The 72,089-nt window shown below is 41.6% G+C and overlaps 1 protein-coding gene and 2 long non-coding RNA genes across 3 annotated transcripts in view; 1 reads left to right on the top strand and 2 right to left on the bottom strand.

Moving 5' to 3' along the window:
* Positions 1-37,644: 37,644 nt before the first annotated feature.
* On the bottom strand, positions 37,645-40,559 carry LOC307226140. Its single transcript, XR_013843336.1, has 3 exons — positions 40,541-40,559; positions 39,926-40,009; positions 37,645-37,706 (listed from the first exon to the last, which is right to left on the bottom strand). It is a non-coding gene; the product is annotated as an uncharacterized lncRNA (long non-coding RNA).
* A 26,127-nt stretch (positions 40,560-66,686) lies between these two features.
* On the top strand, positions 66,687-70,180 carry LOC307225991. Its single transcript, XR_013843212.1, has 2 exons — positions 66,687-67,963; positions 68,795-70,180. It is a non-coding gene; the product is annotated as an uncharacterized lncRNA (long non-coding RNA).
* MDFIC (MyoD family inhibitor domain containing) overlaps positions 70,019-72,089 on the bottom strand; it is a 43,186-nt gene continuing 41,115 nt past the window's right edge. Inside the window, exon 6 of the mRNA XM_079994458.1 lies at positions 70,019-71,611. Coding sequence (XP_079850584.1) covers positions 71,364-71,611 — 248 coding nt within the window. The 3' untranslated portion in view covers positions 70,019-71,363. The remainder of the gene's footprint in view (positions 71,612-72,089) is intronic.

Here is a 72,089-nt window from a genome sequence, read left to right as displayed (position 1 = left end):
CTGCCTTGGATTCGTATCGAGATCATTCTATCATTTTTGAGATTGCATCCCAGTACAGCTTTTGCCACTCTTTTGTTGACTATGAGGGCCACTCCATTTCTTTTACGGGTTTCTTGCCCACAGTAGTAGATATGATGGTCATCCGAACTGAATTCACCCATTCCCGTCCATTTTAGTTCACTGATGCCCAGGATGTCAATATTTATTCTTGCCATCTCATTTTTGACCACCTCCAACTTACCCATGTTCATGGTTCTTACATTCCAGGTTCCTATGCAATATTTTTCTTTACAGCATTGGACTTTCCTTTCGCTTCCAGGCATATCCGCAACTGAGCGTCCTTTCGGCTTTGGCCCAGCCGCTTCATCAGCTCTGGATCTACTTGTACTTGCCCTCCGCTCTTCCCCAGTAGCATGTTGGACGCCTTCCGACCTGAGGGGCTCATCTTCCAGCGTCATAACTTTTATATGCCTGTTGTCTTTGTCCATGGAGTTTTCTTGGCAGGGATACTGGAGTGGCTTGCCGGTTCCTCCTCCAGGTGGATCACGTTTGGTCAAAACTCTCCACTATGACCTGTTCATCTTGGGTGCCCTGCTCGGCATAGTTCATAGCTTCTCTGAGTTCTTCAAGCCCCTTCGCCACGGCAAGGCAGTGATCCATGAAGGTTCTATACAGACTGGCAGAAACTCTCCAGGGTTTCAGGCAAGAAGTCTTCTTCTCCAGACCTACCCAGAGATTGAACGTGGGACCTTCTGCATTGAAAACAGATGATCTGCTGCTGAGATACAGTCCTGATGGAAGGCAGCAGAGCAGACACATGACCACAGTTGGTCCCACACACACTGTTATGTAGTGAAGTTTCACCCTGGGCCAGCAGGGGGATACTGTATATAGTTTTCACTCAGGTCTGTAGATAGTTTTCACTCAGGTCCACGTCAGTTATTTTAGGCGGGAAACGCTGGGCTGTTGTTGCTACAATGTTGACAGCCGGATGCCTATAAAAGCAGGCCGGCTGAGCTGTTTGCAGTCAGTTCTATTCCAGCTTACAAAATAAAGAGCTACTTGGAGAAATCGCTGTGTCGTCTGCTATGTCAACCCACAACTTAACACACACAGTACTATTTTTCTAGAAAAAGAGGTGGCAGGACTCATCACAAATGCCCCCCTTGTTCTCTTATAATGGCAATGGTGTCCATCTAAGAGATGCCGGAACCGAGTTGAAAAAAAAGCCCTGTACCCACACGTGAAAACGTTGATAGCCAGAGGTGCCAACTCGCTCCAAAGATTGAGGGGACCACATCGTGCATATGACATCATGTGTGGTGTGCATGACATCACATGACATTTTGAGAGGAGCCAGGGGACAGAACCCCCATCGTTCAGCCCGGACACTGAGATCCAGCAGCAAGGGCCTTCTGGCAGTTCCTTCATTGCAAGAAGTGAGGTTACAAGGAACCAGACACAGGGCCTTCTCGGTAGTGGCGCCCGCCCATCAGATGTCAAGGAAATAAACAGCTATCTTATTTTTTAAAAGACATCTGAAGGCAGCCCTGTTTAGGGAAGTTTTTAATATTTAATGCTGTATTGTTTTTAACACTCGATTGGGAGCCACCCAGAGTGGCTGGGGAAACTCAGCCAAATGGGCGGGGTATAAATAATAAATTATTATTATTATTATTAACCGAACGCAGTGTCCAGTGGCTCTACCTCTCTTGGCAGCCTTCCATGGCAGGAGGAGGCATGGCAGTCACTGAGACCACGCTCAACCTCCCCCCCGCAATGGTAGGGAACATTGGGCAGCGGGAGCCCTAAAAATATTGGGGGGCCCAAAACGCTCACCCCCTGGAGTTGGCACCCCTGTTGGCAGTGGATCCTTGCATGTAAATCCAGCACTGCGTACATGAAGCGTATGGCCTGCCCCATTCACATAAATCTAGGAGGCAGCTTCAGGCCCACAAGCAGAGCTATGCAAGGAAGAGGCCATATCCATTTGCTCACCCTCCCATCCAGGGAAAGATGGGAAATAATGCAACATTCATGACCACACGACTCTGCACATTTGGCACACACAAGCCTCCTAGTAAGGCTAAGAAGAGTTTCACCCGAATAGGTTATAAGGTCTTGACCCTCGAAGAGGATACTGATGCTCACTGTATTTTTACAGAGATATTATCACAGAGAACAGTGCATTAGCAGGGAGGTAATTATAAAAGATGAACAATGGCTTCATTAACAAATCTGTTGAAAGCACTGTAATAGTTGGAAATTTTGTAGGGGGGAAACCACCAGCAAAATAAGGAAGGGTTTGGGGGGGTCTCCCTCTCTGTTTTTACAGGGATTTACCAGACTCATCAACTTGTATAGTTCACATTAGCATCCAGTGACATTGCTTTGTCTGTATATATTTCTAGCTGTCAACAGAATGTCCTGAGGCAACAGCATCCTGATTCTATAGCTATCTTCCACTCTTTTATAATACACAAGGGTCTAATTCTCCATCAGCAAAGCATGAAATCATGTAAGAATGCCACATAACCAGCATGTGCAAACAAGTAGCACTTTTCTCTACACATAAAAATGCTTCATAAAATAACAAATAAATTAAATCTTGTCCAAATCAAGCTAGAGGTAAAAAAAAAAATCAAGGGTCTTTGCTGAAATTAGAGTTCTTTGAAGAGCGGCAATGTCACCATTCTGGCAAATACTACATTCTGATTTTGGATGTGACCAAAACCAAAAGTTTTCTTTTTGGTTCATAGAGGAGACTGTTTTGGGATGTGGTTTTCTTTAATGAAGTAATATGGCTGCAGGCTATGAGCTGTATCCAGAAGGAACGTCTCCTATGGAAGCCCACTGAAATGAACAGACTGGGCACAGGTTCAAGAATATCTTCTGAAACAGCAATCAGGGTTTGAAATCAGGCCAGGATCCTTTTTTAAAAACAAAGTAGATTTTCCCAACTGCCCAATTTTCCCCATCAGACACCACACACTTATCAACAACAATTTTAAAAAAGCCAAACCAGCCTCTCCTGGTATGCCCTGTGGAGGACCTTAAGGTCCACAAATAACAACACTTTGGAGGTCCCAAGCCACAAGGTGGTTAGACTGGTCTCAAGTAGGACCAGGGCCTTTTCAGTACTGGCCCCGACTTGGTGGAACGCTCTGTCACAAGAGACTAGGGCCCTGTGGGACTTGACATCTTTCCGCAGGGCCTTCAAGACAGAGCTGTTCTGCCTGGCCTTTGGTTTGGACTCGGTCTGACCCTTATGTTTCCCTCCCCTTATGGTTTTGATCTATGGGCTACTATTAACATGAGACTGCATTTTAAATTGTATTTTAACCCATATTTTAATAAACTGGCTCCCCCCCATTATGTTTTATTGTAATTTTATTGGTGTTAGCCACCCTGAGCCCAGCTCTGGCAGGGGAGGGCAGGGTAAAATAATAAATTTTATTATTATTATTATTATTATTATTATTATTATTATTATTTGTATTCCACTGCATGTGCTACTCAGCCTAGCAAGTGGGTTACTCATCCCAACAAAAGCCCTTTGGAAAATTAGAGTTGTGATTGCAGCTTATGACAAGATATGGGGTTCTGCTGTCCAAAAAAAAGCAACGTCAAAAATTCCACTGGATGAACGCAGTTCCTTGGGCAAGCCTGAACGAAGCTCTTTGGAGACAAGCCTTCTTGTCTTCTGGAATTTCTGTTTTCATGCAAGGCCCCAATAAGTTTTGGGGGGGGCTGATTCCATGGGCAGATGGACTATATAAAGCTATTTTCTAAAATTGAATTTGGAAGCATGAATAAGAGTGAGCTGAGCAAAGATCTTCCATGAGTCATGGGAACCAAAGTTGAAGAGTAAGGAAAGAGATAATTGAACAAGCCGAGGTTAAAAAAAAAAAACCCAAAAAACCCACACACATAATGAGGGCTGTTGTTTGTGAAGGAAACAATTCCTGATTGAGGGATGAAAAGCTTAATTTTAATATGGCCCAGAAACTGCAATTAAGAGGAGAAGAGACGATACCTTGGAAGATATGGCTGGATCTGTTAAAACCATACATATATATATATATATTAAGCTGTCAGACAGTATAATCAGAAGTTACATTATTTTGAAAGAAATGCTCTGTAACTTGCCAAGACGTACAAATAAGAATCATTATGCATACAAGCTAAATACTGTCAGAATTTCAGTGTAGTTTCCATGAATTCTTCAAAACATCACTTTAAAACTTTGATCCCTTGTCAAAAGGATAGCAGCTCCAAGATCAAACCTCTTGTTGGGTCAGTTTTGGTGCAATTTGTAGGTTTTCAAATATAAGCTGGTTGGCTGTGGCTGGAAACAGATTTGGGGATATTTAGCTTTGTATTTTGCTGACTACAGAGCTCCCATCTAGCAACTATAGCAGATGGGATCATTCTGCCTACTACAGTCACCCATGGGTGAAACCATGGAAGATTTGTGTGTTAGTAACTTTTATTTTTAAGGATATTTCCATCTACAAAGTGAGAAAACACATTAGTTTGTAGATCCCTAAACTAATTTCAGGCATGTGGCGATGACTTACATCAAGTCAACAAATGAAACAGTTTTTGAGTGATCACAATGGAAACTTTTTAATTCTTTCATGCAACCTTGGCAATGATTAGAAGAATCTACCTAGATTTTTAATTATCCTAAATGGGCACAACAGGTTTTTTACTGCTCTGCCTTCAAGGAAGACATGAACTTGCAAAGGAGTTTGCAGAGGTTAAACTTGGGTCTCCCTCTGCTCAGCACTTTTTATAAGTAAATGGACCCATTTTTCACTGGAATATTAACTAGGGAAGCATATGTATGTCTGCAGACTGACTTCAAAGGGGACAATCCTGAGGATCAAAACTAACCATAGAATGGAAAGGTAGGAATTGTTGAGCTACATGAGAAGAACAGACAGAACTGTACTGTGGCCAACATACAAGACTCTCCCTTAGATGATGCATGGAGTACGGACCATTTTAAAGGCAGACTTTCCATTACGATTAACCCATTTAATGTTGTTGTTTTTAACTGCTTATCTAAAGTATATGGCTCAACCAGTGCTGCAAGTTTCACAAGGGGAATGGAAATGCCTCTGGATTAGTCTTTGAGGATGCACATTTTGAGAATTTTGGGGGTTGCAGCGGTCTTGCATTTAAATATGAGGTGGCTGAAGGTTTTCCTCTGCCTTCTTTTTACAAAGAAACCAAACCAACACACCCTTGCCATAGCTTCAGCTGGAAGTATTCTGGGGACGGAATACGTCATGATGCAGCAGGGCTGATGTCTTAGGGATGTGATTGGGCTGTTGTCACTTGAAGAGGTGACAAGGCTTAAAGGTAAAGGGACCCCTGACCACTTGGTCCAGTCATGGCCAACTCTGGGGTTGCGGCATTCATCTCGCTTTACTGGCCGAGGGAGCCAGCGTACAGCTTCCAGGTCATGTGGCCAGCATGACTAAGCCGCTTCTGGCGAACCAGAGCAGCGCACAGAAGCGGCGTTTACCTTCCCGCTAGAGTGGTACCTATTTATCTACTTGCACTTTGACATGCTTTCGAACTGCTAGGTTGGCAGGACCAGGGACCGAGCAATGGGAGCTCACCCCATTGCGGGGATTCGAACTGCCGACCTTCTGATCGGCAAGTCCTGGGCTCTGTGGTTTAACCCACAGTGCCACCCGGAGTAAAAAAACCCCCAAACTTTAGCCACTTCATATTTAAAGTGCAGACCACTCCATCTCTGAAAATGGATTTATCTCTTCCCAAAAGTGACCAACACCCACCCACCCACGGTTTTGTAGGGGATGGATGGTTTCACAAAAGGGGGAGATATTCAGCCCAGTTTTACTTTAAAAGGAGAAGAAGGAGAAAATAATTATCAGTACTAGCTACTGCACACTGTCTGTCTTTACAATATTAATTTAAAGTAAATTAACTTGTTTCTCAGTGCTATGTTTAAAAATGAACTTAAAATCCCTGTGCTGTCTTGTCTAGAGAGCATATTGACAAAGGTGCGACCATAACTTTTTATTTCCTCTCTTTGTGTAGTTATGGAACAGAACGGTGCTATTAATGCCTGAGAAGGATACCCTTTTCACAGCATCCTCCTGCACTCAAAAGCTTGCTTAATGATTCCAGAGTAAACTTGATTGTTATCGTCATTCCCAAGCAGGAGCCTTGACACTTCCTCAATACCGCAGCATTTTCGAGACACATAACAGGGGCTAGTACAGTGCCACCTTCAAGCGTGTTTAATAAACACAAAATTAAACTGACAATTAAAAGACCAGTAATCTAAGCAGCTGTTCATTTCATACAGAGTCTTGTCAAACTATTCTGCTCAGCTGCCAGCAACCGCTCTTCCAAAGCAATAGCAGAGCAAGTCTTACGCCAAATGATTTTAAAAGTGACATTATACACTTCTAATGCGATGAAACCTCATTGCACAATTTTTACTACATGCAAATGAACAGCATCTGATTAGGTCCTGAGGCAGCTTCACCTAGATGTTCAGAGGAAGAGCAAAGGAAACTGTGAAACCATATTTCATAAGTGAAGTCTGCTTTCCCTTGGGGGACACCTCCATTTGATTTTGGCATTTATTTGTCCTGTGCCGTAAAGGACAAAACTACAATTACACTTCCCTCCTCCCCCCTCCCCCCGCTGTGCAGTGGGCATCATGTCAGGAAAAATTAAATCAAAAGGTAGCGTGTTCCCACAAAAAAACACATGCACCCAAACCAAATTTATAGACCCTACTCACAGTTAAAAGTCATATTGAGTTAGAAGACTCCATTTGATGGGGAAGTACATATAGCAAATGCATTTTGCAAAAGAGAAGCAAATTACTTACACATAGGTAGCCTTTCCTCTCTCCCCCCCCCCTTTATTTCTTGGACCTTTTGCAGCTCTTTTTAAAGAACACACATGCACACACTCAGAAGCACACTTAAGCAGCAAGGCAAAAAAAAAAAAAAAAGGCTGTAAGGATCGCATTAATTAAAGACACCCCTGGTCATGGCTTTCATGGAGAACTTATTTAGGAACTAAATTGGACCAGTACATCAATGTGCTGTTATGCATCCCAATCAGATTGTCATCTGTATTTAGGATCTATGCTAATCTACAATATATGGCCGCTTAAATGGTGCTCCAGCGAAACAATTTGCTGATCATGTAAATGAACTGATTCACCTTTTAGACAGAGAATGTCCTCAAATTAGCAAGACAGCACACAATTTATGAGCCAGAGTCCGATTTTTCCAGTTCATGACTTCCCAACCTCACCGCCAGCAATTTCTTTAACCTCGCCTTATGTTTCTGCAAAGAGTAGAGAAGAAAATTTGCGGGTAATCAACCCATAAAACAGGCATGAAAAATTTCATTTTCAGGAGGGAACTGTGGAAGCTTCCACAAACACGAGCCACTTCCAGCCTTTACAGCTTGCTCCCTTTTTTTTAATGTGAAGGAACTAGGAGAAGGGTTTGCATTTTGTGCAGTATCATCGGCAGATGGTATAAAAACAATAGCCCCACAGTCTATTGCTTGGGAAATGGGCCAGACATGTGCTAGTTAAAGAGTGATGGCTGGAAGAAAGATAATATGGACAGGCTATTAGATTTCCAAATGGGCAAGGTAAAAGGACCCCTGACCATTAGGTCCAGTCATGACAGACTCTGGGGTTGCGGCGCTCATCTCGCTTTATTGGCCGAGGGAGCCAGCGTACAGCTTCCGGGTCATGTGGCCAGCATGACTAAGCTGCTTCTGGCAAACCAGAGCAGCACACGGAAACGCCGTTTACCTTCCCGCCAGAGCAGTACCTATTTATCTACTTGTATTTTGACGTGCTTTCGAACTGCTAGGTTGGCAGGAGCAGGGACTGAGCAACGGGAGCTCACCCCGTCATGGGGTTTCAAACTGCTGACCTTCTGATTGGCAAGTCCTAGGCTCTGTGGTTTAACCAACAGCGCCACCTGCATCCCAGATGGGCAATACCTGGGTTCAAATTCTGCTAGACGACCATTGGCAGCCACTATCTCTCAGCCTGAGGGGTACTGTAAAGATACCAATGGATGGCCCATGTGGAAAAGCATGCTATCAATGAGAAGGAGGGGGCATAACAGTGGAGACAACATGAACAGAAAGGGAAATAAAAAACATGAACTGTCTCCACCTCCATCGTTCTGCCCGGACACTGAGGTCCAGCGCTGAGGGCCTTCTGGCAGTTCCCTCGCTGCGAGAAGCCAAGCTACAGGGAACCAGGCAGAGGGCCTTCTCGGTAGTGGTACTCGCCCTGTGGAACGCCCTCCCACCAGATGTCAAAGAGAAAAATAACTACCAAACTTTTAGCAGACATATGAAGGCAGCCCTGTTTAGGAAAGCTTTTAATGTTTAATAGGTTATTGTATTTTGGTGTTTTGTTGGAAGCCGCCCAGAGTGGCTGGGGAAACCCAGCCAGATGGGCGGGGTATAAAAAATATATTATTATTATTATTATTATTATTATTATTATTATTATGCTACCCCACTCTGACACTCTAGAGCAGGGATGAGAATCTTCAGCACTAGGAGCCAAATTGACTCCTCCAGGCCTCTCTTATCTGGTCCTCAAGACTCTCCCTAGGCCATCCACGCTCCTGAGGATATGTGAGTGTGCAAAAGCAAACCTAGTGCACAAAGGTAAAATTCAAATTTGTTGCTTGGTCCACTTTTGCCTCTGGGCCTTCCCACCACCAAAAGCTGCCTAGAAAGGAAAATGGCCCCTGCCTGAAAAAGATCCCTCTACAGCCTCCATATGCCTACCAGCTGTCCAAGGAGTGAGCTATACAGCTGCAAATATAACCGTTTTAGTGTTTTAAGTGCATTATATAAATGTGACACTAGACAGCGCTGATGAGCTAATAGCAAATTCCAAATATATTTTAAAATGTGGTTTTTTTTTAAAGCATTTTTGCAGTGTGTGTTCTTTTTAATATCTGAGCAGATTCAGCCCAACTTGGATTTAAATGCTATACCACCCAACCACATGATGCCACCAGACAAATCCCTATTGTGATGGCTTTCCACATGGAAGACAGCCAATCATTTTTAAGGCTATTTTCTATCATTTCATGTTTGCTTGTTCTTTAACCAAGCGGTACATAAAACTTGCTAAATCAATTAAATACAGAAATAAATGGTTGATTGCCATCTATCCATTTGGTTTGCCCCAGTTGTGACAAGAGTGTTTCTATCAGTAGCACAATGGCATGTTGCTGGAAAGCAGCTGGCACAGGTGTGAAGATGCTCCGTTAGCATGAAGCACGTGATTAAAGTAAAGGTAAAGGTACCCCTGCCCGTACGGGCCAGTCTTGACAGACTCTGGAGTTGTGCGCCCATCTCACTCAAGAGGCCGGGGGCCAGCGCTGTCCGGAGACACTTCCGGGTCACGTGGCCAGCGTGACATCGCTGCTCTGGCGAGCCAGAGCCGCACACGGAAACGCCGTTTACCTTCCCGCTGGTAAGCGGTCCCTATTTATCTACTTGCACCCGGAGGTGCTTTCGAACTGCTAGGTTGGCAGGCGCTGGGACCGAGCAGCGGGAGCGCACCCCGCCGCAGGGATTCGAACCGCCGACCTTTCGATCGGCAAGTCCTAGGCGCTGAGGCTTTAACCCACAGCGCCACCTGCGTCCCTGCGAAGCACGTGATTAGCCACAGGTAAATATTCCAGCTGCCATGAAGAAAAAATTCAAATATGAGTATGAATTGCTAGTACTATATAGTTTATACCATGGGTAGGCAAACTAAGGCCCAGGGGCCGGATCAGGCCCAATTGCCTTCTTATTCCGGCCCGCGTATGGTCTGGGAATCAGCGTGTTTTTACATGAGTAGAATGTGTCCATTTATTTAAAATGCATCTCTGGGTTATTTGTGAGGAATTCATTCATTCCCCCCCCCCTTCAAAATATAGTCCGGCCCCCCACAAGGTCTGAGGGACAGCGGACTGGCCCCCTGCTGAAAAAGTTTGCTGGCCCCAGGTTTATACACATGTGCTTTGCTGAATCAAGGATGTAAAAGCAGGTGTGTGAGCTATGCTGAGGCTGCATTCTTCTTTCAACCTTTCTCTCTCTCTCTCTCTCTCTCTCTCTCACACACACACACACACACACACACACACACACTTTTGAATGATATACAACAATCTTCCCCAGTTGTTTTGTGCTGGCAGAGGATATAGGAGTTGTAGCCCAAATTATCTGCACGTCCCCAAGTTGGCGAAGGCTGGTCGACAGTGGCCCCCATTGTTGGAGCAACTGGATCAATCCAAACTACAATGGTACCTCGGGTTAAGAACTTAATTCGTTCCAGAGGTCCGTTCTTAACCTGAAACTGTTCTTAACGTGAGGTACAACTTTAGCTAATGGGGTGTCCCGCTGCCGCCGCACGATTTCTGTTCTCATCCTGAAGCAAAGTTCTTAACCCGAGGTACTATTTCTGGGTTAGCAGAGTCTGTTACCTGAAGCGTCTGTAACCCGAGGTACCACTGTACTGAACTGAAACGTTTTTGCTCGGTTCATAATATTTGATCAGCACCACAAGGGATGGGGTTGCCCTGACACAGCACATCTTTCTTGATCCTGGCATTCAATTTCTCCTTTCAAACGTCTGAACTTTGAGTGGGGGGGGGGGGGGAGGAACAACCAGAATCAGATACACACAACAAAAATCCGCACACCTGAATTTTGTACTTGACAAGCAGACGCCGCTTGCCCATAGGGGTTCCATATATTCTGAATGGATGGAAAGGGTTATATGGTCTTCCCCACCCACTTAATCTTCTGTCATATTCAAAACCACAACATTGCCGATAGCTAACATTGCTGATAGCCATTACCTTTTCTTTGTTGTAAGTTACAGTGTAATCTAGCCATCCAAAATAGATCGGGGGGGGGGGTTCTTTCTATTTTTTTGTGCGTTAGGTTTCCTATTCCAGCCCAGTTTCATACAAGGCTATCGAGCAGCCATTAGAAGGTAATGATTGGGGGCGACGATTGGCTTTGATCACGTTCTCACTGCTGAGCTAAGGGTGAAAGGTTTGCCAATCTAACTTAGCTATCTGTGTCCCATTAGACATTATCTGCTCTCTTGAAGTAGAATAATATTCGGTTTTGATATGTATTTCTTCCTCTACCTGCAACCCCCCCCCCCATGCTTGTATCTGAAGAATTCTTACAGAGCAAGAAAACATAACATACTATAATCTATAATATTTCCCAAGAGTAGATTGTGGTCCTCGCTCACCTCCGCCTAGCAGACAGCAGTTTGGAATTTTAACACCATCCCCGGGAAAACGCAAACCCCTCTATTTTTCAAGCCTTCTGTAACAAAAGAGGGGGGAAATACATATTTGTACTTTAAAGCATATTGATATTGTAACAATAAATTAAAACCATTTAGGACTTTTAATATACTGGCACTTTAATGTGATAAAACTTTTAGTGATTCCCAGCATGTCTTGTTAAATCTTAAGTTCCTCATTTACATATCTGATGTCTCCCCAGAGACAGGCATGCTTCAAGTTAATTATCCGTGTAGCTGTAAGAACTCTTGTTTCTTTCGTAAGAACTCTCTAAAAAGAAAACTAACAGTTATTAAATATTACTTTGAGTCACCAAAAGTAATCAAAATGCACTACAAGAGGCACTAAACAGACACTTAAATAAAATAAAATATTACCCCTTTTTGGAGACTAAATAAAACATCCATTTACAACTCTTGCAATAATCTTCAAAGAAAACAATCAGCAAAAATTAAACAGAAGAAAGCCATCTTTAGGTAATTCCCAAGTGGCATTCATTGAAGTAATTTACATTTACGCAAAGCAGCCATAAAAGCTAGCATTCTGACTGTAAGGGATTTTTTTCACACCTGCATGGTGCTCAGTTTGCCTGCAAAAACAAGGCAGGGATGCTGAACTAAGAGAAAGCACTTAGGCCTCTTTACATTACTGGTACATATTTGGCTTAAATCGTGGAGATATAGAAACGAAACGAAAAATTCAGTCTATTCTCACAAAAAGAAAGGCCTGCCATATTCTAAAAAAGGACGTACAACTGAAAATGTATACCATATATAAAGCAGTGGTGTTGCAATCACCCAAGTCTTTCATAAGAGCATGCAAATATTAAAGGGCAATGTAGCAAGTTTTGCCCTGCTGGAATCAAGAGAATCTTTTAAAAGTGACCCCCCCCCCCCCAAGAATCCTTAAGAATAAATGACTGGCAATTCAACTGAGTTCACATTTAAAGCTGGATGTTTATTAAGATAAAATAGAATTCAAGATTGGGTGAAGAGAGAGAGAGAAGAGAAAATCAAAACTGACAGAACTGTATGATGGATATTTATTTATAAAATATTTGTGTATTTCTATTTCATTAGAGAGAGAGAGAGAGAGAGAGAGAGAGAGAGAGATGTACAATTAAAAATTATTTAAAAAATCAAAATATTAGATCATCAACTAATACATAAAGATATTGTCCTAATTGCCTGCATAAGCTTTCATAATTGAGATGAATGGGGTGATTTGGAATGTTTTCTCCCTACTTTCTTTGCCAAACCCTTATTGGGCATTACGAATATAGGCCACCATAAAGCATCCATATATAAAATTTTAAAATATATACAAAAACAGCCATGTATACTATGTAATAGTGAGGATTTTTGTTGGAGTTTCTTCCTGCTAAATAGTGCCACATACTATCGACAAAAAATATCTGCATGGGTCCATGCATGATCTTAGTACCACCCTTGAGGGACATCAGCCCCCCTCCCCAAAGCCTCATGTCACTCTCTTACAGTAATTTATAGCTCTATGTTTCCCAATATTTCTGTTTCTCTATGTCCATGGGCTTTGGAAGAAGTGAGGCTACCCAAATCGTTGCCTGCAGAGCGCTGAGGAGGTCTGGATTTAGTGCTGAAGAGGTCTGTAACGCATATTGAAGAACACAAAGAACAACCAGAAAGAAAGGCTGGTGCAAAGTTTGACAAAACAAGAATGCACAGCACTTGGCCAGTTCTTAATTATTTTAAGGTAAGAAATAGCAAAAGGTAGGTCTTCAGGGCCTCCCTTATAAGGAATTATGGAGGAAAGTGAATCCCTGTTCCTTCCCCCACAAAAAGCCCCTGGACCTACTTGTCTGCAATTTAGTAGGTCTAATGCACTCTAGAGGAGCTCCTGTGCCTGCGAATTTCATCCACTTTGGCTAAAAGGGCAATAAGTTATTGGCATTTTTAGAATCCCCATTATAGTGAAAGGGGTAAGACAGATCTTAATTTATACAGAGTTCCTCAAAACACAAATCAAAGCAGAAAGAGCACAGAGTGACTCAGAAACGCATAGTTTTTGGGAGGTTGTTTTTTTTTTTTTTAAATGCACAGTGACAGATACAAGACAAATCAGGGCTCTGGCACACATTCCTCATAGATGGAAATGGGCAAGTAGCAGTCATCAAGCAAAATAATTATTCTGAGTATTTTACAGCAAAATAAAATCATGCCATCCATTTCACAAGGACTCAATCACAGTTAGGCAAAGCACCCTGTTTGATTAAACTGATTACCTTTCATTTATAATATGCATCCAATAATTATATAACAATAGAGTTGGAATGAAATAACATTGTTTCTTCCTCAAGGGAGACAACAGGTTCATTCCATACAATTTTTAGGGTCATTCAGGAAGCAATTAAATGTTTCTTCAGGGGATCGGGACTTTAAAATGAGAAGGGGGGGAGACCACAGGGAGGAACACTCCCCCTGTCCCACTCCATAATTCTTTCTATATTTTCTCTTTTTCCTATTCTGGTGAAGAGAAGCACATCACTACACAATGCGTAAAAATAAGAGGGAAGCAGAACTCATACTCTTGATATTCAGTATAATAAGACAAAGGGGAGTCATTTAAAGACACAAAATGTTTTAAAAAGGGGATATTCTGTTTCTCAGCACTACTTAGTAATGAATGCTCCTTATCAGAGCTAATATGTGTTTAAAAATTGGGGTGAGGGAAGGGAATTTCAAAATTTGTATATTTGGTGCTAATTGCACCAAAACATGACAAAATGACACCTACACATGACTGAGCTAAAGCTTAGGCAGAGTCCCTTCATTTCCTTTTTTTAAAAAAATATTTTTATTAGGAATTTCAACATAACATTTTATCAGAAAACATACAGTAGTGCCTCGCAAGACGAAAAGAATCCGTTCCGCGATTCTCTTCGTCTAGTGGTTTTTTCGTCTTGCGAAGCAAGCCCATTGATGGCTTAGCGGATTAGCGCTATTAGCGGCTTAGCGGCTTTTAGCGGCTTAGCAGCTTAGCAGCTTAGCGGATAAGCAGATAAGCGGCTTAGCGGCTTAGAAAAAGGGGGGAAAGGAAAAAAAAGTCAGAAAAACTCGCAAGACATTTTCGTCTTGCGAAGCAAGCCCATAGGAAATTTGTTTTGCGAAGCACCTCCAAAACAGAAAACCCTTTCGTCTAGCGGGTTTTTCATCTTGCGAGGCATTCGTCTTGCGGGGCACCAATGTATCATCCTTAATTTCCGCCCCTATTTTTCCCCTCCCCCTCCCCAAAATATAACCCACCCTCCCCTTCCACCCCCAGACTTCCCTCAGCTCCTTTCTCTGGTTTATCAACATATGTTATTCTCTGCAAATTACAAAATTGTACAGATCCTTAATTTATCTATCTAAATGTTGTCTATAAAAAGTTTGTGAATATTTATTCAAACCTTCATATCCTTTTTGTACAGTGTGGCAAATGGAGCTCTGTGTACCATCCAGGCTATGATATGACCTTGTCTAACCAGTCATTCAGCTGACTCTAGTGGCCAAGGTCATAGAAAAGGCCACTCTAGATCTTGTTTCTCAGGCCACTCTAGATCTTGCCAAACAGGCAGGGGTATTGCTGTAGAGTAGCACACAAGGGAGAGTCCGCTATGTTGCCAAACTCAGCCAAAGATCAAAAACCAATGCAGAAATTAGGAGCAGGGAGCTTCAGCAATATCTGCATACCATAAATACCCCTGCCTGTTTGGAACCATGTGAAAGGATGTTCTCTTTCTATACCAGTATAGTAAAACATTGGCTCTTTTCTGTGTGGCATTCTGGGAGATTCTGGGAGATTCTGGGAATCACTATTGCCCTCCCTTTTTGCCTTTCTTGAAACACTCAAGCTTCACCTTTTTAATCCTATAGCTATCCTTTTAATCCCCCTTGCACATACCAAAGATGTACCATGCACAACATTCCTTTTCTTAGTTCACCTAAAGTTTACCCTGATATATTCTTCTTCAACATATAATTGATTATGTGCTCTTATGCTATGATCAGAATATTAGTGATTGCTTTAGACATATTATAATCAATCTTAGTTATAAGTGGATTAAGAGCTTTCATACCTGTCTAAGCTCTACCTTGTTTAACAGTCTTTGAACTATTAAGATTAATGTTTATATGTAATCCTGCCTTGTACCCGCCTTATGCAAATATTAACCAATCAGCAATGAGTTTCTTTGTTTGTATGTTAACCAATCAGCTACCAGCACACTGGTGGCAATGTTTTGTAATACTTAATAAAAGAGAGGTTCTGGAGGCTGGCCAGAAGGAACGTCTCTCGATCATCAAACTCTTTGTCTGTCCTGATTCCCCATTCCTACAACCATGCCCCTGTTTGTGGCTAACCTGGACTGCCTAGAACTTGAGCTTAGCAGAGGCCTGACACCCCTCCTCTTTCCACTACCAAACATCTGGTTAATGTGATTACTGCTATTAAAAGAGAGCCCCAAGGGTTGTGTGGGCAACATCAGGTTGGACAATATGCATGTCTCAGTGGGCCCTGCCAATGCAAGCATCCCCTGTGCGCTGCCTATTAGTGCCGTTGACGGAAACAATGTTATGTTGCTTAAAATACACACACACACACACACATATGGGATCTCCTGTGTCCAGCACAAGCACACTATGCACTAGAACAAGTTCAGGGCCCCAAGACCAGCTGTTGCTGCTGGTGGGTCTCTACCATCACTAGGTGGCCTGGTGGCAGCCAGCATGGAGCCACCCTCCATGGTCACAGAACTCCTCTATTGGTGGCTCCAACTGGATAAGAAAGATCTCCACTGTTCTTGCCATCTGGCCAGCCAGTCACCCTTGCCACTCCTTCACAAGTGAGGAAGAAGGCAGCTCCTGCACACTCTCAGGCCCTCCAAGTGGCCCTATCTTCTTGTCCCTGCAATCCCGGATTTATAGAAGCCCTCCTAGTTTCTGATTTGATCCTGGAATGTCCCACTGTTTTCATCAGAGAAACGTTGGAGGGTACAGAGTTATCCGACCCCCAAACCGTCTGAAGGCAATTCTCTATACAGAAGGTTTTTAATGTTTAATGTTTTGTTACGTTTTTATATATATTGGAAGCCACCCTAGGTGGCTAGGGTAACCCAGTCAGATAGGAAGGGTATAAAATAAAATAAGAATAAGAATAAGAATAAGAATAAGAATAAGAATAAGAATAAGAATAGGACATCCCTATTTTCATCAGATAAATGTTGGAAGGTATGCACTCTTCCCCCTCTTCCCGTCTTGCAAGGAATTCTGTGCTTGGTTGGCCTACTCAGGCTGGTCCCAGTACCATCACAGCCTGCTGCTTGCCACGAGAGAGAGAGAGAGAGAGAGAGAGAGAGAGAGAGAGAGAGAGACCAGACTCCTGTAGTCACCTCACTTCCTGGTCCTCCAAAACAGGTGCATGTGAGGTTCATGCCTAGAGGTGTCTTCTCTAAACTGGGAGTTTAAGTTGTCTACACACACTTCAGTTTACTCCACATCCAGTGCAACTGCCACTGCCAGTTTGAGAATCGGTGTAAACACAATGTTCGCCTCAGTTCTCATCTGTCCTGTCGTTTCTTGTTAAAGAACAGTGCTTTGATGCATTTTTCTGCCAACCAACTTCAATACAAATTGAGAAAAAGAATGACCTAGCTGCCGTTTGAGCCAGTAATGTGTACACAGCCTAAGAGCGAGGGGGGGGGGTGTCTATTTTCTTATTTCTGTGTCATTTGTCACCATGGTTTTTAAGTACAGAACAAAAATATAAAGGTAGTACTAATGTACAAAGGGGTCAAAACTTTCCACTTCTCAGAGTGTCACTGTTTTTTCTTCTCCTCCAATTTTCCCCCCAAAGCTCCTTTTCATTATTTAGGCCAGAGAAATAAGCCTTTAATAAGGTAAGGCTTCAGAAGAAAGAAAAAGGGTCAGACTTTCTGCTTGATCTCAACAGTTCTACAGCTGAAGTCCTGCCACCAACAACACCCTGCTATAGGCCCCTATTATTTTAATATTTCTTTTCCCTCCATTTTCGTGCTCAGCGGCAGCATCCAGGGGGATAACAGACAGTGAGGCAATCTGGGCGCATGTTCCAATTTATCGAGAGTTTATAAAGGCCTTTAACGTGTTATAAACCGTCCTAATAAGCAGTGCATTGACCTGTTGGAGACCACAAAAACCCACAACAATTTAGTACAATGGGGCCTTATTTCTCCACTGAATGACCTACAAACATCAAAAATATCCAGATAATCAGATGTGAATTCAGCTTTTTACATAGAGCTATAATGATCTAGGACTCCATGGAGAAGGGAGCATGCCGTTTGGGGGAATGCAGGTTTGGATGATGGAAAGCCTATTCTCGGCAATTATTAACCTTTTGTTGGGCCACAAATGCTGCGTTTTTGACAAAGACGAATGATTCAGTAGCCCATCATTCTGCCCTACCACTGGCAATCTTCTGCCAGAAGGCTTGCTTGCCAATTGGATAGAGGGATTGTGAGGGAGGCAAAACCAAGACTCTCGGGGCTTAGCAATAAAAGAAAGACCAAACGGAATGCTATCTTGCTGTTGAGTTCAATAGGAAAAAATTGTTGCTGATGTCTCTGTATGTGCCTACCAACACATCAAAATCTTCTATTCTCTGGGTGCCCTGCTGTCTGGTGTCTCCCAGGGAGAGTCTTCTCAGTGATGGCACCCAATTATGAAATGTTCTCCACGGAGTGGTTCACTAGCTGCCTACTTCATTGTCCTTTTGACTCTAGACAAAGATATTTAGCTCCACTACTACTAAACCTTTTTGACTTAATTGCAGTTCTGCTAATAGTTAGCACCTGGCTCTTAAAATCTTGTTTCATGGCTGTTGCAATTTGTTTTTACCTGTATTTTCAATTGCTCTTTGTATTTGGATTTCATGTAAAGCACTCCTGGAATTTCTGTTGCAGGGTTGAATAGAAGTGGAGGCCAGTCAACCAAAAGAGTCTCTGAGGTGTACTTGTTTGGAGGCAGAGTCAGCACCCAAAGTCAGGTCGAGTCTTAGGGTCCGGAGAACAGCAATCTGCGTGATCAGATGGTCCCGGGGTCACTGAATCCAATGATCTTGGGGTCAAGGGTCAAGGGTCAAGATAAGCAGGGTGCAGCAAGGTCAGGCCAGGAACTTCAAGTGTTGTTACAAAGCATTTGGCTGCTGCCGGAAGCTCTGCATAAGAAACTGAAGCCAGCTGGTTCTCATCAGCACCTTCTCCTCTGTGTCCTTCAAGGCTGATCAGCTGCAGGTGGAGCGACTCTGCCTTCTCAGCAGGTGAAGCTGACTCCTGGCCCATGACACCATCCAGGTAAATAAGAGGCATTATCAAAGTTCAGGGACACATTCCAGCCAGGCCAAAGCACCCACCAAGAGTGGGTGGAGCAACACCACTGAGAGGGGTGGTAGGTCTGTCTGTAGCAGAACAGCATTCCCCAAAAACAAAAGAACAAAGAATGAAAAGCATGAATGTTCATTTTGAATAGTGCTTGAGAGTTTTTTTTTTGAGCCTCCTTTCTCTCTTCTATTTACAGAACCCCAGCTGTTCCTACTGAAGTCCGAGGACCTATTTTGATCCAGGCAGGGAGAAGCTTCACAGTCAGAAGGAAAGCTGTCCACCTCATGCATTGGCAGAAGAGGGCTTGGAAGAGGGCCAAGCATTGCCAAGGAAAATAGCAACACGCATGGAGTGGGAGGTCAGAGGCCAACCAATCAGAAGAGTCTCTGAAGCATACTTGTCAGCACCCAAAGTCAGGTCCGGTCCTAGGGTCCAGCCAACAGCCATTTATGTGATCAGACGACCCAGGGGTCAACAGCAGTTCTTGCATTGCCCATTGTGTACTCTACACTCCCCTACCTTCCGTCAATTTAGGATCACACTAGATGTGATGATTGAGGTCCAGCTCCGAGGGCTTTCTGGCAGTTCCCTCACTGCGAGAAGTGAGGTTACAGGGAACCAGGCAGAGGGCCTTCTTGGTAGTGGCGCCCACCCTGTGGAACGCACTTCCTTCAGATGTCAAGGAAATAAGCAACTATCTGACTTTTAGGAGACATCTGAAGGCAGCCCTGTTTAGGTAATTAGGTAATTAGAGCTTTTCTGTTGAGTAAGCAGAATATCAGTTTTGTTAAATAAATAAACAACATTGCAAAAAGAAGGCCTGAAGGAGAGGCATTTCAACTGGGACTCTGTTAGGGGCAAAGGGTTAAAGCCTCCTTTGTCCCGTGTCATGGATCCAAACCAGCTCAGCAGTCCTCATGCCAGCCATGTATTTATTTTTAAAGAAACCAACTACCGTATGCAAGTGTAAACCACATAACAAATGCCATGTCTGCTTTGGCCCTCAGAAGTTAGGAGGTGCAAATACTAGAAAATATACATTTTCACACACAAAAAAAGAAACAGGCTATCAAATTCCTTAGGAGATGCAGTGTGTGAATTGGCAGGATATTTAATTGCATATCTTGATGTGGTCACTCTCTACTGTGAAATATAATTTCTAAATTCTCTGGAGAAGGAGTTGAACCCTGAAGAATGGCAAGCCTATCAACCAACTGGAGTAGAAGTTTAACAGGTTGTTACAGTATGGGCTGTAGCCTATACCATGAGGTGGGGGGGCAGTTAACCCAACCAAGGATGGAGGAGGCAGACCAAAATACAGATCTTCTTCAAAAGGCACACTTCTTTGAATTTTGCAATGAGTTCTTCAACCAATGTGTACCTAAATTTATATATTCAGGGGAAAGTGTATATTTACTAGTAAAAATGGCATGTATCACATTAAGGAGGTTGCTTGCAAAAATATGTACATTGGTCAATCAATCTCCTTTATCAGCATAGAAAAAGTGCATCGCATACATGGATCAGAACACAACACAGTTAACGAAGCACAGTAGGAGATACTTTAGGATAAAACTGTCCAGACAAAGCCCTTTCCATCTCAACTCCTTTCTTCAGAACATTGGAAGATGCCCTCTACGGAATCAGATGAATGGTCCATCTTGCGCAGTATTGTATACACCAGGGGTGCCAACTTTTTTGGGGGAAAGGGCCCTTGGGGATATTTGCAAACCAGAGAAATTGTTGTGGGAACCTCACACACCCCATAACCAAGTGCATACCACAACCTATTCTGTTGTCTTATGGGAGAGGGGACCCTGACGGTATCAGAGAAAGTTCCTCTGGGTTTACGGAGGCTCACAGGCACTGCTCTGGCAACTTCTGGCCTACATCAAGCAGCAGTGATTGATGTAGCCAGGAGACAACCTTAGCCCTACCAGGAGGTGCCAGAAATTGAACCTGAGACCTTCTGCATGAAAATCAGATGCCTGGCCCCTGAACAATGACCCTCTTTTAAATCCCCAATCAAACTCTGTCCACTAGCTGCACTTATATAGATAGCTTTTCCACTCTCTAGCAGCTTCTTGGCCAATCAGAAAGGAAAGTTGAGCTCCGGTTAAGTTTCTCCTTCCCACATTTTCTTTGGTTGCTTTCCCCTCTTAAATGTTATCATTTTCATTTCCCCTTTATGTGTCAGTTTAGCAGGCTAAACCATACACCATCCCAGACTGGTTTAAATCCAAAACAGAACAAAAACACATAAAGGCTATAATGGTTTCATTCCTTCACAAAAGGCATCTGAAAAATGACAAAAAATGGAATAAAACAGAAGCAATGACTTGCCAGAGTTGGGAACCAGAAAATGGGGTCCCTGGTAAACAAGAAAAGTTGTGGCGAAACTGTGGGCATTGTTAGGTAAGGTAAAAAGGAATTGCATTTGGTTTAACTTTCACCGGTCAGTGAGGGCCAGTTCCTATGTTATCTCTACACAGACCCATGAGCCTTTAAGAAGTGTATAACAAAGGGGAAGGGAAACAACCATAGATAAGTACTTCTGAAATGTGTGACTGGTTCATCTGAAGTGACAGTCTGGAATAAGTTCTGCTGAAATAAATGAAATATATTTCTGAGTAAAATTGTTTGGGAATGGGCAATAGGTTCTAATGTATTCCAGATTATAGGATAACTGAAAGGCAGAACTGAAAGGACTGAAAACAAGGAAGGGTTATGTATAGAGGGATCACACACAAAGACTAATCTGTGAATTTTAAAGTTTGTTTTTGGTTCACATAGTGCTTTCCCCCCCTAAATATATGTTTAGGGGTACTCTCATTTTGACTCCAGAAAGTCACCATTTTATAGTTCAAATTGGGGAAAATAAAGTCAGTAAATGGACAAAAGTACAAAGATTCACAAAATGTTTAGGGGTATGCGTACCCCCAGAAAAAAAGCACTGGTTCGACATATTATTTTGAAAGTTTTTGGGTAGGTTCACCTTTAAATGTACTCTGACTCCAATTTCCCTCCCCATCCTTAGCTGCTGTTAATGTTCTGCTTCTTTAATGTTAATGACTGGACATTTCAGTTTACTATGTTTAATTGTTAGCTGTTCCGGGAACCCATTGGGGTCAAACAGTGAGGTACACACACACACAAGATAGATTTACATCCACGATTCTCATATCTGCCGCAGAAAATAACTGCATTCCATTTTTGTAGAAAGACTCATTGTTCGGGAACTTCACCTTAGAAAAAGCTTTGGACACATCCCGATTTCTCCTTCGGTCCATAGAAAGTGGCGTATTTGTCAAAATGCACTCAGAATGAGAGACAGGCAAAATGGCCGTATGGGGCCCTCAGTGTTCAGATTATGTGTATTTCTCTATTTAAAAAATGAACACCATATAATGATTTGCCATGCAGCTAACGGTACAGATTAAGTTCAGAAGGAAATTCAAGGCTGTCATTGTCAGCATGCTGATTGATGTAAAAGCTTTCAGCCTCTGGGGGAAAGAGTATAGAACTTCCTACTGCTTGCTCCATAAAGCAGCATTTACTACAGACCACCTTCCTGGTCTGTGCTACATAATACATTGCTGGATTACAGGTAATATGGAATTAAAAGGAAAAGAAAGGAATGGATGAAAAAAGCCATGACCCTTTTTTTACACAGGTACAATGTCAGAGTCTCTACCTCAGGGTTTCAGAAGCAGAAACAAATTGCCATCTTAAAAAGGTAACTAGCACCTAAGTGCTAAGTGTTCCCCACTTCTGACTAGTAGCTTGATCTGAAAAGTTAACAGTGCACCTTTCAGCGTTTGCCCCCTCTGAGAACTGTGTGAGGCCAGAAGAAGTCATTTGTTATGTTATTTGTTTGATATGAGACACAGAACTATGAGGAATCCAGATAAAAGAAATGGTGGGGAGGTGGACACAGAACCAGAGAAAATAATGCTCCCTCAGGAATTTAACCATACTTGCTATGGAAGTTAGGGGCCTTTTATAATTAATATATATATATGTGGAATGGACTGGGGCACTGTGATTGGGGCGAGCTTTGAAAACATTTCTTGTCCAAAAATACAGTGTAAAAAATCCACAGCATGTTTGCCTGCCAGACAAACATACTGTACAGCGATACTATCATGTGGTAACTTCCAAAGTCACCACACAATGGGAAAATAGAGTTGTTTGAACCAACTTTCCTAGCACTGTGACATCCTTTTGTAAGGGTTTTGTCTAGTGTGGTGTCGATACCTGCCCTCCAACTTCTTCCAAGTTTTTCCTCCAGTGAAAATAAAGCTTCTGGTTTTTCTGCCTCATTTGCTGGGTGCTTTAGAATTTCTTTAGATCTATCTATCTATATCTATCTATCTATCTATATATATCTATATCTAATTTCAGTGGATATGGGCCTGAACTTCTCTTATTGTTGCAAGGTAGCTAAGGATGGTGCATGTGTTTTTCTTTCTACCTTCTACCCAAATGCCCGCACTTCCTGATCTGAAGATATCCCATGAGAGGAGTTACTTTATGATGTTCTCTCTCTCGGGCACTGAAGCAGAGGCACCAAGCACCTGATACCAGTAACTCGCTGATTTTGTTCATAAGAGAAATATTTCCTTTTACCCCTCCCCCTTTTTGAAACTACACTTATAAAGAAAAAAGACTTCACGCTTTAAAAATGTAACAACGGACAGCTGTAGGGAGTGAGTTAGACAGCCTCCCCGCCTTCCAGCACTTTCAGGAAAGCCCAGACAAGGACTTCGCAGGATTTCCAGGAAGTTCATGCACCTGGGAAGGCTGCAGCATGCAGACCACCAGAAAGATGGTGTATCAAATAAAAGGATACTCTCAAAAATTCTTGGCCACCTTCAAGTAAGGTAAATCCCAGCACACCACCCATGAAAATTTCGCTGACATTTTCTCTCCCTTTGGGAGTTTTCTTTTTCTTTTCTCATTAATGAATGCAGAATGGTTTTATGAAAACAGAAGTTTGGGAGCACAAGCCACGCTTTGTCTGAAGCAGGCCTTAACTCCTTGAAACATTGCACACAATCTTGTTTATGTACACAGTCACAATATAACTATAGTAACTGACTTAAGGACCCACTGCTGATCTATTAGGTATTAATAAATAATTCCAGTTTTTCCTCATTGCTTTCGTATGATTTTTAACGTTCACCAAAGTCTGCCCTGAATCTGATGAGGTGCATCATGTCACCATGAGAAGCCTCCGTTTCAGGGATCTCATTCTGTACTTTTGTACATTCATTTTATACGTTGGATCACACAGGGCATCATAGGTCCTTAACAATCTCATATCCACCGCAGTAATTATGTTTGGAATCATGGTCGTGTTTGCTACAACACATTAAGGGGGCTTTCATCTGACAGTAACCTATAGCCTCAGCAAACAAGGAATGATTTCCCAAGGACATCCTCTGACCACAGTGTTGTGTAAAAGTCGCTGCCTTCATGACTGCTCTCTGATGAGCCTGTGAACTCTGATCTCAAGGTCAAGCATCACTTTCATACACCAGTGCCTCATAGATGGCTCAACCTGTGCTGCAACTGAGATAGCCATGGACTTATAGTAACCAACTCCTTGGTAGGAAATTGTGTGTATTCCTTCAGCCTCTGTTTGATTTCCCCCTCCACAAAAATTTGAGTGAACTACTGAGTGAAGTTCTTTGCTGATGGGACATTTATAATGTCTAGGTTTGCAGATAGGCTGTAAAATCATGTCTATGTGCCTATCACTCTTATCCCCCAAAGGTGGAATTTCTTATTACAGAATAAATCTCATTTTCATCAACAAAGTATTGTGGCACCTTAAGACCCACAACTTTTATTATGGCAGAAGCTTTTGTGCATGCATGCAGTGTAATTCTCAGTTGCAGATATAGATATGCAAGCTGAAAGCAGTGAGGTCAGAGGGAAATGAAATGCAAGAAGTCCAGATAGCGACAATTCAATTAGGGCTAGAATGCATGCAAAATAAGTAAGTGACCCATTTCAACTGTAGTAATAGGTGATAAATCATTCAACTTGGCAATGCTGAATTAATTAACATCTAGAGTAGGAAAGGAAACCATTGTCTCTATCAGACCCAAATGAATAGAAATGAACTTCTCAATGAACTGTAATTCAGCTGAATTTTGAGCTGAATTACTCCTTTGTTGGCGTACGGCCACCATAAGATCAGTGGCAGAGTGCCATGGTATATTGAATTGTTCGCCTTATGGCTTACGGATATTGCCATTTATCATGTCAGATTTATGTCCATGTACATTTATGGATTCTTTTGCTTAGGGACTGCCCTGTTTGTCCCATGTAGAATGAAGAAGGCCATTGAATATTGATAAATTGATTTATATTTATTAGACTCATTAGCTTATTGATGATGGCATCTGTTACATTGGAAGACAGGCAAGTGAATGAACCACTGAAGCTGTGGTCATCACCATTGTGTTCTGAAATAGTGTTACCAGAAAACATGTAGGGACAGTTGACATCTGAGCTTGTTGTAGGGCCTGGTTCCTGTGGCTGTATTACGTATATAGCCGGCTGTTGCTGGTGAGCAGTTGTTTTAGGTTTGGGTGCTGTCTGTAAGCAGGAACAGATCTACCAGCCAAGACCTGTGTGAGGGAAGGATCATTGTCCAGGATGAATAGCAGCTCCTTGATGATACGATGAAGAGCTTTTAGCTGAGAACTGCAGATAGTAAATCAGTATTCTGTCACTTTCATTTTGGGTTCTCTTCCATAGTAGGCTATTCCTGGGTATCAGCCTGGCTTTATTAATCTGTTTTCTTTCACTTCCTGAGATAAGTTTTCAGTGCCAGGTTACCAAATAGGCAGAGTAAGCACTGACCTATGGGCCCCATGCCTTTTAGGGCCCCCGTGACAATGGATCAAAATAATATTGATTTGATCTTGGGGGGAAATTACAAAACCATATTAGGATATAATTTGTGAGGGGACAATCAATATTTCAACTGCTTAGGGGCCTCCACAGGGTTTAATCTGGCCCTGTAAGTATTGCAGTCAGAGAGATGGCTGGTGTAAAATCTCAAGTTGTGAGTCTCTCTCTGACAGCTCAGAATGGATGTGGTTGCATCATAAGGCATTGGTGTAGGCAATGGATTGGGTGGTGTGTCCTGGGTGTTCCTTTTTTGTAATTAGTTTTATACCAGTAAACTGCTGAGAATTAAGTATAATAATTAATAGTAATATAACAATGGATGGTGCCTGCCATCACAATGCTGCTCGTTGCACTATACATGTTGATTCTGTGCATTGCAACCCAAGCCAAACATCTGAAAGGAGCTAGTATGGAGGGGGGGGAGCAAAGGTGCAGGTGGTGGCATTCATTTCTGAGGGTTTCTAAATCATGCAGGTAGCCTATACAAGTGGAACAGAGTCCATCCTTTTGGTATCATCTCTCTAACTAGATGAAAGACACAGAGATTGAGGCGTGCTTGTGAGTCATGTGAAAAGGCGATTGACCGTATCCTTCCACACAAATGAGGAAAAATGTGAAGCCCCTTTTTTCTTATACAGAACCCGATATAATACAACAGATTCAAGGAAACAAAAAGCAACAGTGGGCTTTAAAGTCAGGGTAGCTTTAATTACTTGGCGTCTTTTATAAACTTGTGGTTTTCATTTCCCTATGGAAGAGTAAATAAAACTAACCTAATTTCCAACTACGGAAAGCCGGATAATTAAATATCAGCATACCCCATGGGCTGTTAATTCATCCCAATGAAAGATCCATTCATTTCAATGGATTAGCAATGATGAAACACCACTCTTGTCAGCAATAGGTGAAGTATGTGACTCACCTCTGTTAGGATCCCATGATTTGGTCAAAAAGTGAATAAAAGCTGAACACTCCTTCTCCTTCTCCTTCTCCTTCTCCTTCTCCTTCTCCTTCCCCTTTTCCTTCTCCTTCTTCACCCACCTTCCTCCAAGGATCTCAAAGTGGTGCAAATGGTTCTCTCCTCTCTATTTTATTATCAAAGCAACCATATAGGATAGGTTAAGCTGAGAGATGGCAACTGTCCAAAGATAACTATTGAGCTTAATGACTGAGAGGAGATTTGAGCCCTCATCTCCCAGATCTCTAACCACCTTTGAACCATTCTACCAATGCTTTTTCACCTTTCAAGTTGGTTTAACACCTTGAAGACTCAGTCACATTATGGAAACATATAAAAATTGCACTGCATTTATAGCACACCAATATAAACAAAGAACAATGGGTGTGTATGGCAGCCCAATGGCAAGGCATACAATGGATGCATTCATATTCAAACACTATGTACAAGAACACAGCTTACGTTAATAGCCACTGACGTCTGTTGAACATGAAATATTGAGGTTTCCATTGAGAGAAGATGGATGATCATGAAAGTGTCACAACTTATTAAATGCCACTTCCTTGCCAATGAGGACTTTCAGACTGTACAACTCCTTCTCAAAGAATGCCATTTGATAAAAGGACTTCAACAGATTTAAAGACACTCCTAGGATGATGCTTCCTGGTATAGTTATCAATAGGAAGCTGACAATAGCATTATTGCTATTTACATATTGGTTCCGTGCTGGCACAAATTTGCATAATGTATTGTGGCTCTGTGCTCTAGGGATTTGCATTGTAACATATTGGTGCTTAATGAACTCTGAAAAAATTGATTTTCCACAGAGTAAATTAAGGAATGCATTATAGCTGTTAAAGCAATCTTAAGGGAAATCTGAGGCTTCCACTGCAGCACCATGCTTAGTAAGTAATAAATTACATGTTATACTTATTTGCCTTAATTCATGCTAATTTTGTCCAATTAATGTATCACAGTAATTCAGAAGCCTGTCACAGGAGAGCTAATTATTTATTGGATTTTTGTGTTCGGCTCCCTAGGAGTCTACTAGCAAACAAACTTACGAGTGTCTTTCCGTTTGGTCCACAGTGACGTTCTTATGTCTTATTATGGGTGGGTGAAGGAGGATTCATTTTGTGGTTTGAGTCCTAAAAGTCAGCTGTTTTTCACCAAACCTAAAATCTATTTACAGCCCCACTGTTCTGTTAGGTTTAGGATGGTGCTTGGGCATGGCCCAAATTGTGATCAGTGTTGTAAAAGAACATGATTGCAAACTGGACTAATGTAAGGACATGGCCATAGATGCATTTGAGTTTCAGATTTGAAGAGGCAGAGAGGTTGGCGAAGGGGATGATATGTACCTGTAAATATTATAGGAACTAATTCATGAAATAATTCATAAAAAGCAGGTTACTTACTGCAGGTTAGTACTACTTACTATTTACTTACTATTTACAAATAGTCTTCAGTACATCAATTAACTTTGTTGTTGTTGTTGTTTAGTCGTTTAGTCGTGTCCGACTCTTTGTGACTTCATGGACCAGAGCACACCAGGCACTCCTGTCTTCCACTGCCTCCCAGTTTGGTCAAACTCATGCTGGTAGCTTAGAGAACACTGTCCAACCATCTCGTCCTCTGTCGTCCCCTTCTCCTTGTGCCCTCCATCTTTCCCAACATCAGGGTCTTTTCTAGGGAGTCTTCTCTTCTCATGAGGTGGCCAAAGTATTGGAGCCTCAGCTTCAGGATCTGTGCTTCCAGTGAGCACTCAGGGCTGATTTCCTTCAGAATGGATAGGTTGGATCTTCTTGCAGTCCATGGGAACCATAATTCAAGCACCATAATTCAAAATCAATTAACTAGGAAGTGGTTATATTAGAAGAATAAGTAATTTATATTAGAAGATAAGTAAGTTAGATAATATAAGTTATATTAGAAGAATAAGTAATTTCTTCAAGAAAGAGGTGGGAAAACAAACTGGATAACTTTAATAGCTGGTAAAGATGCAAAATTTAAAAATGTGAAAGAAAAAAAGCAAATGGAATATTAAAAAGGCTGAGCGTTATTATTATTATGTTATTGTTTTCTCAGAAGAGACAACAGATCTCATCTATTTGGATGTTTACAAAGCATTTGATATGCCAGGGTTTTCCTGCCCCATCTAATGACTTCCTTGGTGTTGCCTACAGATTATCAGAGATTACAGTGCAGGAGACGCCAGACTGAAACTTAGACCTGACTTACAGAATTAAGGGTGTATGTGTGTTTGTATGTGTAAGCGAAAGAAACCTGGCTCAGCAGTAGAGCTTATTCTTGGTATACAGAAGGTTCAAAGTTCAAGGTTCAATCCTTTGTATCCCTAGTTCAAGAAAGGATCTCAGGTCGTGGGTGATGTGATAGGCTCCTGTATAAGAGTGAAAGATTCCCCCTCTTTTCGTTTTAATCCACTTTCTTTTCATCACACACAGGTTTTCACATTTTATTAGCTTGAGGAAATTAAAAGCAACGCACCACAAACAATTGATATTGGCTTGACGAAAGGAGATTCTTAACTGTGGCAGCATTTTAATTCAAAGCAAAAGGGTGGGAGAGAGAAGAGGAAAAGGATGAATTATTTATGAGATTAATTTGTGCAATTCATACCTATAAATAAGATGGCAGCTGCTAAATAATTTGCACCGAGTGATAACATGCAGATATCGGAGCTGAAGCAATAAGAGATTTGCCGGCTGCGAAGTACCTCACTATTTGTTCAAAGTCCATGCTGCACAAGCGTTTACAGAAAGTTATTGGTTGGAGGAAGAAAACTGCTCAGTGAGAAAATGGTGCACTCTTCCCCACCTAGATAGCAGGATCCTTGTCAGGTGATGGGCACCATCAACTCATACTGGAAAAGAAGTGCAGTGTTCTTTTAAATCCATAACGCAAAGTGACGGCACCAGAAGGGTAAACAAATTGTGTGATGCAACTTGACATGATTTGGGTGATCAACAGTGTCACAAATATAAAGAAACTGATTTAACAATATGGAATAGGCTTCGTGTGTGTGTGTGTGTGTGTGTGTGTGTATTCACATGCACCATTTTTTTCATTCGTTTGGCAGTGATCTGTGTTTGCCTTGAGCCAAATGAATACTTGAAAGTTCAGCAAATGTCTGTGAGCAATATAGCACTTTATATTTACGATAGCTAGCATAGTCTCATTTAAAAAAGAAACTGTCAAATACTTCATAGTTTGGGGTGCTTAAAAATATATATACTTTCCATTTCATGAAATGTTCCTAAAGCTTGGAAAGATTTCTCTCCCTTTTGGCAAATATTTGACTTTTATTTAAGTGATTTTTCTTCCATTGCCTCTTATTATGTCAATGATTCAAAAGGGTGGGTGGAGCTGTTCAGTAAAGCTCTTATAACTATGTATAACTCCTAGTTTAACAAAAAAACAAAAAAGATCAGTGGAACCTAAACAAATGCTTGCTTCTCAGATGGGACTGGAGTTAAGTTATTAAAACTAGAGATTCATGTGCACAATCATCACATTTTCATTCCAACGGAGTGAGGGTAATCCACATGCTCACTGAAATGCACATTTTCAAATCAGCTTCCTCATTTGAAGTGAATGGGTTGTTGTTGGCATCTGTCTGTCTTGAGAGACAATGGAGTGTGCCTCCAGGGGTAAAGTCAAACTGATGCATTAGCAGCATCAAAGTGACCTTGCAGGGTGCAAGCCTGGGAGGTCGTGGGACTCCAGGTTCAGTCAGCAAAGTCCATCACGATGTGGGCTGAAGAAGAAGAGGAAGAAGAAGAAGGGGGGAGGAGGAGGAGTTTGGATTCAATATCCCACTTTATCACTACCCTAAGGAGTCTCAAAGCGGCTAACGTTCTCCTTTCCCTCCCTCCCCCACAACAAACACTCTGTGAGGTGAGTGAGGCTGAGAGACTTCAGAGAAGTGTGACTGGCCCAAGGTCACCCAGCAGCTGCATGTGGAGGAGCGGAGACGCAAACCCTGTTCACCAGATTACAAGACTACCGCTCTTAACTGCTACACCACACTGACTCTCTGCTGAAATTTAAGCCGGCTCCAGTTTATAGCTAGAGATCAGAGTGTTAACCAATGCGAGTGGTATTGTGGTCTAAACCTCTTGGGGTTGCTGATCAGAAAGTCGGCGGTTCAAATCCCCACAACAGAGTGAGCTCCCATTGCCCTGACCCAGCTCCTGTCAACCTAGCACTTCGAAAGCATGCCAGTGCAAGTAGATAAATAGGTACCACTGAGGCGGGAAGATGAACAGCGTTTCTGTGCGCTCTGACTTCCATCACAGGGTTCTGCAGCACCAGAAGCGGTTTAGTCATGCTGACCACATGACCTGGAAAGCTACCTGTGGACAAACGCTGGCTCCCTCAGCCTGAAAGTGAGATGAGCGCCATAACCCCATAGTCACCTTTGACTGGACCTAACCGTCCGGGGGTCCTTTACCTTTACCTTAACCTAACGAATAGGTAGTAACTATTAAACTAGGGAACTTGCATTTATTTAGCAGATTTCACATAAAAATATAATAGAAACATCAACAATAAAAACAATGTCAAGATACAGACAGGGTAAAGTATCCCAACTTAAAAGCCTTCTTGAAAAAGGCACTAAGAAAAGACAATAGAAATGGTACCTGTCTGGTGTGTATTGGGATGGAATTCCAAAGGGTAGATGGCTTTGGTACAGCAAGCTTTGATTTGTATAGATTTAACTTAGCTTTCTAGGAAATAGCAGTGCCAGATTAAAGTCTATGGAGGCCCTTAGGCAGTTGAAATCTCAGCCCCCTTTGTGTGCATGATCTAGTCCAGGCTTCCTCAAACTTGGCCCTCCAGATGTTTTTGGCCTACAACTCCCATGATCCCTAACTAGCAGGACCAGTGCTCAGGGATGATGGGAATTGTAGTCTCAAAACATCTGGAGGACCGAGTTTGAGGCAGCCTGATCTAGTTGGATAACATTGAACTAAGAAAGCTTCATTGTAATTTTATTTCAAGATCAAATCAATATTATTTTGATCCGTTGTCACGTTGCCCCTTAAAGGCCCATAGGCCAGTGCCTACTCTGCCTATTTGATAATCAGCACTGAGGCCCTATCTTCTAGCTGGAATCTTTGGCTTTTTTGAAATCCTGCCTCCTAGTTCAATTGCAGGAAGCGAACCTGCCCTTCACTGTTATTCTTGTTGTAGGTAAGAAAGAGATCTTTATTCAAGTAAATAGCATCAGCAGACACAAGACTCAGGAGTTGCAGCTCAGGGGTTCAAGAGTAGAACAAGAAATTTGAAACTGGGTGAAAACAACAAAAGTGACCAAAGAAGTTTCCTGGCTTGGCCTGCCCTGCCAAGCTTTTTTATGATGAGGTATGGAACCCAATTTCCCTTCACTGTTATGACGGAAACCGATGTGTTATATTTTAGAAATAGGATGTGAGCAGCCCCACGCAAACACACACACACACACACACACACACACACACAATGGGAAGAGTGCATGTTAGGAAGAGCACCAAGCAGCAGATCTTGGGAAGCAAAAGAGAAAAGATGCTGCTCTCCATCACAGGGTGGGTGAGGCCAGTTCACCTCTACAGTTCTACAACTCATCAGCACTACAGAGTACACAGAAAGCTCTCAGTATCCTTTTCCTGTGCTGCAAATCTTGCACGAGCTGACACTCCAAGTCATCAAAGACACTAATCAAGCAGAATGAATTATGGAAGGCTTGCATTGTAAAGTCAACAGAGTACTGCTGTACAGAATAAGAAATAACCTTAAAAACTTAAAAGAAGATTTAGAATCCCTGGTTGAATTCAGTGTTTTAAAGTGTCCGTGTTTACTTCCTTGTTAAATTGATATGTTTTCTTCTGCTAGGTCTAGCAGAAAGCCTTAAGCTGACTTTTGTGTCACCTTGCCCGATATAGAAATACTGCCAGTGTCTTGGGTTGTAGACAGATTGGGTTTTTTTTTTTTAAAAAAAAAGAAAGGTCACAGATGTTGGTCAGAATCCAGACAACTCTTTCTGTACATGCCGGAAAGCCTTGAGAGGACAATGTCACACACGGAAGCTACTTGCAGTGGGGCAAGTCACCCCGTCACCCTCTGCAGTGTCAAGGGCACATTGAGCAATATGGAATGTATGCTTACAAATACAGGACTCCAAACCCTCGCACATGCACTGGGCTTATCATGTAGCCTTCTGGATTTAGAGCAATCTTCTACAATCTCTGTTAAATATTGGCATATGCTTGCAAATGTGATCCTATGAGGAAGCATGAATGTGAAGTGCTCCAGGATGTGACTACAGCTGTTCTCATGTCTGTGGCAGGGGAGGGTAACCACAATTGTAAAAACTGCTAGCAGCTGCATCTTCACTAACAGATACATCTGTTTTGTTTTAAAATAGCCACCTTTTGAGAGTCTTCTTAGTTTTTTGTTTTTTTGCATCCATTCCTGTGGCTTGCCTACAGGTTTTGCAGCCCTCTTTCAATTTAAACTGTCCCAAGATTTTGTTGTGTTGCTACCCAGTTGTGTTGCCTGAGGCCTTGAAAAACTCCATCTCCGCAGTTTCCTATCCGATGTTCCTCCCTTCCTCCCTTTATTTATTTGCTCACTGTGAAATGACTAATAGTCACTCAAAGAAAGAGGTACCAATAGCTGCTAAATAAAATTCTGTTTATTAAGAACTATTCTTAGTGGTTGTTCCCCCCCCCCCTGCTACCTGTACCTCTGGAGGGCCTAGTTTCTTCACTCCTATATAGGTGCCCTGAACGTTCTGTCACCCATTCAAGGAAATCATATTGTCTTCACAATACCTGGGAAGGATTAGCCAAAAATAGTTTTGCTGCCTTAGGTAAAGGACAAGATGGCACCCACCCACCTGCCCCTGCTTCTTTTGTTGCACAACGGCCAGAGGCTAGCTTAGAGGATTCATGGCAGGCCATGTGGTGCACATAGCTCTGTCAGCTAACATTTCACTGTCTCCCTACCCTCTAACTTGTGCTGCCTGAATCAGATGCTTCAATCGCCTAATAGTAGGGCTGGCAGGCTAACATTTCCCGGTATGATCAAACTGTGCCGCGGGTGCATGCCTTTCTCTGCTCAGGCATGACACTTCTTTTTTGTCTTGGTTTGACACCTCTTCATCCTGTCCAAAAATTGATTTCAGTCTGTACACTCTACTCTTCACTTCTTCTTCCTCCAACCACCTCCATCTCCAAGTCACTGCCACCAAGCCCTCCTGCTATGTGTCTTCATCATCCAGGAATTATAGGAGGTGGCCCATCATTTAAGGCCCACATCATCGCTCCCATGTAGGGATGGGTGAATCTGTCCGTTTGAGTTTCTCTCTGTTTCTCTTCACTCCAGTATTAAGATCACTTCACCCATTTCTGTATCAGCCTGTGATTTCTTTATTTTACTTTTAAGTTCATGTGCAGCTTGATATACATTTTTGTGCTCATTCTCCAAATATATGCAATTTTGTACACAATTTTGCCATTTCTTTGTAGCATCACAATTTTCCCTAATATAAGGCATTTTTCTAAGTTGCTTTCAGAAGCATACACATCTTTGTGCATCGCTTCCCCTTAGAAGCACAGTTTTCTACACTGTTTTTGGTTGGAGAACATCACAACTGAAAAATTTGAAGGATTTTGGTTTGCTTACTGGTTTGGGAAGTGCCAAATATAAAGTGTATCCATTGTGTGTTTTTAGTTGTATCTGTTTTAATTTATGCTTTGAGACACCTTGGAGCCTGCACTGGGAGAAAGGAGGAGAGTGTGTGTGTGTGTGTGTGTGTGTGTGTGTGTGTGTATTGCATTAAAATCTGAACTAAACTTATCACCCCCTGGTTCTTCTCCTGTGGGGAGTGCCTACAACTCAGGAGAAATCTGCTATGTCCAGGTAAGTTCTGGTTGGGGTATTAAAGAAGCACTTGAAGATGGCAGTTAGCCCAGGAAGGGTTGTTCATTGTGCCTCTTCTAACTCTCTAATCACTGCCTTCTCTGTTGACACAGACACAGGCCATCTCAGTATCTTGGACATGTTTTTCTTCTTCCTCCTCCTTTATGAAATATATTATGAAATATTCATGGATCCCACCCCAAACTGCAAGTGGGAATCTAGTCCATGAAAGTTTACGCTATAATAAATTTACTAGTCTTTAAAGTGCCCCAAAATGCTTTGTTGCTTTTGATGCAACAGACTAATATAGCTACCCTTCTGGAAGAAAATAATTTTTTTTGGACCACTATAAATTCTGCTTTTCTTTTTCTTTCGCTCTGCACTTGTTATTATTTCAATCATGATGTTTCTTTATCATTATATCACACATCAGCTATTTTATTTTATTTGATGGAAGTGATGAACACCCCCAGAATTCATATGATATTCAAAGCAAGTCAGTGGTGTGTGTGTGTTTTTTTTTTTTTAATGCATTGATTTTAAAGGGGGAAATGTCAGAAGTATTTGAAAAGGTAAACATTAACTTTGGAATAATGACTGGAACATTTCTTAATAGGCTTGGCAAGAAGAGTGGAAAATATTCCTCACTCACTTATGTTGTTCTTGTTTTTCTTCTCCTAACAAGGCCTAATTTGTGCAGGGATAAATTAATAGAGCAAAAGTAAGTTGTATGAACTGTAAGCAACATTTTAATACATACACCAGCAACATGTCCTCATAAACTTCAGCGGGTCACTGGGGAGACAGATCAATATAATGTAGGTTATAGCTAACATCAAAAAGAATAGACATATCACAGGAAAAACTCAATCTATTAAAATTTTAAAGCATTATCCCTAGCATTGTTATTCAAAGCCTTTCTGCACAATTGTGTTCCCTTTTTGATGTGGAAACTTTGGGCTAAATCCAGCAGTCCTTAAATAACAACAAAAGCTATTCTTTCAGAAACTTTTTATGATTCTTGAAAGCACTATGTCATAACTCCACTTGAACACAGATCTAGAGAAATTTAGAGATGGGTCAAATCTGGGACCCATCATCCTTTCCCAAAATTTAGGACACAATTTACATTTTTGAACATAACTTCTTCTATTTTCCCCCCTCCCTCTTATTATTTATTATTTATTATTTATTATTTATTTAACAATATATATATATACGTACCGCTTGATTATAATAAAATCTCTAAGCAAGGAGTTTCAAAGTATAGGTGCCAGTGTAGCAAAAACAAACAAACCAAATTCTTATATCTGAAGAACGGGTATTATGTAGCACACAGGCAATAATGCACAGGTAACATTTACAGTTCCACAGATCGAAGTGGTCGAGGAAGCACTAAATGTTTCTCCATACAAAATGAATAAATTTAATTAAAAATAAATCCTACAGATAGTTATTTTGTACATTTCAGCAATATACCGTTCAACACAGTGCAAGTGTAAAGTTTAAGAAGATATAATAAAACTGTGCAGTGTACATCTCTAAAGCAGTGTGCAGTAATGTCACAAATGGAACATCAATTGTTCTGTTCCATTTGGAACCCATTTTCTTTGTTTTATAGTTATAATGGTTTAGTTTTTTATACTTGTATATTCTACTATCGTAGCCCACCTTGGGACCTTATGATGAAGGATGGGTGAAAAAAATCTTACTAATAAAATGAGAAAACTTACTTTAAATGTTTGCTGATATAAACCGGTCTTCACCATAGCAGCCAACCACTAGGGGCCAAGGCCCCTTTGCCCCCCCCCCCAATAAAATATTTGAGTGTGCCAGGCACCCCCAGAAGTTAATAGGCATTGCCATTCAAATAGCGTGCATGTACCCTGTCATATGATCGATTATGCAGGGTGGGGCTTACCTGTCTCCCCCCCCCCATATTTTATTCAAGTTTCCCCCCTTGTTATTCACCAAGAGCCAGACATTCTCAGAAACATGTAGTAACCAAACAATTTAACTCCTGTGTTGCTAACAATAGTCAGTAATATCCAAGGCAACACGATGACTAAATACACTGATACAATATCAATACTGTTTCGTGGAATTCTTCAGCACAGCAGAAGAATACAGAAATGCTTCATAAACTATAAAAGGATATTACAACAATGACCTGTATATGCATGGTAACTACAATAAACTCAAAATATTATGAATTATACACATAAACTATACTGTCAAAATAATGTGAAATCAAACCAAAGGTACATACCCCATCTATATGGTGTATGGAAAAGTATAATAACTATTGCTATGGAGCAGTGGTCATAAAGTTATGTAGTCACTGCTACTGACCTATGTTAACAAAGATACAAAAAGCCAACCCCAGGTGATGCTCATTAAGAGGGAGATTGAGTTTAAAGGTACAGCGCAGTAACAGCCAGAAAATAAAGAATCAAATGAAACAATTGAGATCCAAGAAGAAGAAGAAGAAGAAGAAGAAGAAGAAGAAGAGGAGGAGGAGGAGGAGTTTGGATTTGATATCCCACCTTTCACTCCCTTTAAGGAGTCTCAAAGCGGCTAACATTCTCCTTTCCCTTCCTCCCCCACAACAAACACTCTGTGAGGTGAGTGGGGCTGAGAGACTTCAAAGAAGTGTGACTAGCTCAAGGTCACCCAGCAGCTGCATGTGGAGGAGCGGAGACGCGAACCCGGTTCCCCAGATTACGAGACTACCACTCTTAGCCACTACACCAAACTGGCTCAAATAAAATATTTGAGTGTGCCAGGCACCCCCAGAAGTTAATGGGCATTGCCATTCAAATGGTGTACATGTGCCCTGTCATATGATCAATTATGCAGGGTGGGGCTTACCTCTCCCCCCCCCCATATTTTATTCAAATTTGCCCCCTGGTATTCACCAAAAGCCAGGCATTCTCAGAAAAACAACTGCTCCTGCAAATTTACACACATAAAGCTTTATTGCGGCCCATAGACCCAAAATACAGAGTTCTGCCAATTTAAACTATCTGTTTTAAAATTGTTGTTGCTTTTTAAAAAATGCAGAGTCAACAAACGTGTCTCACCCTTTGGTTAGATTTGCTTTGGTTACTTTGGTATGCTCCGCTGATTTGAATGTTAGTGCCATGGCAAACTACAAAGGAAAAGCACAGATGGAGGGGAAATCATTATTCAAAGTTCCTATAAACTATCAAATAGGTTTTCTCAGATCATTCATTAAGTGGAAGATGATGAATGGGCTGTTGAATTATGGCCCTGTTTAATATCACTTGTATGGTGTTAGCGTTCTGCACAGCAAACACAGGGTGAAGAGAGACAGTATATAAAGAGGGCTTGCAGGGCATTCGTTGCAGTCCAAGCACTTCTTTCTGGCTGAGCTGATGGATGAGCATCCCAAGATGTTTGTCTTGCACTTCCTCCTCTTTCTCTCCTCCTACGTTGGTTGGGGAAAGTGAACCCATTGCCCTATGGCAGAGTGTCCGAGATGACTTCTCAAGTCCCCTGTGGATGCAACGTGATGCGTAACATTCCCCAGGTACAGCGGGAGATGGCAGGATTAAGCAGCCATGTGCAACACATCTGAGGGCTTGGCATGGGGAATGGCTATAGCTCAGTGAGTGGCACAGGCTTTGCCTATCACACAGAAGTCCCTGGGTTCAATTCCTGGTGTCTCCAGGTAAGGTAAAGGTAAAGGAACCCGGGCCGTTAGGTCTAGTCACGGACGACTCTTGGGTTGCACGCTCATCTTTCTTTACTGGCCGAGGGAGCTGGTGTTTGTCTGCTGACAGCTTCCGTGTCATGTGGCCAGCATGACTAAGCCACTTCTCGCAAACCAGAGCAGTGCACGGAAACGCCGTTTACCTTCCCGCCGGAGCAGTACCTATTTATCTACTTGCAATTTGACGTGCTTTCAAACTGCTAGGTGGGCAGGAGCAGGGACCGAGCAACAGGAGCTCACCCCGTCGCGGGGATTCAAACTGCCAACCTTCTCATCAGCAAACTGTAGGCTCTGTGGTTTAGACCACAGCGCTACTCGTGTCTCCAGGTGTCTCCACGTAGGGCTGGGCAAAAGATTCCCTGCTTGAAACTGCAATGAACCACTGGCAGTCACTGTAGATCAGTGTTTCCCAAACTTGGCTTTCCAGCTGTTTTTGGACTACACTTCCCATCATCCCTGACCTCTGGTTCTGCTAGCTAGGGATGGTGGGAGTTGTAGTCCAAAAACAGCTGGAGACCCAAGTTTGAGATACACTGGTGCAGACAATATGTGCAAGATAGACAAATTCAGTCTAAGGCAGCTACATCTGATGGTTTGGCAAATTCTGCATATTAATGCAGTTAGGGGAAAGTATTGAAAATGGAATAACTCGCTATGTGAACGTAATCCTGATATGTAGCTGCATACTATGTGTTAAGCATAAAGTGTAGTTTGGCCCTGAAATAGCTTAGGCTGAAATTCTAGACAAACTTACCTGGAAGGAAGTGATTCCCACAAACTCAGTGGAACTTACCTCATGTGTAGCATTGCACTGTTATTTATATTTCGCGTCTGAACTGTTATTTTAAGATTCATGTAATTGTGCTGGTTGCATTTTATTTTTGTGTTTATGTCTATTTTGTTGCATGGTACTTTGAGGGTCCCTGCAGAAGACTGGAATACAGGAATAAATAACATATTGTTGTTGCTGTCTTAATATATGCTTTGATGTATGCTTCAAGTATTGTGCTATTTTCTGCCTGAAAACACAACTTGGTCAATGGAACAAACATGGAAATTGGAGAAGTAAATGCACCCATAAATTTACAGGTGTGTAAATGTAGCAAAATTGGCACATAGAAGTGATTGCATATATTTGTAAGGTTTTCCTGTAGTGAAATGATTTTTGACACTGTTTAATAAAATTTTATTTATGGCCCAATTCCCTCTCCCCCAAACTCTGTGGTGGGCTAACAATGCAGTAGACGTTCAGATCTGAGCAATGGACTGAATGTTCTATTGAACAAGAAAGCAGACTTCATTGCCAAACAGAACCTAGCAGGACCATTTAGTCAATACGCAGAAACACAAACCCACAGCATTTTGAAACATGGCTCCCAATAGGCACTATTTGGTATAACTGGATATTCTCTCCTCACCCTCCCCAAATACATCCATTGCACACATTTAAGAATCCATCAGACTTCATCAAACCAAACTCACTTTCCACAGCATTTCAGAACAACTTGCATGAAAAATTCAGAGACCTACCGAGAGCCCATTAAAAAAAAGCCTTGTTTTACTTGTTGTTTCTTAGCCAACAGCCTTTTCTCATTGTGAATATCTGCTGTACTAAACAGAAGTATTTAAGTTACCCTTCAGCTTATGCCTGATCTTCTACTGCAAAACCTCTCAGGCAGGATGTGTGCAGATTTCATGTCCTTTCACAGTGCAATTCACTTGGAGACAAAAGCAAGAGAATTTGTTTCAGCTGAACTGTTTCATTTTAACAGACACTTTCCAGCTGACTAAAGTTATTTTTGAAATTATGGAAGTCAAAAGGGAATTGGGAATTACAGTGATGCTTTTTTTAGATCATGGAAGGCAGAAAATTCACATACTTACGTTAACTGCTATTTGTTGATCAAGATGGTTTATTCTTCAAAAAGTCAAGTTTGAAAATATTTTAATGTGTTGTCATATTTGCTAAGAACACCTTATTAGACACACCAATTAAAGGAATAATCAGATCAGACATCCACTATCATTTGCAGATAAAATAACCCTAAAATATATACTGTGTTGATTCTGGTAGACACCATCAAACTTCTTCCAGAAGCCTGTAGGGGTGTGAGTGTGTGAAGACATTTACAGAAAGCACAATTTTAATGTAAAAACAGGGGGGAAATGTTGAAGAAAATTTAGAAACACAGATTCTGACAGGAGATGCCGAGCAGCACGTTGTTTTGTAATATTCAAATGTTCCACACTTTCCTTAATGAAGTTGCAGGCCAGCTTACTGGGCAAAAGGACAGACATCGGATCTACTTTGCCATCCACAGCCTGGGTTGCCATTTGCAGTTTCTTTCACTGGGAAGACTCAGAAACACAGCCATGTACCCTAGCAGTGAGGCTTGCAAATGTGCAGCAGATTTGACTTTGCACAGGTATAATCTAGGGCCGATTTTGTGCACAGTCTGCACATTTTGTGAACATTATTTCCCATGTGCCCCAGCATAAGGGAACCAATTTTTAGGGAACCTTTCAACAGAGATAATGGAGCCAAGTAGTCAGTGCCATATTTTCCCCTGCTTCGGTGATAGCCTTCATTCCTGTAGCTAATGAAAAGGAGGGATTGCATAACTATAGAGAAGAAAGTTTGCTTGAAAGGAAGGACCTCTCTCTCTTTTAATATCAAGCTTGAAAAAAGGGGCAGAAGAAACCTATTGCTGGCAGCGTTGATTGGCTGGAGTCAGCCAATAATCTCCCTCCTTTCCTTATCTCCAGAGCAATTATGGAAAAGGGGGTTGATGAATCTATAGCAACATACATGGTCTCCAACTGAGCATTGCCACTGTAAGTAATAGGCTAGTCTCACATACAGCCGTGTTCAGCTGGGAACTCACAAGCTTAACTTAGTCTGTAGCCCATTATAGTTGAACCAAGGAATGCTGCTTAGTTTGCTGGTTCATATACCAGTTACACAAACTGTGAATCCAGCTCACACTAGATATGATAAACCATAAATAATTCACTCTGATTGCTGATGTAACATTACATTTGTCCTCATCCTAAGATGAATGGTCAGTAACAGATGATCTCAAAATCACTCAGGAGTTGGGTCTTCTAATACAAAACCACATCTAGAAAATTCTATAAAAAATGAAATAATGGTCAAAATCCTACTGCACAATGGGAAGGTTCTCTATGCTTTCTATCCCCATCATGAAGATTTCTCACTGTCCAGCTGTTCCCAACCACACAGAATTTTATTGTGGGGTACATGTGAATAAGAGACGCGGGCGGTGCTGTGGGTTAAACCACTGAGCCTAGGGCTTGCCGATCAGAAGGTCGGCGGTTCAAATCCCCGCGACGGGGTGAGCTCCCGTTGCTCAGTCCCTGCTCCTGCCAACCTAGCAGTTCGAAAGCACGTCAAAGTGCGAGTAGATAAACAGGTACTGCTCCGGCAGGAAGGTATACGGTATTTCCGTGTGCTGCTCTGGTTCGCCAGAAGCAGCTTAGTCATGCTGGCCACATGACCTGAAAGCTGTACGCCGGCTCCATCAGCCAGTAAAGTGAGATGAGCGCCGCAACCCCAGAGTCGGCCACGACTGGACCTAATGGTCAGGGGTCCCTTTACCTTTACCTTACATGTGAATAGTGTCGTTATACAGTTCAGCCACTATGTGACACTGGACTCAGATGAACTTGTATACAAATGGAGTTAGGAGCTTCCTGTTCTTTTCTTGTTTGGGAGAGATAATAAGGTTCTTGTGCAGATTCCTGACTGGCATGTCCTCTAAGACTTTCATGACAGCCCTTATATCATAGCACTGCAGAAGATAGCCCTGGAAGTATACCAAGCTCCATTGTTGGGTGCAAAATCTATATAACAGAACTGGATCGGGATAAATTAAAGCATGGTTCTTTTTCAGTCTTTCGTCTTCTCGCCAGACAAAGAAGGCACCTGACACCACACAAAGTTAAGCATATGTTGTATTTTTCATGAGCTCTCTGAAGTGGAAGGCAAAAATGGTTGTGGTCTGTCTTCCTTAGCCACACAAGCTTTCTGCTGGGTTGGTTTACACCCACACTACCCCCATTAAGGTTCACTAGCTGTATACAGCAATCACCGGCACTCTGTGTGACCAAATATAAAAGCATCATCTTGGTTAGCGGTTGCTATATGAAAATTGAGGACATCAAGAGCAGAACTAGAAAATTACTCCAAGGCTAAACCTCTTTCCCACCCTGCTGTGCCTCTGTCACAGTTTGGCAGGAAAGAATGGCATATGCAACCATCCTGCAAGCACTGAAGGCAGTGAAGCTTTATTTCAAGAAGGAACAACACAGAGAACTCTGTTTTGGGGATATATTAGTGCGGACATGCAGATTTAAAGAGAGAGAGAGAGAGAGAGCACAGCTTTACAAAGTTCCGAGAACAACTTGAACAACTGGTTTCATCTCAAGTTGTAGTGAAGAACGGAAATTGCACAACCTCACTACTTTTACTCAGAATTCAAATGCTGAGCGTGAATAATGCCTCTATGACCAGGAGTGCTAGTTGGAAAGTGAAAATTAAATAAAATGAGGTGACTGGTGGTTGGGACAAAGAGATCTTAATTATCTCTCCGTAGTGTTATCTTACAGCAGGCATAGACAAACTCCTGCCCTCCAGATGTTTGGGACTACAATTCCCACCATCCCTGACCACTGGTCCTGTTAGCTAGGGATGATGGGAATTGTAGTCCCAAACATCTGGAGGGCCAGAGTTTGCCTATGCCTATCTTACAGGAACATGCCTTCTGCAAACAAAAACTTGCTTCTACATAGCAATGTGGAAGGATTCTGTCTGTGAACCCAAGGTACACCTGAACATCAAAGTGCAGCTGCATCAAAGTATCTTCCTGGCCTGGCGCTCTTCCCATTTATATGCTAGATGGGCATCACTTCAGGTTATGTAGTAAATATAACAACAACAATCTTTATTACGGTCCATATTGTTGCTTCTGCAGTCAAAGCGAAATCCCCAGGAGACAATGTGCCTGGGTTTTACAGGGCACTTTTAATATATATTTGTAACCATCTCCTGCCTCTTTGGTGAAAGGGGCAGGCCCAGTACCCAAAGAGTGCCAATCTGACCTCTTACTGCAGAGGAAGGCTGGGAAGTCCCTTACTCTCATTTTTAGGAGGAATAGGATTCTTCTCATCCCTGGCTGTTCAGTCATGCACACCACTTATCTCCCTGAGCTCCCTTCTCTTCTCCCTGCTCCCTTGCTAATAGTAGTCCCAGTTCCAGTCGCCCACCAGAGGCTGACACCTAGACAGCTGATCGAGCAGGCACACAGTTCACCTGTTCACCGTCTTCTCTGCTATAGTGAGACATACTGTCTTTCTATGTAAAATTATAGCCATTATTTCAAAATTGGCAACTACACATATAAATTAGCGTATGCAGATTTCATCAGTCCACTTTTGGATGATGCATTTTTCTCTTCCGCTATTTTGGCAGTGCCTAAGTGGTGGCCACCCTAATGCAATATGGCCCCAAAGGGTGGCTCAAGGAAACCAAGAGCTCATGCAGATATTCAGTTCCAGCTCTTCCGATAAGTGTTCCACAAAGCAGTGTTCTCTTAACTATAGAACATGGTATTTACATGTTTTACAACTTTAGTTACCATAACAACAGAGGTCCTCTCTCTTGAATTGCTGCACTCAAGATTTTCTTGAGAAGATGCTTAAAACATGTCGTACAGAGTAGCACTAAATGAAGTGCAACACAGAAAGCACACAGAGAGAGTCATAGGCTTTTTTAAAAAAACAGAATATTTTCATTAAATACCACAAAACCTTTTAACCATTTGTATTTCAGATGCAAATTAATTTGTTTAAAATGTATTTGGTGAGCATGGAAAGGATTTTGGAATAGAAATAGCCTTCACCCACTATGCTGCTATCCAACTCTTGATAAAATCAAATCATAATCTCTATTGGAATTTTTTTAATGAAGTTTTGGGATATTTCTCCCAAAAACATCCCCAGCAAAACCAAAATTTAGCAAACATCACTGTAGCCCCTCTCTAAGGAGAATGTACCACTACCTTAGAAATAGATCTCCATTACTGTTGACTCTGTTTGGAGAAAAGAGATTGTTCCAAGCAACTGAAAAGATAATTGTGAGTCCAGATAATGCCGATGTATTCTCCTCAAGCCACCCCACTGAGTTTCACGTGTATGTAGAAAGACAGAGTGCAAGATATTTTGCAGTTTACTACTCTCAATACTGTTGCATAGCTGAATGTCGCTCATTAAGGGAGCGCAGGAGGGCCTGGATTTGCCTACCTTGTTGCAAATCATATACTGTACAGTCTTTTTCAGGGCCATAAAATGGCTTTGTGCACACACATTTACATGCCATGTTTCGCCTACCTACTTCCAGCTATCATCAGCCTCCTTTGGAGTGATTACAGTTTATTGCCTTTAATAATACCAGCATCTGGGAAGCTGGTGGCAAGGGGGTGGGGAATATACCAGGCATGCAAACAAATCTGGGTATTCTTAAAATGCCCATACGCCCCAAAAAGAAGAAAAAACCCACACTAATGTGCCAATTAATATTGTTTTACATCCATCACTGTAAAAAAACAGCAAGCACGGACATAGGCTTCTCTTAGAACTTGGAGTCCCATAATCAAATTGCAGTATGACCAAGACAGGTGAAAGAAAACACTTCCTACAGAGCATAAGTAGGGGATCTTATGCCTGGGCACTGTATGCACCTTCTGGGCATAAGAACCTAAGAAGAGCCTGCTGCCCATCTAGCTTAGCATCCTGTTTTCACAGTGGTATAACCTGCCACCAGGACCAAAGGAGAAGAGCTTTCCAGCAACTGGTCATGAGAAGCATTACTGAGCAGAGGCGCTGTCTTCCAAAGAACATGGGGGGGGGGGGCGACGCAATGTCCTGACATTGCTCTGAACCCGGTTCCGTGTTTGGCCTCAACAACGGGTGATGTGTCCCCTCTGAAGAAAGATGGATGGGGCCCAAAGAACCTTGGCCCCCTGGAGCCAGCACCTATGCTACTGACTCCAACTGTGGACGCAGAACATAGTCATCAGGAATATACACCATATACTGATTGGAAACCTTCCAAGCCATACTCTTCAATGACCCTGCTTTGTGTCCTCTTCAGATGGCTTTGCACTTGGATGGAGGATGGAGAAAGAAGTGTGTGTGTGTGTGTGTGTGTGTGTGTGTGTGTGTGTGTAGAAACATGTGAATTTTGCATGGCTGAATCTAGTTTACTGTACAAAGGGATCAGTCACAGCCATTGCCCCACCCACCATTGTCATGAACCTCCTGGAAAGTTGTCCTCAAAGGAACGTGTACCTCATAAAGGCCACCTTACCTCTCCCATTGTGTACAGGCCTACCATTACTTTAGCTAAGAGTTTCCTGCTACATCTGACCTGAGGAAATGTGGTTTCATCGTGGACTTCAAACCACGATATGAAACTAGAATTGGGTCCAGATTTCGTATTGCAGATTGGAATCCAGGATCAAATCAGAGTCTCTCACTTACCGTAAATTAACTATCGCAGCACCAACTGCTACATGAGGGAAGGAGGGAGGGGCAGAGCATACTTGCACAATTTTCATCCTTGGCTTAGTAAACCATGGTTTACTAAACAGGATTATTATGCTGAATTCTTCCAGTCTTAAAAAATGCACATTTTCTTTTACAGCACACTGAATTGTGGCTTTTTGTAGTCACTTTGCTGTTCTGAAACAAGCCTTTTAACCAGTGATGTACCTCATACTGCAATCTTTGGTATGACTAGAGGGGATGTTTTAGGAATAGAATACTGCTACAGAATGTTTGTTTTGATGCCACAGAGGCACATTTCCTGGATACAGCAAAGAAATTAGGGTTTTTGGCGCATCTACGTGCAGTCCCAGAACGCTGCTATGCTTTCACACAAACAAGCTTTGAATCACCCTTTGAGCAGAGGACAGTGGCAATCCTAATATTAAACAGTTCTTTTCAGTGCTTAATTCTCAAAAAATGGGAGCTACCAGGCAGAACACAGCCTTGACATCACACCTTCTGACCTGTAGGTTGTGCCCTATTGGTAGGAGGTGTATGTAGACTGTTTTATGTTTGATGATAGAAATAAACTTCATAGTTTCAGATCTTGGCTCTGGAACTGAATGCTCATTCTAAGGACAGGTGAACCCTGGTTCAAAAAATAAAGCTCTCATTTTTTTCCCAAGTGGAAGCAGTAGCCTGTCATATAGATACACCTATTCGGATTTTGTTTTCATTATTTTGCGCATATATATATATGTTGGCCTGTGCACACAAATAAAAACAAATGCAATTAAGCCAACACCGGCCTTTGATTTGGATTTAATTTATTCCCAGATTTAAAATGCAAGTTGTGGGATCTATTTTTTACCTTATTGCTTTGCCTTCCCGCTTTATTGTTTCATTCTGTGGTTTTCTGTTGAGAACTTTCTATACACGGTATTTTCTTCTTAGCCATATTTTATTGAAATGTCAACTAGCACCAGCATCCTCCTTTCCATGGATTTTTGAAACTTAAGAGATATCTTGGCTCTAACATGATACTTTAATAATGTTGCCAATCCTCTGATAAGTTGTTCACATCTGATATTTAGCCCCAGTACCTAATGCTTGAGAATCCACATTGATTCTCTTCACGTTCTGCTGCTGCATTCCAAGATCTATGAATATTAAGTTGTGCTTGCCCCAAAGCAAAAGTATACTCACTAAGATATTTGCTGAGATCATGAGTCTCTGTGCCCCATTTTTAAAACAAAGGCATTAATAAGGAAGCAGTGGAAAAATGTAAGGCATTCAAAAATAAGGAAAATGGAAATTCAGTATTTTTTATTATTAAAGGAAGATGGGGGGGGGTGATGGTTCAAAGCACCCTATTCTGAGTTGTCCTGAATAATTGAATGCAAAAAAGAGCAGCATTCATGAGGTTGGCACAGAATTATCTTTGCCTAGAAACACTATTGCATTGGAACAGAAAAGTTAAAACCCCAGCTGTGGAAGGTGGTCAGCTATGCCAAAAGGCTTTGTGATAATTCGATCCTTTGAAATGCTCCAGAACACGTATAGGCCTCTAATATCAATGGGCAATACACAGCCTTGACATCACAGAATGTCAAGGAGCGCTGTTAAGTTTCAAGGCTTTAGGACATTGGAGGGGAGCAGGGGCACCATCGGGGGGGGGGGGTGAAGGCCACTCCCCAAATTTTCAAGGCAGGAGCCAGGGCCCCTCAATATTCCACGGTGATGTGCTGCATTATGCACTGACGTCACTCGTGGAAGCCATGCGGCATGCTCACGGCACATCAGCATGACATGTGTGACATCAGTGTCGTGCGATGTGGCCCCCTCAATTGCAGGGACAAGCTGGTGTGCCTGGATGAGAGACTGTCGACCCCATTTGTCGACACTACATTGCATTGCCTTCACAATGCTTGCATTAGGGCCAAACAATGTGCAATGCTAAATGTGTGAATGGAGATCGTGTACCCATTAAAACAAACAAAAAAATCTAAATCAGCACGATTGTGTGTGTATCAGGATTAAGAGAGTGGTGCACAGAATGAGGGTTAACCTATTTCTCCCACACCATAGACTTGATTTAAAACTCAGGTGCTGTTTGGGCTCCGGTGGGAAGCATTCATTCGTCCTAATGGAAACTTCTTCACAGTAACATGGACATGAATTCTGGAGTGACAAAATCATGACCATGACAGCAGATCACTGTTTCAAGTGTATCGTGTATTTCAGGTGTACTGCAGCATAAGCCACAATAAATATAAATGTGCTGTAGTTTGTGATGAGCAAGAAATGCAATTCACTTACTGTATTTACACAAATCTAATGTGCCATCAAATATAATGCACCCCTCAATTTTCAAAACCTTGAAACCAAAAAAGTACTTGCTGTGTCAGTGGTGGTTTTCAAGCTTGCAATTGAATCTAATGCTCCATCAAATCTAATGAGCACCCTAATTTTTGCAATGTAATTCGGTTCAAAAAGGTGCAAATTACATTTTAGTAAATACTTAATTTGCATGTTTCAAAATAATACATGGACTGAAACACACTTGATATTCATGTTTCCCTAATGTTTGCAATGTAGTTGTCCAGGTGTGTCTTTCTTGCCCACCTCTCCTTTGTCTTCTGCCCCACTAACAGATCACTCCTGGCAGCCCAAGCCAGGCCAATTCTATCTTAAAGGTACAGGTAAAGGGACCCCTGACCGTTAGGTCCAGTCGCGGACAACTCTGGGGTTGCAGCGCTCATCTCGCTTTACTGGCCGAGGGAGCCGGTGTTTGTCCACAGACAGCTTCTGGGTCATGTGGCCAGCATGACTAAGCCGAACCAGAGCAGCGCACAGAAATGCCATTTACCTTCCCACCGGAGCAGTACCTATTTATCTACTTGCACTTTGACGTGCTTTCGAACTGCTAGGTTGGCAGGAGCAGGGACTGAGTAACGGGAGCTCACCCCGTCGTAGGAATTCGAACCACCAACCTTCTGATTGGCAAGCCCTAGGCTCTATGGTTAAGACCACAGCGCCACCCATGTCCCAATTCTGTCTTAATTCAGTTCATTCAAAGCCTATATCCTCCTGAATTGTCCTGATTTTGTTTGGGGTTGGGGCTTTGCCCCAATCTTGTGCATGGCCCTATTAGTTTCCTGTCAAATTTGGTTAAAATCAGTGCCGTTTTGAAATAATTAGTCTAGCATATTGATTCAAGATCTTAAGAGTTGTCCATATGCATGCAGTTTGGAACTGTTCGGTCTCTATCTTGATTGAAAATGGCATCTGATGATATCCAAAAATAGATTCAAACCTGATTCTCAATCTCAGGAACTATTATGCCACTAGGTGGCGTTATCTTCAGTGGTGGCACAGTTTGAAACATTTTGGTCTGCCATCTTGATTTGAAATGGCATCCAAACGTAGACAAAAAATGGTTTCTCTATCTCAGGAACCATCACAACAAACTGGGTGATGATATCTGAACAGATGTCTGAACGCATTGAGAATAGATCAGCAAACCACACTCCAAAATACAAAGCAGATAGAAGGAGATACAGAGGAAAGAGTGAGGAAAAAGTAATAGACAGTACATTGGCTTTTAGCCAGAATGTTCTACAAGAAGTGCTTTTATATGCGTGGGATAGTCAATGTATTTTTACAATTAAACATGTTGGTACTTGCACCTAGGGGGGAAAATAAAGGAATCACATTATAATTGTAGCAGACTCCCCAGAAGAATGCAAAATGGATTTTTATCATTTTCAATGTTATCTATGACAATAAAGCAGGTATATAAAGCTGGTAAATGAAGCTGTAACATGCAGATCATGACAGCAAAGGGGTTGCAGGAACACCTAGACTACTCATCAGCTTACTTACTGTTAAAATTAGCAATGTTAGCATGATAAGAAAGCAACAGACTAAAACCAATAATAATCATTGATCAAAGTACATGTCACAGAGTGTGCAGGTCAGTAATCACAGTCGAAAGCTGGAGCAAAAATGCGTCTTTACTAGTAAAAACATGATCTCCACAGATTTAGCTGAGTGTCACGCCTATTGAGCACAGCAGCTCATTCCCAGCAGGTGTTTCTCTATGGAATCAGTTGCTGAGATTAAAGGTCCCTGCCCACCCACAGCTGGGATGCGGGTGGTGCTGTGGGTTAAATCACAGAGCCTAGGATTTGCCAATCAGAAGGTCGGCGGTTCGAATCCCCGCAACGGGGTGAGCTTCCGTTGCTCGGTTCCTGGTCCTGCCAACCTAACAGTTCAAAAGCACGTCAAAGTGCAAGTAGATAAATAGGTACTGCTCCAGCGGGAAAGTAAATGGCATTTCTGTGCGCTGCTCTGGTTCGCCAGAAGCGGCTTAGTCATGCTGGCCACATGACCCGGAAGCCTCTCATGTTTCTGGGAGACAGGGGGAGGGGAGTTGTTGTCATGGATTGGCTGGATGCCAGGGAGTGGTGGGAGGCACCAGCTGGGGAACCCCCAAGGGAACTCCCAGGGGAAGAAGGCTCAGAGCCCCCTGGTGGGACAGCAATGAATGGCCAGAGACAGAAGAGGAAGCAGAGGTGGTGGTGCTGGAAGCTGAAAGGGTACCAGCGTTTAGTGAGCAGAAAGTGGCTGTGGAAGAGGGCAGTCTAGACTCAAAGGCTGGAAAGGAGTGGGACTGAAGAAGCCAGGGAGTTTCCCCCTCCTACTGTGACCAGCTCCCTTCCCCCAGGACACCCAGAACACAAAGAGGAATGAAGAGAGTGGAGCAAAAAGAGACAAGACAAAGGAGCCTCACCTTGCTGGGGAAGGACCTGGGGGAGGATTACTTTAGAGCAGTGGGAAAGTGGGGACCTTCAGTCCTCCCAACCATCTCATGGGGCAAGTTTCTGTGATTACTAGGCTTGAGCTGTCTTGGGTTTTTTTGAATAGGAAGTCAACTTCACTGACACTGAGTGTTTTATTGCTGACCTGCTCCTGACACGGGAGGGGGAGAAGCCCATGATTCTTCACCAGCCTGACTCACCTCTGTCTCTTGGCCTCTTTCCTCCCACCCTCCTCCTTCAGCCTCTGAATCCGATTCTTGACCTTTCTGCTGTAGACTCTCTCTGCTCACTAAGCACAATTACCTCCTCAGCTTACGGTACATCCAACAATCTTCTCCCTCTGACCACTCATTGTCATCCCACCACCTATCCCCAGGCTCTGAGCCTTCTTCCCTTGGTGATTCCCCAGCTGATTCCTTCCACCATTCCTCTGTGTCCAAAAAGTCCATAACCGTAGGAGATACGCCGGCTCTAATTTACAAAGCACACTTGCACAATATTATTCCTCCCTTGTGTTTGTCACTACATTGCTTATGTGCGTTAAATGGTTCCTATAGTTGCTCTCTAGGAAATAATGCAGTGCTTAATTTTAAGAGAGACCTGTCTGGTTAAGATAATTTAAAAGATGTAGCAGCAGGGCATGATTCATAATTTTTTACTTGCTTTTTAAAATACTAAACTAAGTAGAAAAAGTCCTGCTATGTTTGTTGCTGTAAATACACCAATGGAAAACAGCAGCTCATAAAGAACTCCCAGCAGGTGTGCTGTAAGCCATCACAGAAACATCAGCTTAAATTATGAACGCCACTCTTGAAAACATGCATCTTAACATATTGTTAATCTTTGTATTGTTTAACAATTACACCACATTGTTACTGGACCTTAAAAGAGCAGAGAAAAATTTAGCCACAGTGGCCTACAGAAATTGCACATCAGTGGCACAGAATAAATGTGGTTTTTTAAAATAGTAATGCCATATTATTATTATTTTTTGATGTTATGTGCAAGGAGTGGACAGGTAAATCTAAAAGGAAAAGGTGCCCTGATGCACTGGAGGAAGAGAGCAGAGGGGTGAGAGCAGGAGCTCAAGGCTATCCACAGTTCATCGCCGTAAGGCAAAAACGTCCAGTGGGTCAGAGTGGTAGAACAAGCTCTGAGCTTGCATAGACTGCTCTTACTGAAATCATATAGCCACAGAATTGTAGAGTTAAAGGTGTGTTAGAAACTCAGATATATAGGCTAGGCGCCGGATGGCTCCTTAAACCAGGGTTGCAGTCGCCAAACAGAACGCCTAGTTGCCATTTTGGGGGCAGACAGCTCAAAAGTTGTATTTTTCCAATATGACTTTTTGGTTCCTGCAATTCATTTTGATTGTGCAGATAAAATATAATGGATAGAATTCTACAAGATGTGTTGCTAGTATGTGAAAACAGTCAAGATCCAGGGATCTCCAGACATGCACCTCCAGATGGTGGAGACGCCAAGTGCCACCCTGGTGCCCGGGCATCTTCACTTGGTTGCAAGTGGCAGATAGCCAGGTACAAAATGCGCCTGGCGAATTTCAAATGCTGGTTGGTAGGGACCCTGAGGGTCATCTAGTCCAATCCTGTGCAATGCAAGAATCCTTAGCATTACACTTGCCATCATAAAAAGGTAGGGACATTATGGCTGCAGCCCTATCAAAAACTTGCCCAAGAACAGCCCCACTGAACTCAACCAGACTTCTGTATCAGATTACACTGTTCAGAAATTGGCACAAAAAATATTTTTATACTTTGCTGCCAAAATGTGAGATAAACACCAATAAGAATAGGAGAGATCCCACCACCACCGACATCTCTGCTTTGCCACAGCTGTATCAGAACAAAACGAACTGCTGATGTTTTAGGGTCACTTCAGGAACAGATGGGGGAGGGAAAAAAAGAGATAAAAGAACTTCAAAAATAATAATGGGTTTTATTTTGCAGTATCAAAGAAAAGAAGATATAAAAGAGTGGAGGAAGTGCATTAATTATTGTCCCCAGAGTAGATATATTAATTATCAAGAAAGACTCAGCTAAAACGCGAAAGACAAAGCTGATAGGGTAACAGCAGACAAAACATGTCAAATGATTAAAAAAAAAATAGACAGATTAGATTAGGCTGGTACAGTCTTTTTCACTGACACACAGTCTTCTCACAAAGCAAGTGAACATGTTCATAGACAAGCAAGTGAGTGTATTACACAAGGACCTAAGCAAACTACAAAACGATCAAAGGCTGCTTCAATATCATAATGTATAACTATAATGGGGAAGTAGACAAGATGATAAAAAGAAGCAGATGGCTTTGAAATGCAAGTCAGGGAAGGGGGAAATGACAGGCTCGTCGAATTTTCAAATAAGGACTTGAGATAATAGTGCTTCTTTTCACAAGAGCAACTTAGAAAGCAAACATGAAATTGTGAGGGGGTTTTTTGGTGGGGTTTTTTTTTTAAGCTTTTTGAGAAACCAAGCTACTAGACTTTACAAAAAACCCAGACTGTTTTGTGAAGACAGGTACAGTAGAACAGAGACAGGTTAGCATTAAATGGAGCGCAAGAGGAAGTTGGGCTGTTAAAGGAACTGGGATAAGATGGCTTTTTCTAGAAACGAGGGAGAAAAGACAGGTGATGTTGATCGGAGCTGTGGGACAGCCAGTGCTGTACTAAATTCTGAGGCTTACTCAGAAAGCAAAATATAGAGCACCTCCAGATGTGTCTGGAATACAACTCCCATTATCCCTAACCAATAGACATGCCTGCTTGGGGCTGTGGGGAGTTGCAGTCCAACATCTGGAGGACAACAACTTCCTCACTCCTGAAGTAAAAACTATTGATAATATGGTGGTGGCAACAGGAAAAGGGAGTCTTCCTTAACTTGGTGCTTGTTAGCCTACAATTCTCAACATCCTTGAATTGGCCACATTGCCTAGAACAGATGGGACCTAAGTTCCAAACATCTGGAGGGCACCAAGTTGGGGAAAGACTGGGATAAGCATCTTGGGGGAAGGTTCTTTTTCAAATTTGCATGCAAATTAAGCCTGGTGTTTGAGGCATGTTCAGTTCCTTTGCAAGAGTACTTAAATGTAATGAAGGCTGTAATCCTATGCATACTTACTACGGAGTAAATCCCATTGAACTCAGTGGGACTTAGTTTCTGAGTAAGCAGGGTGCTTTCAATTGTGTTTCAGGTATGAAACATCAATGCAAAGTTTATGTTTCCTAAAGCAGCTTTTCAATTTCATGGCTATTCAACTGCCCACAGTGCATGGCTCAAGGATGTTGACCTGACCGGGTTACATATTTATTTTGATTTCCCCTTGTCAATAAGTTCCATAAATCTTCATAGCCACTTCAATGAGTACAAACTTTGCACACTGTAATTAGTGATAAAACATAGTGACTGGGTTATTAATTGGGGCCAGTTATACCAAAATAGAAAGGACGCGGGTGGCGCTGTGGGTTAAACCACAGAGCCTAGGACTTGCCAATCAGAAGGTCGGCGGTTCGAATCCCCGCGATGGGGTGAGCTCCCATTGCTCGGTCCTTGCTCCTGCCAACCTAGCAGTTCGAAAGTACAAAGTGCAAGTAGATAAATAGGTATCGCTCTGGAGGGAAGGTAAACGCTATTTCCGTGTTCTGCTCTGGTTCACCAGAAGCGGCTTAATCATGCTGGCCACATGACCCAGAAGCTGTACGCCAGTTCCCTCGGCCAATAAAGTGAGATGAACGCCACAACCCCAGAGTCGGTCACGACTGGACCTAATGGTCAGGGGTCCCTTTACCTTTACCTTATACCAAAATATATCTTGCCAGTTCTTAAAATCACAGTGGCTACCAGCTCGTTTCCAGGTCCAACTCGAAGTACCAAATGACTAAATGACACCACCAGCATCTGAAACTGGACAGCTGCGACCAGGGAGAGGGTATTTTTCAGGTGTGCCTAAAAAGCTCACCTGGTGCTTGCTGTTCTGTTGTCAGGCTGCCAGTAGCTGCTAGCCACTGCCCCATGTGGTGAGCCACTTAACTGCAACCTCTCAAGAAATAACCTTCTGGATATGGCGAAGCTCCACCTACCTAGGCTGCCCATTGGCTCCTCCTAAACAGCTGCTGTTTGCTCTTCAGTCCTGAGTCCTGCCTTTGATGATGACCTAAGCAGTAAACGTCTGGTTTTGGAAGGTAGATGGAAAGAGATGGAAATAATGAGTCGCTCATTGATGGGCTATTGAAGAACCTCATACATTCAGTAAAATCTGGACAAGTAGTATATTTCTTCTTTCTTTCTTTGATGGAAAGGTGAAGTTCCACCATACCTTCAACTAACTCATGCATGTTCAATTAAAAAAACACAAAAAACCCAGTCACTCTCCTAAGTCTTTTTCTCTTTGAACTATAACTAATAGACTTTATTTTGTTTAGAAGTGTTTTGGTTTGGAGAGGGGTACGAGGGGATCAAAGAAGTTATCTTCATTATAACTGGAGGGTTTTGTCCATTTTGCTGCTGGTGGGGCTTCTTTCTGCACAGCTAGGCAGGATAACTTTTTCTTCTATTTTTAGAGCAGGGGTAAGAAAATATGAGAGCCTAGGGAAGACTGCATGGCTCTGAACATTAAAAGATCAGAGGCAGGCCCAGCAGCAGAACTAGAAAAACCTGTTCACAGCATGAACTACCGTGCCAGAAATTCCCTGAAAACTTAAACAGCAAACCCCTATTGTCATTTTCAAAACAAGAAGCCTAAAAACAGTGACAAAGGGAACCCAAGATCATGTGGACCTGTGAACCACTGGTATAAAATTGCAGAAATATTTATGAAGATGTTTTGACATCAGACAACAAAAAATAATAGATTTCAAGTCCAATCAAGGGAATAATTCTGTCCTTGAATCATGATTTTGTATAATACACCATCTCCATATATGATGAACCAAGCTGCTAAATATGCAGAAGCAATCTGCCACTGTATAAGGAGGTCATTGATTATAAGAAAGCATTTGATTTAAATACAGAGAATTATTCCAATGACTCAAAGTGTATGTCACCGAACAGCCCCTAAAATAAACACGAAACGAGGCTCTTCCATGCATTACAAGTAAAGGGAAAAATTACTAGGATGCAAAATACAAGAGGCTAAGTAAGTGTGTGTGTCTGTGCGCACACATGTATTCCTTAATTTAACACATTTCAAAGTAAAATAGGAAACACCATATTTATCTGAAGGTCAGATATATTTTTCCAAGATAGCAACATAAGGATACTGAAAATAAAATATATGTGTGTGTGTTTATATATTTTATATATACATATATACACATACTATCCATTCTATTTTCAGTATCTTTATGTCATTGTCTTAGGGAAATAGATCAGGACAGATAATATCCTTCTTATTTAAACAGGTGTTATGTGTATAATATATATAAATACACAAAATGAACCTAGCAGTATACACCTGAAAGTTGGCAGGATCCAGACCTTTTCCTCCACATCTACAGCAAACACATGGAGGATCATAGGAGCCAACTCCTAGGGGCTGAGGGGGCTTGGCCTTCCTATTAAAATATTTAAGCCCCCCCCCGAAAAAAAAATTTGATGGGCACTGCCATTCAAATGGTGTGTGTGCACTGTGTCATGTGGTTATGTGGGGCGGGGCTTACCTGCCCCCCAAATTTTTTCAAGTTGGCACCCCTTATGGAGGATGGAGCAGAATTCAAGTCGTTCACCCTGCACACGACATCATTGTGTCAACTGGCCACGCCCTCTGGGAGCTACCCATTCTGCATTAGTGTGCAGGAGTCCTATGTGCCTGCAGATGGATGCATGAGTTCCTGCTAAGGAAGAAGTGTCCCATGTGTTTAGGAGCCCTTCCCACTAATGCCAAATGCAAGGCTGCCTCCATACAACCACTGTACACAAAGAGGACACCTTCATGCTGAGGCTCAATTGGAGGCAGTTCACAGATATAGCAGTGCCAAGTTCTCTTCGGGTTATATTCTCCAGGGTTGAGCATGGCCACAACAACCACCCAAATTAATTAATCTAGTTAGTTCATCGCTTCCTACAAAGGAAAGTCACAAAGCGACTTACAACTCGCCACAAATACATAATTTTAAAACAATATCAACAGACTGAAATTCAGACACAATAGAGATTGCTCTTTGAGAATCACAGTGTGCGCATAAACATCCAGGGGAGATTATAGTCATTCCCTCCATATCAAGCTGTGTACAGACAATAGCCCAGATGAGTTACTTTTGGCTGAGAAGTGCATATGGTTCACGCTGTATTGTTTCCTTTGCAATTTGCCTGCTGGCCCCTATCCAGCATTTTCAAAGATTTCTCAAGGAGAAGATAATGCAAGCTTTGAGACTGTCTGCATGCTCACTTTGAGCGCCTCTGGAAGCATCAGCTCTTCTTCCACCTTCCAACTTCTTAATGTGGAATGGGAATGTGCTGGAAACCTACAGGGCCAACTCTGTTATTTATGTGTTAATTCAACTTGATGCCCTAGTTTTGCAATGCTCTTGAACAGGGTAGAATGCATTTGGAGTAGTTGATTTAACTTGTCAGGTTGAATGGTATGTAACATGTGTATCAGTTCTAATTCAGTTGTTGCAAAGTAGGGTGACTTATTGTGACTTTGTCTATAAGGTTATTCAACTAAGCATTGCTGAATGAAACATGAATGTGAACTTGCAGAGTGCCCTAGGTATTTATTTTAAGTGTTTCTGAGTTTCTGATGCTTGTACCAGTAAGAGGCTTTGAAGTCAACAACCGTCTTTCAATTCCAAACCCTCTAAACAACACAGCACTTCTCTCTACAAAGGATTCCTATGTCCTACCTGTGAAGGAATATTTGACATCTACAAGGGGTATCATGTTTGTGGTACACACACACACACAAACACACACACACACACACGTTTGCTTTTTTGCTTATTTATTAAATTTATACCCTGCTTTTCCATGGGAATATGTCCAAAGCAGCTAACTGCAAAAAAAAAAAAAAAAAGAATACAGAGAGACAATGGTGTATCTAAATATAAAAGTGAAGCTGATAAAAAGCTGTCAATAAAACAGCATCCCATTAAAACCAACTTAAAATAGGCAGCAAATATTGTACTTACTGTATGTTGCCTATGTTATGGAGTGACAATGACAACTACTACAAATAATCATAATAACAATACAGATCAAGCTGGACACGCCAAGCACCTAGTTTAAATTAGGACAGGGGACAAATTTGCTTTGGTTTGCATTTTGAATACAAACCTACATAATTCACACTTCCTGAAACAATAAATCAAAATGCAGCAATCCTTTGAAATGCACATTTTCTGAAATTTTCTCCAACCAAAAAATGTACATATTGGGAGAAAGTCCATATATTGGTAAAACTATTTATAAAATAAATGTATGCAGTTGGAGGAAACTGCTTGCAAAAACCACATGCAAAAATGTGTATATCAGAAGAAAAGGGTACTAAAATGCTAATGAATTTTCACGAGGGCTCTTTTTTAAAAATTCACAAACTGCAGCAGGAATGGGGTGAATTGGTGAATGGAAGAATGAGAATCTGAGAGAATAGAGCGATTTGTCTATCCCTAGTTTAAATAAAAAGGTATTTATCTGCTGGTAAAAAATGTCATCGGAGAGAGAGTTATATGGGCCTCCCTTGGAAGCGAGTTTGAGTTGAGGAGCAGTCACCGAGAAAGCCCTTTTACAAAAGCCTGGATAAGTTCCATGACGCTATTTACATTTTTCATTTCTTTTATCTGTGCCATTTATAAGAGAAGGGTGAAGGAAATGGCAGAAAAAGACAAACTGTGATCAAATTGTGCCCATGATAGTGTTATTTTCACGTTGTAGAAGTTATAACACCATTAGTGATAGCTCAGAAGGTCATTATGTACTTCTGGTGGAAATTCAAAAGCACAGACATATAATGTACGTTTCATATAAATGAAGTAAAAAAAGAATTGTATTATGTTTAGACCCACTTTTATATATCCGTAAAAACAACACAAATGCACTAAAAGGGTTGCCAAGCATGTGTTAAGATTCATGCATGGCGCTACCACTAAGCAGGGTGTGTTTACCTCAGGAGGCAATTTTGAAGGGAGAAACATTATACACTGTTATCTCCTTACCTGTGATCTGAAATGGTATAGTCCTAATTCAGGACATTGTCACCTTGTCCCAGTTCGAACTATTGTATGTGTGGCAAAGCCAAAACGTGAAACTAGGAGATAGGAACGTTGTGCCAAGAGCTTCCAAGATGCTAATTTCTTTTCAAGTTGCGTGAACAAAGCCACAATAGTTCCAGAGGCTGAAATCCCAAAGTTCCTTTATTATGTCAAACCGGAGCTTGTCTTGTAAACTTTCAATAAGCCCCTGTGGGATATTTGAACTTTAATGTTTTATTGCTATACGAGTGGACTATTTATCTTAACAAGCAGTACATTGCTGTTTAACCCCCTCCCCACTTTTTAATAACTTCTCATATTAAGCAAATTCACTTTTTATCTATGATGTTTATTTTTCTAGGAAGTTCATGTATTTAAAAGTATTTTCTCAGGGAGTTCAATTTAGCTTTGCCTTTCGAATTAACACTGAACGTATTTTACCTTTTGCAGGAGAAATTAACTATTATTCAAACAATTAGGCCCGAGCAGATTCTTCACCCCATCACTTTGAAGACATTCCCCCTTTTTTACTTGTTATCCTAAACCACTACTTTACACAATATTCTCATCTCCTCTGCTCCCGGGCTATTCTACATCTACCTGTATAACTTCATTCTTTCATATATAATTTTAAAGTAGTCTAGAACAGTCCCATTAATCGTAGCAGGCCTGCTTAAGGTAAGATAGCAGTTGAGTGTGACCAAAACAACTACCATGAACCTTAGAAATGTGGTGTTACCTGCATCAATAAATAGGTGGGTGCCCACTAAATATTGTCTGGCTAATTAGGAATGGGTGGGCTGAAAGCCTGTTGAATGGGGAGACACACAATAATATGTTTGGTTGTGCCAAGGAGGATTTTAAACCTCATTGAGGAATTAGTTTGTGATCAGGACCTGGCCTATACAAGCAGAGGAATGGGGGGGGGGGGGTTTAGAATTCTAAGATATTTGGTGTGCCCACCAAATGATATTCAATATTCCCCTACATTAAAAAAAAAACTGCAAGTAAATAATTAGATAATCAAGTTTGGTGGAATTTTCAAGGTTGGCGGACCCCCTGTTTTTCAAAAGCCAAGCCATGGACCCCTTACTTTTGAAAATTTAGATAACTCTATGGTAGTTTTTGTTATGTCAATGGTGCCACAAACTCCCTGGGTGGTTTACATGGACCCCACCACCAATTGGGAATCACTGCTCTAAGGGATGCCACTGGGAGGGATGAAAGGAAACAAATTTTACAACAGATACATGTAACACTTCTGTATATGCCTAATTTTCTTTATACTTCTGGACATTTGCAAAAACTGGGGTTTTTTTAGAAGCACAAATATTCAATCTCATAGTGTATTCCCCTTTTGTGGGTGGTCAAAAGAATGTGTCACCCAAAATACCTAGACTATCAGGCTATTTCCTTGATATATATAAGGTGTGTGTGTGTAGACAGTCTGAATTTGTAGAATTGGGAATTTTGTACTTAATAGGTCCTATACTTACAAAACTAGTAATTCTCAGTTGTCGGGGGATGTCACCAGCTTCTCATAAATTAAACAGTCGTTTTGTATTTGCCTTCAGTTCCATAGGCTTCAAAACAGTGTTGTTATGGCATTTTTCACAGTCAAACACTGTAGGATGGCCTGAAAGGAGACTAAAGAAATGACAATGCGATGTTAAACAAAGCACCCACCCACACAAAATCAAAGACCTCCACCAAGTCTTGCATATGCAAGACACAAAGTCATTTTGATGCATTATGAATCACCTGTTAGAAATAAATAAATAAGTGAAGACAAATCCGGCTTTTTGGTAAATATTTATAGAGCCAAACAATAGAAGGATGTGTAACAATCAAATTCCTGGTGAAAATGTGTGCAAGTGGGTTTATTTTAAAAGGAAAATTCCTACTCCCAGTGTCACACCCAATTAAATTCTCCGGGTAATGACCCCATTTGCATAGAGAACAGAACCCACAAGTGGGAATTTTAATGGGCACACCACCTGAGTACATTAATTGAGAGTGACACTACTTGAACTAGTTTTGTGCTTACCCCACTGAAAATTCTACTCATATTATTTTTAATGTCAAGCTACAAGTCAAATTTCAAGATGATGGACTTGTTCTTTTTTAAGCATTGAATTTGAATAAAAGAATGTTTTAATTCTATTATGCATTTCACAGCTTTGCTTTAAGTAATCGGTACTTCTGATTCTCACCACTGCTTCATTCTTTTGCTAGTGATTGGAATTTAATTTTCTTCATTAATTTGTGAATAATTACATACAAAATAATGCCTTTCAGCCGCTAAATTGCTTTTGGATTGCTCCTTAATATATTTTTAGCAAGAAAGTGCGTTACAGTTAAACTGGCATAATAGTTTACCAAAATGTAATTGTGTAAATATAGTTAATTAATATTTCTTTTGTAAGAAAACCGAATATAAATACTCAACTATAGGTGTGCCTCCTTTCACTTATACTCAAGCCCAGTGAAGACAGTCGCCCTCAACCAAACCAGAGATCTCACTTACCAACTATTTGATTTCTTCTGCTACAGACAGAGCTCATGACCTTGAAGGTTATTGTAGATTATGAGCCATCACTTGAAACCTATTATGTAATCAAGGAGTCTTGCTTTCACATCACAGAACAGACATATTGAGAGTTATATTTTATAGGTACACTGGCAAAACCATATTGTTTAATCATAATTCACTTTACATTAAAAAGAGCAATCCTCAAAATGCAGCGCCAATATAATCCTGAAGAAAATTAATGGGCTGTGTGCTAGTGGAGCAGTTTAAGGATTGGAGCTTCATTTTGCCAGTTTCTTCCTAATACACTTCGATGGATGTAACAGACTACATGATTTCCCAACATTAAGAAAAATGTACTGATCTTCCTCTAGGAACAAGATTGTCAACTTACAAGGTTGTATATGGCTTGGCTCAAACTGAAATTTTCTAGCTCCCATCGATTGGAGATTAGTGAAAGTTTATGTCTGGAAAGGACACACAAATTATATGTTCATATATCAGTCATTTTGTGCAAAAGTTAAGCAGTCTAGTTACATATTGTGAATATAATTATATGTTTTATGCTGCAAGTCTATCTTCACTTACTTGGGAATAAGCCCCACTGAACTCAGTGGGACTTAGTTCAGAGTAGACATGTATAGCATTGCATTGCTAACATTCCTAAATGTCACCTCTTCAGAAGATGGGTCTTTAATGTGGGCCATTTACTCCAACGGACTTCAACCAAGATAACTGAAAGATGAGAATTCATTCATGAATTGTTGTAGATCACTTTCAAAGTGTTTCGTTTCATGCATTCTGACAACCAGATGATAAACTGGGGTTGCAGTTCAGTGGCTTGACCAGGGCTACATTGATAAATATTGAAGAAACATGGTATATACATGATCAGCTAAGACCAGTATAAAGGGCATAGTTCTCTTTATGAAATGCTCCGGAAGACCAGAATGGATATCCAGCCACAATGTTTACCTGGCGCTCTATGGTCAAACGTCAGATATACCTTCTGGGTGGTAACTTGAGGAGTGATCATCCGTATTAGCCACCTAAAGCAGCCCTAAACAGGCATCCTTCTAATATTTGATTATTTGATTTGATTATTTAATTTGTATACCACTTAATACATTAAACATATCTCTAAGCGGTGTACAAAAAACTGAAGCAACAACGGACAACTTAAACTACTGCAAAATACCCAGCTTTGAGAGTGTCCTGCTATCCTATGTGTCCCCTGAGATATAATCTATGAAATCTTCCCATGTTTACCAATGCTTTACTTATGGCAAAGTAATGATACATTAATGGATCCCCAAACTTCTTCTTGACTACTTCTAACATGGGAGAGTTTTTTCTGTATAAATACAAGTTTTTTATTAAAAACTGTTTATTAAAGCACAGACTCAAATCTAAAATACTGCATTATAGATGTACATTTTAAAAGCCACTGTGGTTATCTAGCAAAAGTGGGAAGATTGTTAATTGATTTTAAGGCAATTTTGGGAGAGGGTAGGTATCATGACTTCAGGAAAAGATAAAGGGCTTTTGGACACTTTTTATTTTATTTTTTAGAGATTGCTACTAGGCTTCCAAAGCCCTTACAGCAGTTGTTTACAAGCCGCATTCAACTCCGAAAGATGAGCCAGTAAATAATGGTACGACAGTAAGAAAATACCTAAGCAAAGGGAAGCAATGAGGGTTGAGGGTGTTTATAATGTAAATGTATGCAGCTTTGGACAGCAAATGGAATGTGCACGGTTGACCTCAGAATTATTTTTAAATATAGTTTTAATAAGTAATGAATGATTTTCTAGTAAATATAGCATGAAGCCTATGTTATGCACTTTCAAACACTAAATTAAGGACTTTGTTCTAAGCAGAGCAACCATGACAAGGTTGGCAGAGAGATTTGAAAGCCAGGAGTACACAGCACAAAGCACTGTGTGACCCCATAAACCATTATTTTAAACTGATTTTGCAATAACCTTGAGGGCTTTGAATATACATGGGATGCTGCACAAATCGGGGCTGCTTTACTGCTATGTAAATGAAACCTACCTTCACACAATCAATACACAGCTAGAGCCCACCTTTATTGTTAAACCACCAAACAAGGACTCATGAGATACAACCTTTGGATTCTTTAAAAAACATGGAAATGGAAGGTTGCCTCACTCCTCCCCTTAGGGGAAAAAATAGCCATGGGGTTTGGAGTGGGAGAATACATGTGCCAATACATGTAAATTTTAGCAATTCATAACAGAAAGAAAACACTTACCTTTCTTAAAGAGTCACACTAGAAGTGCCAGGATGAAATAGCTCCTTTCCTGGTTTGGAGCACTGGTTACTCTTGCACAACATTGCTAGACTAGTCTCTCTTTTAGAGCATCCAAACTTAGAATAGAATGATTATGTTCTAAAGTTTAAGTCACCCATAGAGTGGTGGATAGGAGTTTCTATATAAATACCGGTAAGTGAATGTTTCCTAATTAAACTCACTGACTGCAAAGCAGAATGCAGTTACTTTGTGTAGACAAGGATACATAAAAGATAGAGGCAACACAACACATTATAGTCCACAATATAGAAGACCGGATCCTTGAGTGTTTGATGGATAAGAGGTTATTCACCTTTGTTCAGTATTTTATATTGCTGGGATACAGGGAAAAGAGACTATTGCTGTTGGTCTAAGCATGCAAATGAGCAACGCAGATAAGCGGCTCAAGCACATCGCCAACTGCAATCCGTCTTGGCTGCTGAGCAGAATGACGGGTGTTGAAAGTGAAAAGTTAAGTGTTTTGTAAGCACTATGTTAGGGTTTGTTGTTTGACATAAGAGACAAAAGATTGCGCAGGTTGCACTTTCATTGCAGATGTGGATTCAGCAACATCTCCATCAAATACTATCTGTGGATATACAGCATCATCTTCTGGACAGCTTGAATATCAAAATCCACAAGCACATAAAAGATCCCAGAGACCAAAGGCCCATCTAGTCTGAAATTCTGTTCAGACAGTGATGTCCATGGGAAGCCCACAAGCAAGCCATGGGTGCAACAGTACTCTCCCCATTAGTGCTCCCCAACAAATGGTAGTCTGCCTCCAACACTGGATATAATGCACAGCTGTGATGGCTGTGATAGCCTTATCCCTCATGAATGTGCCTAAACCCTTTTCAAGCCATCTACTGAACGCCACTGCACTCTCGGGTAGCAAATCTCATAGTTTATGTAACACATGGTGTAATACTTTTTGTTTTGTCAGCTTCATTGGGTGACTCTGTGTTCCAGCCACACAAGGGAGAGAAAAACCTTCCTCCATCCACCTTCTCCACACCATGCATAATAGTATACACCTCTATCAAGCATGCCTTACTTGCCTTTTTTCCTAAACTATAAAGCCCCACATGTTGAAACCTCTTCTGATGCAGTTGTTCTAGCCCTGGACAACAAAAAAGGCTTAAAGAAGCTCTCAAGGCCAAAAATAAAAATAAAAAAGGGAATCACTGGCCTGCGAGTGCTCCAACTGGAAAACAGCCTCTACCAAAGGCATCATGGACTTTGAAGAAGCGCAAACTCAGAATGAAAGGGAGAAATGAGCTAAGAGGAAGGCACGTTTGGCAAATCCTCACCATGATCAACTACCATCCAGAAACCTATGTCTCCACTGTGGAAGGATCTCCACTGTGCAGATCCAGAAGTGGCCTCCATAGTCACTTACAGACACACTGTTGAGACCGTATTCATGGAAGACAATCTTACTCGGCTATGAGTGATCGCTAAAGAAGAAAGATGATCATGTTGATTGAAACTTTTCTAGCTCTACAGTATCTTTTTTTAGGTGAGGCAACCAGAACTATACAAGTGCAGTATTCGAAGTGCAGTTGCACCATAGATTTGTATTACATCGTTAGGGCAGTTTTCTTTTCAATCCCAACATCTTTTTTCTGGTCCGTCACTTACTGTACACACCCCATAGATGTACGTGTGTAGTTTTTAATGCCCATTCACCCACTTTCAGGAGTTACCTTTGAAGATCTTTGCAATCCTTTTTTCTTTTAACCACTCTGAACAATTTGTTTTCATCACAAAATTTGACTCTCCCACTGCTCAACCCCAACTCCAGGTCATGTATTAACAAGTTTAAAAAACACTGGTCCCAATACTGTTCCTTGGAGGCACCATTTTTTAAAAATATCCCTCCATTTATTACAACTTTCTGCTTCCTCTTATGGATCAGTAACTGGTTAAAGAACTGCTCTCTTATTTCACAACTCCTAAACTTAGTCAGGAGTGTTTGGTGAGCTACTTCATTGAAAGCTTTTGGGAAATTTTAGTACACAATCTATATGCAACAAACATTCCATGCATATACAATGTAAACAACACAGTTAAACATTAAGCAAATTCATAAATAGTTTAGAGTTGATTACAATGGTTAGGTGTCTTCTATTCTATGCCTTAAACAGATTGTCCCAGAGTGAGCCATGAATAGCTACTGGTGGGGCAAGGACGGAACAACAATGTCCTTTATAGTGTACTGCATAAACATGTACCATATAGTTTGAAAATAGTCAGTGGTATTTGGGTTCCTCCAGATTTTTTGGACTGCAACTTCTCAGTCCCAACCATCACAGCTGTGCTGGCTGAAGCTGATGGGTATTGTGCAGTTCAAAATGTCTTGAAGGTACATGGCTGCAGAAGACTGAAACAGAGGGAGGAAATATGTGGACTACAGCTATTGGCAACCACAGAATCATGTCAGTACAAAAACGCAAGTGCTTGCATCGAAAGGACTCAAAACCTTCAGGTACATATAAACTTTCAACTGTGGTCACAAGTAGATTGAAGCAAACTAATTTTGTTCCTAGATGGAAAATCAGGGTAGGGATCACCCACAGAGATTAAGGAAATTAGGGCTATTCACACCTTCCTTATTCTAGCTAGCACAATAAACATGTGTTCATCTATCTTCCTTCAAGGGCATTCCTTCAGATATACACAGGATTCTCTACTGTATATTTAAGCTGACATAAAAAGTTTTAGTAACCTGAAAAGGAACACTTTAGTAAATGTTTCAAATGCAATCATGCAATTTTAGGTACTATTCCACGTAAAAAGAATTACAAAGGGGATTAAATTGGTCATTTAGTGCTCATATTACAGATAATTAGAATGAAATTACTGTGACCAAAATTATTTCTTCAGGAACTCAAAGTTCAGTATGTTATGCAGGGGTAAATTATTCCACTCATAACATCCAAGACTTCCAAAGTGAGCAAACAGGATAGTCAGTAATGGGTGTAACAGGAAGCCACACTGAAAGCAGTGTCTGTTTCTTTCAACAACCATCAGCACACTTATGGCACTAAAACACAAACTGTAATAAAAAGTACTAGGCAAGGATTCAAAATAAATTTTTTTATTTCAAAATAGTGTTTAATATCAAATGATCCAGTTAACAGAAAGGTCATAGAGCAAGTAACAAGCTTTTTTTATAAAAAAAATATATATGGAAGAGTTCACAATTCTGTATTAACTGAGGACCTCTGTCTTCGTTAAATGGACAGAATTGATGACGAGAAAATTGTTACTTTAACTGCACTTTTGCACTGCTTAACTTTTAATCATAGATGGTTCCCAAAAGGTTGGCTCCAGAAAGGCTAAGTGATGGGAGAATTTTAAGAAACTAAACATAGAAAAAAGTTTCTTAAAACTATTCACTAATGTGCTCTCCTGTGGAGATAAATATTACACACCATTAATATTTCTATGACACATAGTAGCAGGATATATTTAGCATGTCAAACAATTCACACAATTTTTTATTTTCGGAATAAAAAAAATGTTAATAATCATATGATAACTCCCAATCATTTGAAGGCTTTATATGTCCCAAGCTAGAAAACTTCCACTATTGAGTATTTTGCACTTGAAGACTGCATAAAGAAGTGCTATAGTGGAGTAGTTAGAAATTTTAACAACAAAATAGATGCAACCCTTGCATTTCCTTTAATACTGAAATCACATTCTAGGAGGAGGAGTTCAGTACAGTTCCCATAATTTTCATATTTGAACTAACAGTGTGACACTAGTTCTGCTCATGAAGTGTTCTATAAGGTAAAAAGAATTACAAATAGACTATCAAAGGTGATGAAAACACAGTACGAACAGATATGTACAGTAATTCATTTTTGAAGAACGATACTGGATTCTCCTTAAATATTCTTGGATTAATTAAAGCTTGATACATAATAACTTGGGGGGGAGGAGTCAAAGCCATATAATAATGGTTGCAGCATACAAAAAACAAAAGTTCCAAAACAGAAATGCTCGTTTCACTAAATGTGCTCCAATAGTGCTTTTGGTTGTTGGTTTGTCTGGCGACACTGAATACCTACGTCAAAGACTGGGGTAACCTTGATCAGGGCATTCTGCAACAGCAAAAGCTGGCCAATGTACCACATGTCCATCTTGTTCCCTATGGTATCCTCCTTTCCCAGTTGCCCTCTGGGCACCACCATTCAATCTATGTGCTACTTCTGTCTTTAGGTATTGTCAGGGGTTCAGGAGCAGAGGCACAGGGAAGAGAGGAGATGGAGAGCGAAGGGGAAGAATCCGAGGGGAGCGTAGGAGAAGAGGACAGTGGACCGAGGGATTCCATGAGCCTCTCCAGCGAATCGGAAGATTCACAGAAGGGGGCGCCAGTGGCCAGGGGTAGGGGGTTCCCAAGGGGAACGCCCCAGGAGCAAGGGGGCAGCAGGGACTCCCAGAGCAGTAGTTGGAGATCAGGACCAGCTTCCCCACCAGAGCAGAGTGGGGGGGGAAGAGTCCCAAGGATCGGGGCCAGTGCATTCCCCACCAGGGAGAGAAGATAAGGCAGGGCTGACCACACCTCCATCGGAGAGTCAGACAACGGAGGGGAGGTCAGATCCGGCCAGTATCCCGGAAGAGGGAAGCAGTGACAGAAGTAGTGTAACGGTCAGGAGGAAGGTCACTGGGTTGGCGCGAGAGGCAAGTTCAAATGTACAGGAGCGCGGGACAGCAGAGAATGAGGATTGGGAACCGGGTCCTAAAGCCCGCCGGAGGGAGGGGGAGGAGCTAAGCGACTCAGCGTCGGAAGAGTCCAGAAAGGGCAATGCCCCAGCGGGCAGGAGGACCCAGAGGAGGAGAGAGCAGCGTAAAAGGTGGAGCAGGGCTAGGATCTTAAACTGGTGTCATAGGGGAGGAGACTCAGACGGTACTTCGCCGGTCTAGGGTTAAGACGTAGAGCTGCGCGCTGCGGCTTTGAAATGGAAACTGAACCTCAATAAAGACTTTTGTACATAACGACAGCCTCGCGTTGGTCCTCTGTGAGCTGGGACCTAGAGGCAGCTCTGACAGGTATGCTCCTTACTTTTAGGAGGCATAACTGAGTCCCCCTCTGCCTTAACCCGGAGCTTACTGGTCTACTCAATTTGTTTGTTCTAAAAAATTCCGTTTCTAAAACATCCATGAAATCATGCCACTATAAAAATAACATTTTACTGACATTTTCTCTCTCTCTGAAGTACAATGGAGGAAAGATCAGAATCCAATCCTACAGTTGCAGCAGCAACAAAAGAGAAAAGGGGAAAGCTACCAGAGGAGGAGAGAAAGGCACTCCTTCTGTATTATCAAGTCAAATGTATTGAGAAGCAAGCAGGTAGCTCCATAGAATACCCAAGTATATTCTTAACATTTTCTTTTCCAGTAACAACTCAGTAGTAAGCATTGGTAAATCAGTGTTTGAAGGTTCAGGCTTAACTTTTCATTTTCCTGGAATTTTTATTTGCCACACACATGGGTCATTTGTTACAATAAAAGGAATGGTTGCCACTGTGTTTGGATCAAGAAAGTATAACCTACAGACAAAGGTCAAACATTACCAAACCAACAGGCCATTGGGAAATTTGGACTTACGAAGAAAAATCAGGTTAACCAGGTAGCTGAATTAAACTGAATTAATGAGTCACATAAAAACTCTTGGAAGTCACAGTAAATTAGCACCAGTGTATGGAAATCTGGAAGTCAGTCAATGCACTGAGTTAGATTTCAATTATGCCATGAGAACTATTTAGGGCAAATTTAATTTCCAAAGTGTGCTGTTCACTCCTAAACGTTTACTACAAAGCTGCTACTTTTAAGATACAATAGTATGATATTCCTTCTTTAAAGGTAAAGGTAAAGGTACCCCTGCCCGTACGGGCCAGTCTTGACAGACTCTGGGGTTGTGCGCCCATCTCACTTAAGAGGCCAGGGGCCAGCGCTGTCCGGAGACACTTCCGGGTCACGTGGCCAGCGTGACATCGCTGCTCTGGCCAGAGCCAGAGCCAGAGCCGCACACGGAAACGCCGTTTACCTTCCCGCTGGTAAGCGGTCCCTATTTATCTACTTGCACCCGGAGGTGCTTTCGAGCTGCTAGGTTGGCAGGCGCTGGGACCGAGCAGCGGGAGCGCACCCCGCCGCAGGGATTCGAACCGCCGACCTTTCGATCGGCAAACCCTAGGCACTGAGGCTTTAACCCACAGCGCCACCTGCGTCCTTCTTTAAATAACTTCAAATACTTTATCAAACAATCACACAACATTTTAAAACTTAAAAACATCAGCTTTATTAATCAATTCATTGGGAAGCATTTCCTGTGTAGGAAGTCTTACCCAGTTCCCCTTTATTCTTAACATGACTGCTGTGTGAAACATCAACATTTCTGCATTTGCTGTCTTAAATAAAAATACCAAAAAAAATTTATGCGCAAGACTTGGAGGATGGGGGCAAAAGGAAACACACAGCACTTCCCTGAATTGTCATCACACTTCCAATTAGTTTTTCTTAAATACAGAGAAGTCACACCTTGCACATCTAACTTGTGCCAGGAAATTTGCACACATGTAACTTGTGCCAGGAAAGCCTGGCGTGAAAAGAACATTTAAGCTCTCAGGCTTGCTTACTGGACTCTGGGAAGCTCTTACGAGATCTTGGATGACCCCACAAGAGCTTCTCAGAGTTTTGTAAGCAAATTTGAGAGTTTAAAATCTCTCCTCCTTGCATGGGAGGCAAAACACACTCAGTGCATCAGCTTCAGAAATGTAGGGATACACACAAGTGTGGTTCCATGACTATGTACCTGATTTCAACTTTTCCTGGAATGTAACCTCCATGCAAGTTGTGAATCAACTGTATAGTTGTATAGTATACTAATTTGATGGGGAGAACAGCGCTTTAAAGTTGCAATTGTACTTACTGCAAAGTAAGCACCACTGATCTCAACTGGAGTTGTTTATTTAGTAGACATGTATTGTAAAATATGAATCAGTTTGTTCGTGATGCACTTTAGGTAAAACTTAAATTATATAAATCTACAGATGAGAAAATAAAATATTTGTTCACATTGCTGTTAAAACAAAAAACACAGTAAAAAGTATTTTTTTTTAAAAAAAAAAACCATTACAAATATTTCCCACCAAGAGATTCACTTAAGTGGAAAGCCCTCATGAAATTGTTGTTACTTTGTTCCAACTCTGCTGTTTTCTATCTCTTCTAGTAACTTGTTTGCTAGTGAAGGGGTGGCAAACTCTGTCAACCCCCTGCCTGCACACAACAGGAAACTACAAAGGGCTAAAACCCTTTTGTTTTTATCCAGAAACAACCACCAATGGTTGTTTTACCTGCGTGAGCAGGTCTTTGCACAGTCAACCACCCACTACAGAAAATTAGACCATCAAGCATTTGTTCTTATGAGTTTGCTTTTCTTCAACAATTGTTTATAAAATCAAGTTAACAGTGCAGAAAAACAGGTTGCTGCAAGAGTGTCTAAATGTGTCCTTTGAAAGCAGCTGTTGTTTTATTTCGGAGTAACACACAAAAACTTGAACCCTCTCCAGTTATGTTGTTGATGTTTTTTAAGAAAGCAGAAAAAAGTGATAAAAAGTTATCATGATGGGAAACAAATCCCGCAGCATTCCATACAAATTTCCAAACAGTCTGATGATTCACAACAGGCATCCATTATGCCACAGTCCATATCACACGGGCAGTTGCAGTCATCTCCCATTTCTTCTCCACAGCAGCAACAGCAGGCTTCTACTGGGCAGACCCCACATGACGCTTGTCCCAGGACAAGGCTACAGAGGGTGACGAATTCGCAGAACAAGCAGGACAAGATACAGTGAACACAGCAATCTTTGGAAATGTGGCACAGCATGTTGAGGGAGAGAGGAAAGATAAAAGGAAATAAAAAGTTAAAATTGCATTCTAAATGCCAACTTGGGTTGAATTTTTTTTTAAAGAGCAATACAAATTGAAGCTACTTTTTTTTCTTCCCACAATACATAGCTCACATTCCTTGATTTCTGCTTCTGTGCTGCACAAAGGTTTCATCAGCTCAGCACTGAGAGGAACAATATATTCACAGTCTATAACAAATTTTAGCATAGACCAACATGTCAACAAGGTGTTGACATTGTTCTTCCATTTGATGAGACTTATTCAGCCAGTAAGCTACAAAATACAACCCCTAAGTGAATTTCATCTAGCAAACAGGGAAAAATGAGAGATAGGGTGGTTCTTCCAGACCAGTATTCTTCTGGACGTGGCATTTACACACTCAGCATAGAATCCACCCCTTTCACTCTTTTAAAAGAGATACTACTATCCCACA

This window comes from Podarcis cretensis, assembly GCF_951804945.1.
Source record: "Podarcis cretensis genome assembly, chromosome: 10".
Classification (NCBI taxonomy): domain Eukaryota; kingdom Metazoa; phylum Chordata; class Lepidosauria; order Squamata; family Lacertidae; genus Podarcis; species Podarcis cretensis.
The sequence above is the reverse complement of the archived record's forward strand: the minus strand, read 5'-3'. Positions and strand labels throughout refer to the sequence as shown.